The 72,089-nt window shown below is 41.3% G+C and overlaps 1 pseudogene; it reads right to left on the bottom strand.

Annotated features, from left to right (window-relative positions):
* Nucleotides 1-11,817: 11,817 nt before the first annotated feature.
* On the bottom strand, nt 11,818-61,916 carry LOC134364534 (zinc finger protein with KRAB and SCAN domains 5-like; annotated as a pseudogene).
* Between the last annotated feature and the right edge of the window lie 10,173 nt (nt 61,917-72,089).

The raw sequence follows: 72,089 nt of genomic DNA, 5'->3' as shown, positions 1-72,089 counted from the left end.
GGTAACAATGGGAGAAGTGTTGACTTTGAGACCATTAACTAAACTTGAAATTGTAAATTGAAACCTTAGTGTCATAGTAATGATAGTATAGAAAGCTATTGTTCAGTACTTACTGTGTACCTGATGCCATACTAAGTGTTTTACATAATCACCTTATTTAATCCTCACACCACCCCTATGTGGTATTGCTATGTTATATTAATTATTATCTCATTTTTACAGTTGAGGAAACTGAGGCTTAGAGAGGTAAAGTAACTTGCCCAAAGTCATGAAGCAAAGAAGCAGTGAAGCCAGCATCTTAATCTTTGTGGGACCCTTTCGTGTCTAACAGCTTTTTACCCTAAATATTAACAATAACTCTTTGCCATTAAAAAATAGCCTTATGCCCTTTTACTGGAATTATTCTGTAGGTGAGGGAGCAACACTCTAGTTGATGGTTGATTCTTCTCACTTATTGATGTAGGATTACAGTTCAGGCCAATGCCTTCATTTAGAGACCTTGGGTAATACTGTGTGTGTTTTATTTTTATTGACTGCTCTTTAGTTAAAACTTAGGAGTCGGTGTAAATTTCATCATAAATGCCATTGAGACTTGTTTTGAGATTTGTTTTGTTTTGTTTTTTCAAGCACACAACCGCTTTCCCTGCCAAATCTCGAGCTTTTAACTAAAAGTGCAGTGCCCTGGAGAGGATGAATGTGCTCCTTGGCCCTGCTCAGACTGCCCTTCGCCCTCTGGCTGGAGGAACAGGAGGCTGTGCAGCTGCAGGAAGAGAGAAATGGTGGTCAGAGTAAGACGGTTCTTGTTTTCTCTTCTCCTCTTCCCATCCTCAGCGCCCACACGTGTGCTGTCATGGCAACAGAGCTATTAGGTGTTGAAGTTTACTCAGATCATGAAAGGCTGACGGAAAGGGGCTGCTCCAATAACTGGTAATGGGAGAGTGTTTGTGACTTCCAGCAGTCCTGCTTCTTGAAAAAAAGAGGGAGTGATTAATAATAACTGTTATCCTCTGTGCTGGGAAGATAATTATTTCCTTGGGTTAAACTATCTGAAACCATTTACTGCATCCAATCCTTTTTCCCTTATCCCTTTCCAAATCAGATGGAAGAAAGGTACACCTGAGCTGTACTCTGGGATTGATCAGAGTGGCACCGATACTTCTGGTTCCTTGTTTCTATCTTTTATCTCTTTTTCTCTTCTGCTCTTACTGGCAGTCCCTTTCCACCAATAAGTTAGATCAATACCTTTGTCTGGTGCTAGAGTGTCTGGTCTGTATAAGGAAGTGTTAAATAAATATTGGCTATTATTATTTCAAGACACATTAGCTGCTTTCCCAGCATAGCAGCTGGTATTTTTATGATTAGGACATGAAGTTTGTGCAGCTGTTGTGAGGATGAAATGAAGTAAAATAAATAATAAGTGAAGAGCTCTGAAAGTGTCAGTTGTGGCACTGACAACTTCACAACCTGTGCAGTCCCATGGGGACCCATGCTCAGAAGAGATCCACACTTGTTTTAATGCTCTGCTGTCACTGTCTTTAAATTATTAATAACTTTTGAACAAGGGAAGCCACATTTTCATGTGGCACCGAATCCCACAAACCTGTAAAGGATTTGTGCTGACCTCTAATGTAGTAGTGCTGACCTCTAATGCAATTATCCTTGCCAGCAATAACATGACAGTCAATATCCTAAAGACTTACTTTTATGGATTTATGTTTGAACACCAAATTTCCTTTCCCTCCATTGCCACTATAAGAGAGCTAAAAAGTAGTTGGTGTGTGGTATATGTAAGACTTAGCTGTCTTTCACATACCACAGAGAAATTTGAGTCCTTTAAAATCAAAGGATGAGTGTTGTTAGAGGATTTACAGCATGTTCAAAAGCATGGCCAGCTGCACCTGCCTCTCTGATTCCCAATACAAAGCAGTGAGATACTTTGTCCTCATATTATAAAAAGAGCTGCTGCGTTAGTCAAGGCTTTCCAGAGAAACAGAACCAATAGAATATGTATAGACATATAGGAAGACATTTATTGCAATGGATTGGTTCACGTGATTATGGCAGATGAGAAGTCCCATGGTCTGTGGTCTGCAGGCTGGAGGCCCAGAAAAGCCAGAGTGTAGTTCCAGTTCAAGTCTGAAGGCCTGAGAACTGGCAGCCAATGGTGTGAGTCTAGGTCTGAGTCCAAAGTCCCAGAGAAGCAGGAGCACTGATGTCCAAGGTCAGAAAAGACGGATGTCACAGCTCAAGCCAAAAGCAAATGTGCCCTTCTTTTACCTTTTTGTTCTATGCAGACCCTCAGTGAATTGAATGATGCCCTCCCATATTGGTGAGGGTGGGCCTTCTTTACTTGGTCTGTAAATTCAAATCCCAATCTTTTCTGGAAACGCCCTTACAGGAACACCCAGAAATAATAAGTTTCCAGCTGTCTGGGCTTTTCTTAGCCCAGTCAAGTTGACACATAAATTTAATTATCCTAACCATGGTAGAGTGTCATCTTTATTCATGGATCAATATGTCCCACAAATATCTCTCAAGTGCCTCTGAGGTGGAAGTCACACTCTTACCCACTGGGGTTCTAACTGTGAACAAGACAGACCTGACCCCTGCCCTCCCCGAGCTCACAGTCTAGTGGGAGAGAACAGATGTTACAAGTAGTGCTGGGATGAAGAGGTACGGAGTGCTATAAATACACACGAGGGAGCCTGAAGCAAGTGGAGAATCGAGGGGATTCTGCAGAAGAGGACATCCCAGTTGATACCTGAAGGATGAAAGGGCAGGAGGAATATTACCCCTTTAGAGTTGGCTTTAGTGATAGTTGGCCTAGAGGAATAGAATAACCTCGTATAGTGGTACTAAGGATGGCTTTGAGGTCAGGCTGACCTGAGTTTGAGTTAACTAGCTGTGTGACCTCAGAAGACTTACTTGACTTCTCTGAGTCTCTATTTTGTCATCTGTGAAATGGGGAGAAATATAGTACTTACTTCGCTTGGCTGTGATAATGATTTAAGGAGTTAATTCCTTGAAATCTTATATAGTGCTTGGCTAAAGGTAAGTGTTAAATAAATATTGGCTATTATTATGTCAAGACATATTAGCTGTTTTCCCCACATAGCAGATGGTATTTTTATGATTAGGACATGAAGTTCTGAAGCAATTCTGCGGAGATTGTTTTAAAGTCATAATAAGCCTGGTTTCTCATGACTTACAGTTTGGCTGCAAGTTCCCTGCCTTTCAGTGCCTCCACCATATCTGAGCAGCCCTTCTACTGGGAGGAAGTTTTCATGGTTAGTGTGAAACACAATGGCCAGGGACCCCAATGGGAGGGTCAGCTGAGCCATGAGACCTGCTGTTGTGGGGAAGTCAGAGTCCTCAATCCCATCCATTGTGTTCAGCTGAGTTGCAAACAGGAAATATTGTGGTCAGTCTCATATGATTAAAACCAGAGATCTTTATTAAAATGGATATTCAAGATGCTGAAGTCATAGCCCTAGGGAATGAACTGGGAACACTCGTAACCCCTTTGAAAACATTTGTTATATGCAACTTATTTGTGGTTACAGCAGATAGCATCTAGAGGATGCTATAATCAGGAACCTCAGGATTCATCCCTGCACCTGGCCTTCTAATGATGGCCATCTGTCCTCCCCACTTCAGAGTTCCCTGTGACAAGGTCATACCTGTTCCACAATGGCCTGACCAGGTCAGCCTGAATGACAACAGAAACAATGACTGTTGTCTGTGGCATTCTGCCGAATAGTCTACTCATCAGAGAGCTGATTCCCTTCCAGATACAGGACAGAGAACTGTTTGGTTTTTCTGGCCCAAGGCTTAAAAAAGTTCTGAGCATGGGGGCAGGACCTTTAGCTCTGATTTGGATAATCTTCCTTACAGAATTCTTTTAAAAATAGGATTGGTGTCTTGAAGCCCTTTGGACTTCCTGTCCATACCCTTTTGTATTTTGGGGTTTTTTTTGGGCGGGGGGCTGATTACTTATCCATTGAAAAGTAACCAAAACCCATGTCCCAAGTACCCTAGAAATAGGAAGCTTTAGTTCCTGCAATCAAGGAATGACAGTCTAACTGCAGAGATGGAACAAGTTGACATGAAAGCTATATTTGTGTATCTGTGCCTGTTAATGTGGGGATTAACCTCTCAGTTAATAAAATGGATGGTGGAATTTCTGTTGCAGCTTTGATTAACATGTAATTCTAAGATTCAATGGGCTAGAATCCAAGGATCTTATGGAGAAGCCTGATTGCGATCTTGCTGAGTAGAACAGTGATTCAGCAATGATGATGATGATAACATCTGGGTTGTCTGCTGTTTATGCAGTGCAAATCTCAGATATTATACATATAATCTTTAATCTTCCCAACAACACGAATATTATTATCTCTTTTTCATAGATGAGGATACCATCTCAGTGAGATTGAGTAATTCACCCAAGGCCACCAGCAAGAACGTGGCAAAGCCAGGGCTGGAGCTCATCATGTCTACCAGTCAGTGATTCATGAAATGTGCTGCTTCTGGAGACTCCATTTCCTTTTCTGTAAGATAGAATCAAAAGAAAATTGGGTTGTTGTGACAGTATTTTACAATTTTACATATTGTAAAGTATCCTTTAAATATGTGACAATATTATAAAGGATATTTACAGATAATCTTTTGAACTCATTTTGGGCTGTTTTATGCCAAAGCAGGCCTGGGCTCCCTACGTTAGATATGTTGCCGACGCAGCCCTACATATCTTCAGCAGCTTCTGGTACACTGGCCGCCAGAATGAGTGGGTCATTCATTTGAGGAATGTTTATTGAGCCTATTTATGTGTCAAGCAAAATGTCAAGCTGGGAGCTGGCTGTAAGACAGGGCATGTTTAATAACAGCTCCTGCCTTTGTGGAACTTTTAGCCTCGTGGGGGAGATTTGCATTAGATGTATAAACACACAAACGTATATATCTGCAAATTTTGGTGAATGTCTAGAAGGGAAAAATGCCATTATGAGAGAGAACCAAGGGGATGGCATAATTAAAACAGACCAGGAAGTAATTGTTGAGTAAGTGATATGTACACTGAAACTTGAAGGATGAGTGGGAGTTAATTGGGGGCAGAACGGGCAGAAAAACACTCCAGGCACAAGAAAGAGCAAATTGTAAAGCTCAGAGTCAGGAAATAATAATACTTAATTACCATGACTATAAAAGTTAACATTTAGTGAATTCTTACTATGTGCCAGTTACTATATCAAGCGCTTTACCAGTATTATCTTATTTAATCCTCAAATGGCCTCTGCGGTAGATGCTATTTTTATTCCTATTCTACAAGTGAGTAAAACTGAAGCTAGAGAGATGAAGTAAGGTATCCACGGTCAAATAGTATATAAGTCCTGGAACAAAGGTTCAAATTCAGGCAGGATGATTAAAAAACTTGCATTTTAAACCATGATCTTGGTTCAGTTAAATAACTAAAAGTCAGTTAGTCCATCTGTTAGAGTTCAATTGCAGATAGCAGAAACCGCCTTAGTTAGTTCAAGGAAGAAGAGATTTATCAGGCACTCAGTGGTTTACTATATCACTGAAAGAGCTGGAAGGGAGGCTCTAAAGTTAAGAGTCTAGGTACAGCTTCCAGAGAACCTGCTCCTGGAAACTCCTGCTCCAAGAACCATACTGTTTCTTCTGTGATTGGGAAAGTTGCTGATGCTGGAGGAAACTACCAAATCTGAAAGCCAGTAAGTGCAGAGACTTGCTGATTCTGGCTCAGTCTGCACCAGCAAAATGCATGCTTCATCCTTTGTCCCTCCCCTACTTAACTGAGGCCCAAAGTTTTCTCACACAAGTGCTTACGATTGGCAGCATTAAATCACAGGCGGCGCCTCCCTGCAAGGGGAATGGGGAAATGTGGTTCTTAGCTTTCCCACCATGCTGTGCAGGGAGGCATACTAGATAGACCTGGGCAGTCAGTCCAGAGGATGTCACTCATTCAGTGGGGCTTGGGTATAAGGAGTAACAGGGGGTTAGAAAGGTAGATAGGACCACACCACAAAAGCCTTTAGACAATGTGTATTATTCTGTTTTCTGTTGCTTGTAACAGAATACCTGAAACTGAGTAATTTTTAAGAAAACAAAATTTATTTCTTATAGTTTTAGAGATTGTGAGGTCCAAGGTCCAGGGAACATATCTGGTGAGGGCCTCCCTCTTGGGCCCCTTGGACGACAGAGTCCGAAGGAGACTCAAGCAATCACTTGGTACGAATGGCAAGAGCACTTATTAATATGCTCACTTGCTTTCTTCATAAATCCACTAGTCCACACCCATGATAACCCATTAAACCACTAGCCCATTACTCCATAAATGGATTAATCCATTCATGAGAGCATAGTCCTCATGATCGAATCATTTCTTAAAGGCCCCACCTTTCAACACTGCCACATTGAGAATCAAGCTCCCACGTGAGATTTAGAGGGGACAAAAACAGTCCATAGCACCATGGTAAAGAATTTACATGCTATACAGAATACAATGGGAAGCAGTTTTTAAAAAAAGGTTAGCCTAGCTGATGTGTGGATAAAGGATCAGAGAGGACAGAAATGGATGCAAGAAGACCATTTACAGGCTGTAAGATGGAAAGCAGTTGACAGATTTTAAATATGTCTTGGGTGTTAAATCAACAAGATAAGATGTTGAGTTATATACGTGGCAAGCTGGAAAAGGAACATGTCAAGGATGACTTGGGCTTCAGGCTTAAGAAACGGGAGGCGGGGGCATTTACTAAGGAAATGCTGGGAGTGACATGGTTGAGTGAGCATCGAGGGAGGAATTAGAGAATCAAGACCTCTGTTCTGAACATCTTCACTTTGAGATATCTCTCAGACATACTAGTGGAAACGTTAAATGGGCAGTTGTGGATGATTCTGGAGCCCAGAGGAGCAGAACTGGAGATAGAATTTTGGCATCATCAGCATATTGAGACTGGATGGAGTCCCGTATGCACAGGGTATAGTGTAAGAGAAGGGGACATAGGACTGAGCCCTGAGCCACTCCAAAAGTCAGAGTTTGAACAGAGGAGGTGAGGCTAGCAAAGGAGAGCGAGAGAGCCCGAGAGGCAGGAGGAAACACAGAAGAGAGGGCAGGGAAGTGACGAAAGGAGAGAGTGTTTTTTTACGAAAATAAGTGCTTGTTGGGTTTGACAAAATGAAGGTGTCTGGTGACTTTTGGTCATTTGGGGAGGTCTGGAGAGTGAAGTGGAGGTGAGAAAGTGCAGAAAAGGTTTGCAGGTAATGTTTTTGAGAGTCTCAACTGAGAAGGACAACAGAGGATGGGGCTGTGGCCTTAGAGGACTGTGAGGTCAAGGTGGGGATGTTTTGTGGGTTTCTGAACGGGGTGGTACTAGGGCGCAGTGAACACAGACGGGAGTGATCCCTTAGAAAGGAAAGAGGAGGATTCCGCTGGATGAAAGCAACCGACCAAAGGAATGAGGTCTCTGAGAGGGACAGAAGGGATGGGATCTTGGCCCACAGAACAAAGTGGCTTTTGATTCTCTTAACAGGAAGCAAGTAAACAAGGGTAGCCACAGACACGGACAGCTGGGATTGGGTGGTGGAAGGATGCTGGAAGGCTTGGCTGTTGGTTCTGTTTTCCCACTGAAGTGCAAGACAAGGCTGGGTGGCTGCAAGTTTGAGGAGAGCATCCTGGTCCATCTGTCAGAAGAGATAGAGCTCGGGGTCTGGCACAGTCCAAATGGCTGCTTTATCTCCGCAGCCAGAATAGCGCATGACTCTTTGTTTAATGTTTGTATAACTCATGGGTCCTTCTGGTGCTTGGCCTGGATAAAAGGATTTCTATTCCGACGTGAGTTATCCTTCCTGTGTCTAGAAACCAAAATCACCCGGCAAACTCCAAACAGTCACTTCCTTGCCATAATAAGGAAATTTAAGTTTCTTTTCACTGTGCACATCATTCAAAAAGTTCATAAAAAGATTCATATTATATTTTGATTTTATTTTTCCATGAACTTTTTGAAGTATCCTTGTATTGTGTCTACTATAGACACTGCATGCTCCCATTTTAACAGGAGAGATAGGTATAGAAACAGAAAAATGCAGTGCAGGGTGAGAAGGTGAGAGGTCCTGGGGTGTTGGGGGGCAGGGGGTGGTGTCAGTGTCAGGTGTCTAGAAAATAAGGAAGAAGCCTAACCCATTTATTTTCCAAGCATATTTTGGCCCCTGGTTTCTATGTTCTTTCCAAAATATCCAGCCACTTTATCCACAGCTTCCTTCTTCTTTCCTGGTGGGGAAACTCCTCCTCTGAGAGTGTGCAGATACTCATTAATGAGATATTAGAACAGTAGCAGCAGAAGGCAAGAACTGCAGAGGATCTCCTGGCAGTGAGTCCTGATGTTTCCAATTGAATGTTTCCAATTTACTACATATGATTCAGTTAAAAGGTCCGTGTGAGTTTGGACCGGATATGATAAGGGACACATGGTTTGCTTTATGATCCATCTGAAGCCCATATAAGGGCCAAACGTTCATAGGCCTTTTTCCTTCTTTTTTTTTGGTAGCTGGCTGGTGTGGGGATCTGAACCCTTGACCTCGGTGTTATCAACATCACACTCTAACCAGCTGAGCTAACTGGCCAGACCCCAGAGGGTGTTTTAATTTCTAGCAAAAGTCACAAGGCTTTAATAGTTAATAGTTGCAGCTCAGGAAAATTTTATTAAAATATTAGTTCTTATTTTCTTCTCTGGACTAGAAGAAACCATAGGACAAAGAATTGGAAAACCCCTTACCAGCCAGCTACCGAGGGAAAAAACAAACAAACAAACAAAAAAAACGAACTGGAGGAGCCCAAGTAATTATAGTTGATTTATTTTTTCCATTTTCTTTCTTTGATCTATTAGTCAGTCTTTCTTAGGAAGTCCTCTGCTCCTATAGAAGCAGTTGGCTTGTTAACGTAGCAATTGATGGCAGAGGGACATCTCATCTTAACTTAGCTCTCTCACTCTGAACAGTTTGATGTTTTCACTTCGTCCTCTCTCTCACATTTGGCAATATCTTCTCTGTCCCTTTTCAGAAGATTTTTCATTGTTTTCTACGAGGATTTTTTTTTTATTTTTTATTTTTTTTTTTTAAGTTGTATTTTGATGATATACATTGTGGCTGATTATTGCTCCCCATCACCAAAACCTCCCTCCCCCCCGCAACAATGTCCTTTCTGTTTCCTTGTCGTATCAACTTCAAGTAGTTGTGGTTGTTATATCTTCTTTCCCCCCCCCCGGTTTGTGTGTGTGTGTGTGTGTGTGTGTGTGTGTGTGTGTGTGTGTGTGAATTTATATATTAATTTTTAGCTCCCACCAATAAGTGAGAACATGTGGTATTTCTCTTTCTGTGCCTGACTTGTTTCACTTAATATAATTCTCTCGAGGTCCATCCATGTTGTTGCAAGTGGCAGTATTTCATTCGTTTTTATAGCTGAGTAGTATTCCATTGTGTAGATGTACCACATTTTCCATATCCACTCATCTGATGATGGACATTTGGGCTGGTTCCAACTCTTGGCTATTGTAAAGAGTGCTGCGATGAACATTGGGGAATAGATATACCTTCGACTTGATGATTTCCATTCCTCTGGGTATATTCCCAACAGTGGGATAGCTGGGTCGTATGGTAGATCTATCTGCAATTGTTTGAGGAACCTCCATACCATTTCCCATAGAGGCTGCACCATTTTGCAGTCCCACCAACAATGTCTGAGAGTTCCTTTTTCTCTGCAACCTCGCCAGCATTTATCATTCAGAGTCTTTTGGATTTTAGCCATCCTAACTGAAAAGGAGAGACTAAGATTAAACCTGTTAGAGCCTGCAGTTGATGGCAGAACAGAACCTTACCTTTTGAAGCTCCTGCTTATTCTTCCTGCCTCTGCATTGATGCTAAAAGACCCAGAGAGAGAGAGAGAGAGAGAGAGAGAGAGAGAGAGAGAGAGAGAGAGAGGTTAAGACCTGTTTCTCACTCACTCTCCTCTTTCCAGGCAATGGAAGACATTCATTATTGAATAGATTGTATGACATTCACTAATGAATTATATGACTTTCTGTGTTGATTTAATTGTGATCTGTATTCTTTCCATGTTATTCATTGTTAAAAGTGGATAAAAATATTTTCTATTGATCCTTCCTGGAAAGCGCAAATAAAGAAAAGTTCTCTGCATGTGATCCGTCCTCTACTGATATTTCAGACACTTGTCCTCTGCTGAAGGAGGGCACAGAACCTCAGATCTTGAACATCTATGCTCCATTCTATAGGATTCTGCTCCCTGAGCACAGATGGAGTTGTACCTGACCGAGAGTCTATCGCTGGCTTCTCGCTCTGCAGGAGAGGTGGGAAGACTGCTGATGAACAGTGAGGACCTGATCTCTCCACATGTTCTGTGGCCCCTGAATCATGGTAATTGGGGTTTTACCCTGGAGTACTCTAACGCACTCAGGAAGATGGTCTGCGTGTTTTGTACAGAAGTCCTGGTCCCCACTCTCCCGCTAGCCCTGCCCAAGCTTTTCTTCTAGACTAAATATTCTAATCTTTCCTGGAAGTCTCCATCATTCCTGATGTCTCCCTATTTTAATAATTGATTCAGAAAAATGAGAAAGAAGAGAAAAAGTAAAAACAAGAGTCTATCTCTTGTAGGCTAGACCTGAGGTTTCTTTATCTGATTGATATCTTAGTCTTTTTTAAGTATTGGATTCCACTGAATGCAGTATCAGGATGGAAAGAAGACCCCAACACCACACAAAAAATAAAAGATGGAACGAAAGCCCCGGGGCTCTTAAAATGCAGAGGAAACCAGCCAACATTCCCGTACGCAGCTATCTTGGGCAGTGGGGCACAGAGGATGCATGCTCCAGTCTAAGGTTCTGTGCCCGTCAGAGAATGAGGGAATAGTCACAAGGGCTCTTGAGTGTGGATGAGGGGATGAAAAGAGGAAGGTGAACCCACCGGCAATCCACGTATCACCTGTTTCCCCTTTTCTCCTTAAAAATACAAACTTGGACCTCACTGCTTCCACAGCCTTGGAGATGTGAAGATCTCCCAGGAATTTTTACTTATTCCCAGAGACTATTTTTTTAAACCCTTTTTTGGAAGCACAGTATACAGCTATGATCTAATCATGTATAGAATCTGCAGTACGAGTATTTGGAAATAAATCCCACACATTAAGTTTGTAAAACTCTTGTATCCATCAGGTAACGGCTCTTTTTTTTTTTCTTTTCAAAGGGCTTAATACTCAAGATGGGAACAATGACTGGAGTATTCTAGTGGTTGACATAATCACTTCTAGAAATGGTTCATTGCTGAGGTACAAAAACAGATATCATGCTGAAGAGTTCTTTCTTTCACCGCACTCTTCCTTGAATGGATATGCTGTCAAACAAGGCAGAAATTACAAATAAAGCTGATTTCTCCTGCATTCATGAGGCTTTCCCCAGTGTCAGTTGTCTGAATTTCAAATGAAGAGTGTCATCTGAAGGCTTTCCTTCATCCGCCATATCCACAGGTTCTCTTTTCATCCAGATTCCCAAGCATGAAGATGCTAACCAAAGAATTTCTCAAAGAGGAAAGTGAACAGCTTTCTATTTATCATGGATTCTGCAGTGTTCTGAAAGGCTGAGTTCTAACTGAAGGTTTTCAGCATATCTGTAGGTTTGATGGTTAAGCTGGAAGAATTCTTGAAGCTGTTATTGCATCCATTATAGGAGTTTCTCTTCAGGAAGGCTTCTCTAAAATCGAGTAAGAGTTGTTCTGCAATAGAAATACCTACGGATTTCAGGTATTTATGGGGTCTGTCCTCTCATGGCTTCTCAGGTGTTTAAAGAGACTACAACTCCAGCTGAAACTCCTTCCACATTCTTTACATTGAAAGAGCTTCTCACTGGTATGAATTCTCTGATGTTGGTTAAGAAAAGGAGGAATTGGTAAAGGGACAGGAAAATCAACTATATTGTATATCGATAAATTTTTTTAAAAAGTGACTTCAGCCTCTTCCACATTTATTACATTGACAGGATTTCGTGCTGGAATAGATTTTTTGATGTTGTTTCACGTGGGATCACTGGCCAGCATTTTCTCTGCATGCATCACATAGGTTTTCCTGCGGCGTGAGTTCCGTAGTGCTGAATAAGCTCTGGACTGTTACTAAAAGCTTTTCTGCTTATATCACACTTATAAGGCTGCTCTTGCAGCTCAATCGTCTTATCTTCAATCACTGTCAAGTTCCAATTATATGCGTCCTCACAAATGCCATTTTCTTTTTCATTTTTCTGACCCACGTGGAGCACCTGATGTCCAATTAGGCCAACATATTGAAAAAAATGTTTCTCCACGTTCATGACACTGATGGGATTTCTCTCTCGAGAGGAGTCGCAGGTGTCCAGCAAGGTGTGAGCGTCCCCCAAAGCCTTTCCCACATGCATGACACTTGAAGGGTATCTCCCCACTGTGCACGCGCTGATGCTGAACAACATGGGACCTCTCTGTCACCGCTCTCCCACATAGGTGAAGGTATAGGGCCCCGCACCCGTGAGGACTCGCCGATGGGGAGAGAGGTGCACACGCTGGTGGTAGCTCTTCCCACGTTCATCACACCTACGTGGTTTCTCCCCAGTGCGGATTCGTGGATGTTGAGTCCGAGGTGCGCTCTGAACGAAGCTTTCCCACACTCGTGACTGCTATGTGGTCTCTCTCCTGTGGAGGATTTTTTGTGGACACGTGGTTTCACTGCAATTCATTCTCTCTGGAGAGGGTTGTCCTAGCATCTCTTTCATGGGAATCCCCTGCTTTCTATCCACCTTGCCTTGGTGTTTACAGTCTTCTTCAAAATCCCGAACTTGAGAAAGAATTCTTTGGATTTTTCCGGATAGCTTCATATCTGCTTCTAGAAATTCTGAAATTTTCTTCTTAATATTCAATTTTGTATTCTTCTTTTGTCACTGCGTCTTTGGAATTTCTCTCTGAAGTGGCATTTCAGGTGTTTGATCAGATGGGAATGCCAGACAAAGTTCTTCCTACGCCCGCTGCACCGCGGGTCGCTCTGCGCTATGGATGCTGTGGGGCTGCAGGAGGCGGGCGGGCAGGAGGCGGGCGGTGCAGAAGGCTCGGCATGAGGCGGACGCTGCACGAGGCAGGTGCTGCACGAGGTGGGTGCTCACCCAGCAGGCACGAGAGGGCTCGGCATGAGGCGGGTGCTGCACGAGGCGGGCACTCACCCAGCAGGCACGAGAGGGCTCGGCATGAGGCGGGTGCTGCACGAGGCGGGCACTCACCCAGCAGGCACGAGAGGGCTCGGCATGAGGCGGGTGCTGCACGAGGCGGGCGCTCACCCAGCAGGCACGAGAGGGCTCGGCATGAGGCGGGTGCTGCACGAGGCGGGCACTCACCCAGCAGGCACGAGAGGGCTCGGCATGAGGTGGGTGCTGCACGAGGCAGGTGCTGCACGAGGCGGGCGCTCACCCAGCAGGCACGAGAAGGCTCGGCATGAGGCGGGTGCTGCACGAGGCGGGCACTCACCCAGCAGGCACGAGAGGGCTCGGCATGAGGCGGGTGCTGCACGAGGCAGGTGCTGCACGAGGCGGGCGCTCACCCAGCAGGCACGAGAAGGCTCGGCATGAGGCGGGTGCTGCACGAGGCGGGTGCTGCACGAGGCGGGCAATCACCCAGCAGGCACGAGAAGGCTCGGCATGAGGCGGGTGCTGCACGAGGCAGGTGCTGCACGAGGTGGGCAATCACCCAGCAGGCACGAGAAGGCTCGGCATGAAGCGGGCGCTGCACGAGGCGGGCACTCACCCAGCAGGCACGAGAAGGCTCGGCATGAGGCGGGCGCTGCACGAGGCGGGCACTCACCCAGCAGGCACGAGAAGGCTCGGCATGAGGCGGGCGCTGCATGAGGCAGGTGCTGCACGAGGCGGGCGCTCACCCAGCAGGCACGAGAGGGCTCGGCATGAGGCGGGTGCTGCACGAGGCGGGCACTCACCCAGCAGGCACGAGAAGGCTCGGCATGAGGCGGGCACTGCATGAGGCAGGTGCTGCACGAGGCGGGCACTCACCCAGCAGGCACTTAAGGGCTTCTCACCGGAGTGCTTGCTCTGATGCTGAGTGACGTGCACATGCTGAGGACAGCTTTTCCCACATTTGCCATCTAAAATGGTTTTTTGCCAGCATGGATTCACCAATATTGAATAAAGTTTGAAGCATGAAGAAAAAATGACACACAGTCGTTACACCTGCCATTTTTAAAAATTAATTAATTAATTAATTAATTAATTTTTACCATTTGTGTTCTGCTTGTGGTTAATGTCTGAGAGCACCAAGATCTCTTTTCTGGGAAGGATTCTGACTCGACTGTCACACAGTGGGTGTGAGGAAAATGGAGTCAGTTTAGTCAGGCCCCCTGGCCTCATGTCCAGCTGGGTATGATTCAGCACGTCTGCTGTAAACAAGTTACATAGAGTGGTGCGACTGCACCTGCACGCCCACACACTCCTTGGCTCGTTGCCACTGTTGTGTACTTTTCTGTACAGAAGACAGTGGCTCTGAACCGTGCTGGCCGGCAGAGCTCTTATTGGAATAAAGCATGCCACCAGAATCTTTTTTCAGCTACCTGACTCACGACCTGCACAGGACGGGACAAAGGGGTTTGTGATCCAGTCTGACAGTAGGGTTGACCTGCCACCTTTGTACCATGCCCTTAAGGTCACTAACTTCTGCAAACTCTTGACTCTGGGAAACCTTCCTTTAAGTGCCTCTGGGTGCTATCCAATGTGATTTGGCTTCATCAGAAGTCTGCTTTACTATGAGCTCCATATCGTTGTCCTTGGACTCACAATCTGGGACCCAGCTGAGAGAAGGGAAGCTGTCAGCTCCCGGCTGTCCTTCAGGGGAAGGAAGGAACTCGGAGAACAGGAAGGGCATTTTTTCTCCAGAAGATGACACTTCTGTGGCTAAGTGTATAAACTTCCCGGCATTCTGTCATTATCATTCCAACTCAGAGGGACCTCTCTCAAGGTGGGCTGCATTACATTGACCCAGTTTGTTTTCTTCTCTTTAAGATCTTCTGAAGGACATTTTCAGTAGTGTACAACCTATAACTAGCCCAGATGCACCTGCTCCTTCTCTCTACCATAAGTCAGAAGAGGGATGAAAAACATTACAATGGTCAAAACTGGTCTTCTTTTTCAAGCCACAGGACATTGGCAGACTGATGGGAGACTTCATTGGTCCCGAAGACAAGCAGTCAGTCCTATAGGTACAGATTTGGACCAGGATTCCTCAGAATCTTCCTTGACCTCAAGACACAGAGACCAGCCTGGTCAAGGTTAGGGAAAGGACCCCCATATGGACATAAAACCCAACCCCCTCCCCTCAAGACCCCAGTCCTGGGGAGCTTTCCTGGAAGATCAAGCTCCCCACAGCAAAGGCTGGGAAGATAGGATTCCTCTTATGAACAGAGAGAAGACCGAAGCCTACACTTCCCAACACTTCCTAACACTTCCTCACTGGAAGTCTGGTAATGGCTTATTAATTTCCCATTCTCTTCAAAGTTTTCTTCTCACTATAACAGTCAACATCATCAACACCCCCACGTCTCCAACCTTCACCATTTTCTAAATTTCTTTATTTAGGAAGACAAAATATTTTCTTCCAAGATAGTAAACTTCTAGATTTATATGTTATTGTTACAGCACCCTGGGTTGGGGATGGAAGTAAATATTTGCAGTTTGTGGAAAGAACTAAAAAAGAATTGCTTGTGCAGATGGAGAAATGTCACAAATGCCTTAAATTCTATCTGAAAGAAGGTGGACATACATATGTGCATACATATTGAGTGAAAAAGTAGGGATTTCTGGCAAATCCGTATTTTGTTTTGCATATATATTTTAACTCAGACAGTTCACGGACTGTTTTGTAATGAAAAGTATCCACCCAGATTCCATAAAATACTAGCAGTCACGAGTGCCCCCAAACTCCAATTATTGCATGAAATTGTATGGGATGGAAACGACTCTGGATACCTCTCATTAAAGTGTTTGGTTGGTATACTTTGGGTAATTTTTTAAAGATGGTACCCTCATTGAATGATAAAATAATTAGAAGAGAATGAGGCTCTAGAAACAATGGAACCTGCATATCATGAAGAGAGTGTGAGCCGAGATCGAATCCATCATCACGGGTAGAAAGTCTTTGATACGGTATGTGTAATTCTCTTCTGTGTAATCACACACATTGCTCAAGCTTATGACATGGAGATTAAATTACAATCCCTGGCCAGATGCTTAATGGAGTTTTTGTTGTCATCTCCATGAGAGAAAAATTTTAAAATTTGTGACTTGAGGACTATGTATTTCATAACTTGCTCTGGTGATTCTTCTAACTTGTTTGTGACAGGACTGGCCTGAACTGATTGAGCAGGACATTTCTGGTCCTTTTTCTTTGTGTTTGTTGAAAGAGATGATTGTTTGTTACTTAACTAAGAGAGAAATAATTTTATTTGTATTGCAGGAAAAATATTTACTGGCTTATAATTCTATTACAGTGTATTTTGCAATATAAAATTATTAAAACATGTAGGTAATGTTTGCCAGCACTCACTCAATAAGTAGAAAATAAGTGTTATGACTGTCATTGAACTAGGGCTCTCTTAGTTTTTTCAGCAAATTTGGAGACTGTACAACTAGACACCCTCTATTACACTGGGAGAGAGCTAGCAAATCACAGCTGTTGAAATGGGCTTGTGATATTGAAATATACAAAATTGCATGAGAGAATAACATAAAAGGCAGATAATTGCTTAGAAAGTCAGTAGGGCTCTGCTGAACCCACACAAATTGTATTAGCTTTTTCAGGGATTCTTCCAGTAATGGTATTTTTTAAAAATAAAGAAATATGCAAACAAAAGAAAGAAACAAAACCCCCAAAGGGGGGGGGAAATAAATGAAACAAACAAAAATCATTCCACACATCCCCAACTCCAAGGAGGATGAAACAACATTGAAACCCACTGTTGCTTTACATAAAGGTCGATCACAATTATAAAGAGCAGAGCAAATGGCACCACCATTCAATAAAAAGTACCTGCTACAATTTAAAGTACTTCCTGGTTACAAACCACCTTGTAGCTAATATTGCCCAGGAATGATACATATGATCTTAATTGTAGGTCTTTGTAACATGTTGCTGCTCAGCAGGCTTTAATATTACTTGGTTTTATGTTACATTGATCAAATATGATTAATTGAATCTCTCTCTCCTTCTAATTGATCTATTAAAATAACATAGGATGCAAATGACTTCTACCACTTAGAGACTATGATTCAAATAGTTATAACCTTTCCTTAATAGTCTATAATAGTAATAGAGGGCAAAGAGAGTCCAAAGTCAAGTGTCTTCAAGATCTTGGAAATAAGGGATAGAAGATGCTCTCTCTGAATGTTAGACCATGAAGTCGTCAATAGATGATAAAAGCAGAGACAATCAAAGTCAAACTTTAAAAAGAGTTTCTTGTGAAATCAGCAAAATGGCAGAGTAAGGATGTCTGAGATTTCTCTCTCCGTAAAAGTAGTAAGAACACTAGCAAAAATACACTTGTGACTGTATTTAGGATCCACCTGAATAATGCAGGATGACTTCCCTATCTCAACATCCTTAATTGGGTCATACCCACAGAGTCCCTGTTACCATAGAAGGTAACATTCACAAGTTCTAGAAATTAGGACCTGGATGACTTTGTGGGCTGTTACTCACCCTGCCTCACCACTCTATCTTTGTTTGTTCTCACACGTTAGCCAGTTGGATTCTACTTTTATCTTCTCTCTCTTATTTTCTTCATCTGTCTTTGTGTTCTTCTATCTATATTTCTTTTTCTTAACTATATTTTCTAAACCTTCTTTTGAAAATTTAATTTCTCCCCTCCCACATTTAATTTCTAAACATTCCTTCTTGCTTTCTTAATATTTGTTAAAACATAGTCATTTGATTTCTGTTTCACAGGTGTAATATTTCCTTAAATGTCTTTTGATTCTTGGCTATCAATTTCATTCATGGATGAAAGAATAATTCTGGATGGTATAATAGGATGAGTGCTAGATGAAAACTGCTAGGGGCCGAGCCCGTGGCGCACTAGGTAGAGTGCTGCGCTGGCAGCGCGGCGACGCTCCCGCCGTGGGTTCGGATCCTTTATAGGAATGACCGGTGCACTCACTGGCTGAGTGCCGGTCACGAAAAAATGACAAAAAAAGAAAACTGCTAGATTCATTTCTTTGGATACATGACGTAATAATTTTAAAGATTTCAAATTTACCAAGTCCTTTATAGTTCATTGTCAAGAGTGAGGAATATCAATAAAAGTCATTGCTGAGGCCCAAGCCCGTGGCGCACTCGGGAGAGTGCGGCGCTGGGAGCGTCAGCCCGCCGCGGGTTCGGATCCTATATAAGGATGGCCGGTGTGGTCACTGGCTGAGTGCCGGTCACGAAAAAGACAAAAAAAAAAAAAACGTCATTACTGATATTTATTGATATTCATTTTTAGAGTGAGGCATCTAAAGGTCATTTCTGGGTAGGGTTTGTTGACAGGCAGGAATCTGGTATAACTTTATGGGTAGCTGTTTTTTGCTTGGCTGCTAATTTTCCCTGTTGAAGAAAGTGCCAATAGCCCACAAGTAAGTTTTCACTTACCCTGCTTTGATAAACCAATTGCCATTTGTCATTAGTTTTCCATTTTCTAAATTTTGTATTTATCTCTCATATGCTATTGTCATTTTTTAAAAAATTGAGATAAAATTCACATGATGTCAAATCACCCATTTTAAAGTACAGTTCAGTGGCATTAAGTACATTTACAATGTTGTAAAACCATCACCTCTATCTAGTTCCAAAACATTTTCATCCTTCCAAATAGAAACCTCGTACCCTTTGAGCAGTCATTCCCTGTTCTCTCCACGACTGTTCAGCCCCTGCAACTGCTAATCTGATTTCTGTCCCTATGGATTTACCTATTCTGGACATTTCATATAAGTGGAATCATAAAATATATAGCTTTTGTGTCTGGCTTCTTTCACTTAGCATAATGTTTTCAAGATTCACCCATGTTGTGGCATATATCAGTGTTTCATTTGTTTTTATGGCTGAATAATATTCTACTGTACAGATATACCACATTTGGTTTATGTATTCATCAGTGGATAGAGTCATCTGCTGTTGTTTTCCTATTCTGTTTGTCTGAATGGACGTGTACTATTTTATTCCTTTAATGACATTTTTGTAGGATTTGAGAAAGAAGCGGAGAAAATATATGTGTTTAGCCTGTCATATTTAACCCACAGTGTATGTCATAGTTTTAGAATTAACAATACAGACATATTGTGCTTTTCCTGCTTTACAAACACTCAAACAAAAAATTGAGCTTACGTAACACAAATTAGAATTAACTTTGCCCTCTAATGGCCCACAATCAAAAGTGATAAATAATGACTTTTATTGATATTCCTTTCTAATATTGTATGTATTCATATAGTCTTTGATATACTGGAGTTGGTTTTATAAATGACACATTTCAAATATTTGATTTTTATTTCTCTGTTTTTACTTTTGATTTAGTGTAATTATATATATTCTATCATCATTAACACAAATTAGGGAGAATTGGCTCTAACATTTATCCTGTCCAAGAAGCTTCAGTTACAGGAAGTTTTAGAGTCTGATTTAACAGCCACACTCACCCTCCAGCATAATTCTGGATGATGCAATATGGTGAGTGCTAGAGAAAAACTGCTAGGTTCATTTCTTTGGATATATGACATAATTATTTTATTTTATCCCTTAATTATTTTTAAAATAATTTATTTTATTTATTTAATCAAAATCGATTATACGTATTTTTGGGGTTGAACATTGAGATATGTAGATTAAATCAGTATTACTAGCATATATATTGTTACAAATCGTAATTATTCTTTATGCCCCATGTCCAACCTCTCCCCTTCCTCCATTCCCTCCCCCTCCCGCCTCTAATTGCCTAGATTTCTTCTCTCCTTCTGAAAGAATAATGGTTACTCTGTTAACTTGTTGCCTAGATGATCTGTCCAATGCTGAGAGATGTGATCAGATCCCCCAATATTATCATAGAGCAGATGCTTCTTCTGTCACTCTGAAATGGGTTTTGTGGAAAGAGACATCCTCTTCGTTGTCTCTGCTGGTGACTCTTCTTGTGTGAATGCACTCCAATGGTTGGTGGACCATCTGCGTGGTGGCTGTGGTGTCTAGCTGCTTTTGCAGCAGCCATGGTTATTGTGGTGGTTGTGGTGGGCCACCCACGTGGGGATGCTGTTTTTGGCATGCTCCTTGGCACTGGCGGTAGGCCTGGTTGTGGGGTGTGTTTGGTCCCCTTCTCCATGCCTCTGGTCCATGGGCAGGGCCCAAGGCACTGGCACTATGTGCCTGGTTGTGGGAGAGGGGTCCAGTCCCCGTCTCCATGTCCCGGGTCCCTGGGTGGGCCACAAGGTATAGACGCAGTGTGCCTGGTTGTGGGAGAGAGGTCCAGTCCCCTTCTCCTTGCCTCGGGTTCCTGGGCAGGCCCCAACACACTGGCGTGGTGTGCCTGGTTGTGGGAGGGTTTTCCAGTCCCTTCTCCATGCCCCAGGACCATGGGTGGGCTTCAAAGTGCTGGCTCAGTGTGCCTGGTTGTGGGAGAGAGGTCCAGTCCCCTTCTCCATACCCCGGGTCCCCAGGTGGGCTTCAAGGTGCTGGTGTGTTGTGCCTGGTTGTGGAAGGGAGGTCCGGTCCCCTTCTCCTTGCCTCGGGTCCCCAGGCAGGCCCCAAGTTGCTGGCATGGTGTGCCTGGTTGTGGGAGAGAGGTCTGTTCCCCTTTGCCATGCCCTGGGTCCCCAGGTGGGCCCTGAGGTTCTGGCTTGGTGTGCCTGGCTGTGGGAGAGAGGTCCAGTCCCCTTCTCCATGCCTCAGGTCCCTGGGCAGGCCCTGAGGCACTGGCATGGTGTGCCTGGTTGTGGGAGAGAGGACCATTCCCCTTCTCCTTCCCCCGGTTCCCTGGGTGGGCTCTGAGTTACTGGCATGTTGTGCCTGGTTCTGGGAGAGAGGTCCAGTCCCCAGCTCCATACCCTGGGTGCCTGGGTGGGCCCCAAGGCGCTTGCTCAGTGTGCCTGGTTGTGGGAGAGAGGTCCAGTCCCCTTCTCCATGCCTCAGTTCCCCTGGCAGGCCCTGAAGTGCTGGCTCAGTGTGCCTGGTTGTGGGAGAGAGGTCTGTTCCCCTTCGCCATGCCCTGGGCCCCCAGGTGGGCTCTGAGGTGCTGGCATGTTGTGCCTGGTTGTGGGAGGGAGGTCCGGTCCCCGACTCCATACCCCAGGTCCCTGGGTGGGCCCCGAGGTGCTGGCTCAGTGTACCTGGTTGTGGGAGAGAGGTCCAGTCGCCTTCTCCTTGCCTCGGGTCCCCGGGCAGGCCCCAAGGTGCTGGCGTGGTATGCCTGGTTGAGGGAGGGTGATCTGGTCCCTTTCTCCATGCCCCAGAACCGTAGGTGGGCCCCAAGGTGCTGGCTTGCTGTGCCTGGTTGTGGGAGAGAGGTCCAGTCCCCTTCTCCTTGCCTCAGGTCCCCAGGCAGGCCCTGAGGCACTGGTGCAGTGTGCCTGGTTGTGGGAGAGAGGTCCAGTCCCCTTCTCCATACCTCGGGTCCCTGGGTGGACCCCAAGGTGCTGGTTCAGTGTGCCTGGTTGTGGGAGGGTGGTCCTGTCCCCTTCTCCATGCCCTGGGTCCCTGGGCGGGGCTCAAAGTGCTGGCGTGGTGTGCCTGGTTGTGGGAGGGTGGTCTAGTCCCCTTCTCTGTGCCTCAGGTCCCCAGGCAGGCCCTGAGGCACTGGTGCAGTGTCTGGTTGTGGGATAGAGGTCTGGTCCCCTTCTCCTTGCCTCGGGTCCCTGGGCAGGCCCCAAGGTGCTGGCGTGGTGTGTCTGGTTGTGGGAGGGGGGTCCAGTCCTATTCTCCATGCTTCAGGTCCCCAAGCTGGACTCGAGGCACTGGTGCAGTTTGCCTGGAAGTGGGAGTCGGGACCGATCCCCAGATCCAAGCCTCCAGTTCCCAGGCAGGTCCCAAGGTGCTGGTGGTGTGCCTGGGCCAGAATTAATTTTTTGTCCTTTGCTTCTAACATGTGGGAACTTCCTGTGGGAACCAGGACTTGAGCTGTGTAGTTGTTTAAATTGCTACTTTGCTGCTGTTTCCCTAGGGAAGGCTTTTTGTGCAGCTCAGGGTTTAATGGATGATCTTATAGGTACTTCCGGCTCTCCAGAGACCCAGTGGATCTGTATTCTATAGAATCTCTGATCTGGGCCTGAGTTTTTTCATCAAACTGCACCCCATGCAATTCTGCATTACTGACCAGTCTCCTCTGAGTGGTCCTGTGCTAATTGGGGGGCAGATCGGCTGCACTGGCTGTGCCCCAGTGTTCCCCTGGTGGGCCTGTCTCCCCCACCACTCGTGCTCCAAACACTTCCCATGGGACGGGCCCTGCGCTGGTCCCTTGCAATGACTCACCGGCCTCTGAGTGGCTCCCTTTTTTCAGCTGTTCTGGCTCCTCGCTCCTGCATGGGTCCATGGGAATCCTATTAGTGCTCTTGCTGTCCTGGGGGCCGCCAAGGTCCTCCTCTCTCCTGCTGCCTCCAAGTAACTCCATCTGAAGGGCACAGCAGTGGTTTCTGCAGGCTCCTGCTCCATGAGCTCAGCAGCTCCAGCCTTAAAGCAGCTGCAGCCCGAAACGCTCAGAGCAGCTTTTTTTTATCTTTCTTCATAGTTTCTCCTGCCTTTGTGAACTCTGTAGGTCTCTCCTCCTCTTCCCCTGAGCTCCAGTGGCCCCAGCTTGGCTGATGTTACATTTTTATAGTTGTAAATTGGAGAGAGTGATGCTGCAGACTGTCTATTCCACCATCTTGATTGGATCTCCCCAATAATTTTAAAGCTTTAATATTTATCGAGTCCTTTATAATTCATTGTCAAGATGATATTGTAACAATAATAATGGAAATCAAATGGAAAAAGTCACCCTAATTATAACAAATTAGGAGTTTTTAATGTTTCCATCTAGATCTTATGTATTGGCATCCCTAATGTTTACATAGTTATAATCATTTAAACAGGTACTAATATGCTGCTTTATTTCACATATATTGTATCATAAGCATTTAGTTTTACTGCTTTAAAACCTTCATAATCATCACTTAGTGGCAAAATTATACTTCATTATGTGAACATAACCATCATTTACTTAATCATTCTCCTAAGTAAGGTTAGGCATTTGGGCTTTTTTCAGTTCTGTTCAGCAACTGTGATATTTGAATGGGGGCAATTAATACCTATTTGGGGAGAAATGGCCCTATTTACAGACGATAGGTTTGTCTCAGATAATCCTGGGTTCTGTTCTTGGCTCAACCATTAGCTTTGTGGCCATACGTAAGCTACTTTTCATTTATTTTTTTAATTACAGTACTTGATTGAGGTCTCATTTACATATAGTAAAGTGTGCAGATCTCAAGTGTATAACTCAATAAATTTTTACATACCTATTTACCTGTGTGACCATATATACATGCTCTTCCCCACAAATATAACCATTATTCTGATTTCTAGCACTATAAATGAATTTTGTATTTCAAAATTCACATAAACGGAATCATACAGTATATACTCTTCTGTGTTTATTCTTTTGTTCAATGAAATGTTTTTGAAATTCACCCATGGTGTTGTGTATATCAGTTTGGAATTTTGTTCTTTTTAAATCACTGAGTAGTATTGCATTGTATATACCACAATTTGTTTACCCTTTTTCCTGCTAATGGACATCTGTGTTGTTTCTACTTTGGGCTGTTATGAATAGAGTTGCTATGACTATATTTGTACAAGCCTTTTCTGTAGATGCATGCACTCAGTTCTCTTGGGTGTACATCTAGGAGTGGAATTGCTATATTGCAGAGTAAGTGTAGTTGGTGAGGTTGATAGACATAAGCAATGTGCTGCAATCACAATACTGAATGGGATGGAAAATATGCCAAGTACCGACTTGTGTACATCTTTTAATTTCTCTGAGCTTTAATCAACTCCAAGATAAAGAAAATAATACCTACACTGAAGAGTTGCTGTGAAGATTAAAATATACAAAGAGTGTAAAGCACCTAGCATAGGATCTGGTATTTACTAAATGGGAGCTATTATGATGGTGGTGATAGCAATGGTACAGATGATGGTGGTATAATCTCTTTATATGCACAGATGGGTAGGTTTGTCAAGTTAAAATATATAGCTCACCTTTTTCTCTCATCTTTGAAACAAAGTCTGAAAACTTCCATGAAGGTTCTCCCTGTACATTGGCTAGACCTGTGATTCTCACCAGGATTTTAGCATCCTATTCTTGAGATTCTGATTTAATTTTCTAAGGATGGGGGCCAGGCATCCATCTGCTTTAAACATTCCTCTGGTGGTGTTAATTGCTGTCAGGCCTGAGAACCACCACCTTGCAGAAGAATTGATTTATTATAAGTCTCCTCTCCCCAGACTTTGCCATTTTTCAATACTCTGACATAGCAGATTTGTTGCATTACTCCTACACTTTCCTCTGCACTAGAAACCTCACCCCAGTTGTTCCTGAAACCCCCAGACAGCCTCTAAGATTTATGTCTTATTGGTGAGTTTCCTCCCTTCTTTCCCTCTTGTTTCTCTTATGAATCTCTGGTCATTTATTTTCGGGGGTGTGTCTTTGTTCCCAAGTTGCTCCTTGATTTCAAAATGCAGTATCAGTCTTCTCAAATGTCACCTTATCAATATTTTCTCATTTCTCCCTCTGTTTTTACTCTTTCATTTAAAATAAACACAAATAAGGTGAACTCTTACAGCCTCTGGCAGCTGGCAGCCTGCATGCTTGGCTGATCCCACCGTGGAGGTGCAGATTATACTGGCAGACTGTTGAAAGTTGTTGTGACTTAAGGAGCAGCTGAGTTTTCTTCTCTTTCTTTCTTTTTCTTTTTTTAAAAATAAACTTTACTTCATTTTCCCTCTTAATTATCAAAGTAATAGATGTATACTGTGACAGGAAATTTGGAGCTTCAAGTACAGAAGTCCAAAAACAACAACAAAAAATTTGGTGCAATTTTCTTTGTATATAGTCAACACCAAATTTCAGCTCCAGCAATTCATACATGAATGACCCTGAATGACTCCTCTTCTCTGAGGCCATTTCCTCATGTTAAAAAGTGATGATAAAAACCTGGCAGAAAAATGGGCAAAAGACATGAGGGATAACTCATTAAAAAAAAAAAAATGGCCATTACATATAAAAAATGTTCAAGTTTACTCATAAGAAACATGCAAATTAGTGGCAAAAAATTGAAAAGTTTGGCAACATACTTTCCCAGTGAAGCAGGGGGAAACAGTCATGCTCATACATTAATAGTGACAGCACAAAGTGGCACAGCCTTATGGAGAGGAATTAGGCAATGCCTAACCAGACTTCACATGTGCTTATATTTTGATACAAAATCCTACCTCAAGGAACTTACTCTGAAGAAATATCTCAACAATATGGAAAAATATATACACAAGGTTGTTGATTGCAGCATTATTCATAATCGTAAAATATTGAAAATAACCTAAATCCCCAAATATAGGAATTTTTTACTGAATAAACTATGAAACATTTATACAATGAAGAACTATGCAACTGTAAGAAAGAAGGAAAAATAGATCCATAAATGGAAATGAAGTAATTTCCTGTGAAAAAGCAAAGGCAAAGGAGTATATATAGTATGCCACCTTCTATGTAAGAAACAAAAGTAATAGGAAATTACACATTGCAAGAAGGATAAATAAGAAACTAATGAGATTAGTTACCTACAGAGGGTGGCTAGGAACAAAGTAGAAAGTACAGGAAAGTGAATGACACTTCTTTGAATACATTCTTTTGTGTGAATTTTAAAAATAAATTTATTTTTTAATTGATGTGTATTAATTATGTGTATTTATGAGGTACAGAGTTATATTTCAATACGTGTTTACAATGCATCATGATCAGATCAGGATAATTAGCATATCCATTCATGCTCATGTTTTTCATTCTCAAAAACCTTCAAATAGACGATATAACCACACTGAACAGTGAGAAAGAGCTGACTCAAGTAACTTTGAATATAGTGCTTTGGCTATTTTCAGTCAAAAGACAATCTTCAAGTTTTCACAATGTATGGGTTAGCAATGCTGAAATTACTTTATGTGTATGGTAAGACTGAGCAAGTGAGTAAATATATTGATTATGCTGGCAACCAGATTTTCACAGTTGGAGAAGAGGGATGCAAATAAAGAACAAGGGAAGGCTGAGAACAATACTGTGGGGCTTGGTGTTGGATTGCAATCAGAGGTATCTGTATGAATATCTGCTTATCCGTATGCACACATATGCTATATACATATATACTTAAGTGTATGTATGTACTTACATATGTGTGCATATATACTCATTTATACTATCATATGTATATGAATACATCTCTACTCATAGGTATGTATATACACACCCATATATAAATGTATACACACACGCATTTCCTAACTGCCCACTGAAAAGACTTAAAAGCAAACAACAACAACAACAGATTTTTGTTTTCAAATATTGTGCCCAATTAAAAATAGTGAGTGATGCTTGAATTCATGACTGATTCCAGGGTTGGGGAAGAGAGAAACCAAGATGAGCCTGGAACATCTTCTTGGCTAAAAAGTAAGAATGCACTTCAAAAAATAATGGGAACCTGTATTAGTTTGGGTTCTCCAGAGAAAAAGAACCAATAGGGTAAAGGGATATATATAAAGAGATATATTATAAGGAACTGGTTCACATGATAATGGAGGTTGGCAAGTCCCAAGATCTGCAGGATGAGTTGGCAAGTTGGAGACATGCAAGAGCTGGCAGTGTAGTTCCAGGCTGAGTCTGAATACCTGAGAACCAGGAGAATAAATGGTGTAATTCCAGTCCAAAGGCTAGCAGGCTTGAGACCCAGGAAGAGCCAATGCTTCAGTTACAGTCCAAAGGCAGGAAAGACAGTTTGAACACCATGAGGCAGGAAGAATTCTTTCTCACTCAGGGGAGGGTCACCTTTTCTCTATACAAGCCTGTAACTGATTGGATGAGGCTATCCGCCTTATGGACAGTGATCTGCTTTACTCAGTCTACTGATTTAAATATTAATCTCACGCAAAAATAACCTCACAAAAACATTCAGAATAATGTTTGTCCAAATATCTGGGTATCCATGGTCCAGTCAAGTTGACACATAAAATTAACTATCAGAGGACCCATGAAGAAAGAAAATAAATAATGATAACAATAGATGTGTTTTAGTCCGTTTGTGTTGCTATAACAGAAATACCTGAGACTGGGTAATTTATAAAGAAGAGAGTTTATTTGGCTTATGATTCTGGGACAAGTGCATCTGGCACGGGCGTCAGGCTGCTTCTACTCATGGTGGAAAAGCAGCAGGCAGCCGGCGCATACAAGCAGGTCACACAGCGAGAGGAAGCAAGAGAGAGAGCAAGAGAAAGAGAGAAGGTGCCAGGGTCTTTTGAAGCAACGAGCTCTCATGGGAACTAATGTAGCAAGAACTCACTTATTAACCCCACCCCCCAGGGAGAGTATTAATCCATTCATGAGGGATCTGCCCTATGACTCAATCAGTTTCCAACACTGCCACATTGGAGATCAAATTTCCACATGAGTTTTGGTGGGCACAATACATCCAAACTCCATCAAGATGATAAGTCATTGAATAAAGTAAGAATCATGAGTGCATAGTGATGATAAACACATTAATAAATAAGTAAAAGAAAAAAAGAAATCTCTTCCTTACAGGAAAAAGCCAGGAACAATAGAATTAGAAGATCACCAATTTGCAAACATCATAGCAATACCTGATTCAGACAAATATCTATAATTATTACATTACTAGGTGGAAATCTGATGAGGCAATAAACATATACATACTCTTGAAGAATAAAAAAACAGTAACTTTACAGTGAAGAAGCTGGCTGACACTACCTGATGGCTTGAGTCACGTTTAACACCACCAAGACAAACGGACATCATGTATCTCCTGATATAATGTTCTGAGAAGGACACAGTATCACGGATGTAGTGTTCATGCCAAAAATGAAGACAAACACAAATTGGGGGAAACTTACAAAATGCATGACCCACACACTTTAAAAATGTTAATGTCACTAAAAACAAAAGCCGAGAAACTGTTTCAGGTTAAAAGAGACTGAAGAGATATAACGTCTAAATGTAACGAGTAATTCTGAATTGGTTCCTGGATCTGAAAAAAATTTGCTATACAGGACATTAATGGGACAATATGGTATAAAAATATTATCATATGAGGGTACTTCAAAAGGTTTGTGGAAAAATAGAATTAAAAGATACTATTAATTTTTCCATGAACTTTTTGAAGTACTCTTTTATAAGAGTGAAATTTCCTGATTTTGATCATTATACTATGGTTATGTAATAGAATGCCCTTGTTTTAAGGAAACACACAGTGAAGCATTTGGAGGTAAAGGGGCGTGATGTATGTGATGCACTTTTCTAATTTTAGGTATTTATGCTTCTCTCTCTCTCTCACCCTTTGTTCCTCCTACAGCTGGTATTCCCAGGCCACCTCAGGCCTGACCCTACTTACCTTCTGACATCAGATGAGATTGGGCTCATTCTGGGCGGTATGGCCATAGACTATGTTTCTTCTATTTTTCTTTTTGTAATAAATAAATTAATACCTTGATGATCACAGTATTATATGTAAAGTGTATATAAATGTATAAAATATACTCATATATACATTATATATTGATTGTTTATAAATGCATAATTTATAAGAATAATGAATTTCTGTACCCTTTCATGATGGTGTAGGACAGGGTCCTCAAAGTGATATTGTTAAGTCAAAGGGATGTTTTAAAAACTCTTTAGTTCACTGCCAAGCCAAATGGCTTTCCAGAAAGATTTTCCCTCATATTCTCTTGCCCTAGCAGGATAAGAATGTGTCTATCTTGTCTCTCCCTCACCAACATTGCCTGTTATCAGTTATTTTACTCTTTTAGAAGGAGTTAATTTTCAGAAATTAAACTGTTTCTGAGTTGTAGAATTTTGTTAGATTTTATTTTATTTATTTGTTTGTTTTTTAGTTTTTAGAACTTTCTACTTAGTACTTTTCTCTATAACTTCGTGTTTTCCTAAGAGGAATTACAAAAAAAGAAAGCCACCCCCCCAAACAAACAAACAAAAACAAAAACAGCCCACAATGAAGTATTCTTAAATAAAAAGAGGAGTTTAGTGGTCATCAGAATAATAAGGGAAACAATGTGGTTGTATAGTTTTTATTACTCACATGGAAAAGCATGTTGGCCTCTGGAAAATTAAAGTCTCCTCAGGTAACTAGACTTGAGATAGATTTTCTAGTAGGGTTTCATATGCTGGGTAACTGGTTTTGGCACCCCGGATTCAAGTCCTGGCTCTTTCAGTCACTGGCTTCTGATCTTTCTAAGCCTTTGTTTTCTGTGAGTAAAATGGTTGTTGGGAAGTTTAAGTGAGGTCAAGCGAGTGTTAAAGTAAATGCACATGGAGACCAGGCCTGAAGAATCCCTGAGCAGACAAAGCCAGTTAGGCCCCATAAGTGACACTAACCTTGTTTGATTTGCAACCATAAGTGAAACTTAACTTGAGCTGTTTCTTGTAAATGCCTACATTAAAGAAAAACTGAACTTAAGCTTAACCAACCAGAAGCAGCTAACAAATTTTTATAACTAGAGGCTTTCCAATGGGATAGACCAGATAAGGCAACTGTAGAATTGCAACTAATAAAATATTTTTTTTGCTTGACTTCTGTGTTCTTCGTATAAAAGCCTCTGCCTTGTGTTCCCTCAGCAGAAACTCTGAACCACTTTTGGTTTGGAGCTGCCTGATGTATGAATTGCTGTTTGCTCAAATAAACTTTTAAAAATTTTATTGTGCCTCAGTTTACTTTTTAACATGGAAAAAATGGTGACATACTAAATGTTTTATAAATATTTATTTAGTAAAATTCATCATGCAATGAACAATGTTTTCAAAAGCCACAATCTTACAATAAATAAAGGAGTGGGTGTTTGCTTATACATAGTGTCTCTTAATGTAAGACAGAAGGAGACTGTTGCCAACATGCAACCCACAGAAAGTAGTTAGTTTCCTAGGATTAGAATCCACAACTTCAGTGACTGTAGCTTAGTAATGAACTGAGCCAGAGGTCTGTTTGCCAGATGGCCACGTCCTACATGCTTGATTACATTCCGACACTTGCCCAGGAGACCACCAAAGCACAGTCACCTGCTAATTAACTTCTGACCTAAGGCTTTTTTAGATAGGAGAGCCTTTATTTGGTTTGATTCTCAGAGTAACAAAACCAACAGTTTTGTTTGCACAAAAATTCTGTAAAACAGTATTTAGATTACCTAGGAATCAAACATGTTTGAAAATATGTGACCATCTCAAGTTTCTTTAAATCAATTTGCCTGATTGAAAAGATATTTAACATATCCCACCACCAAAAGATCTCTTAAAGAGCAATCGTCTACTTTTAAGTGGCTATAAAGGAAATACATTTCCCCCAGCTCTAGGTTCTGATTGTAAAACAAAATCATTAGTTGTGAAAGTGCTCCTAATTTAAGGTTTAAAGGAATGGATGTTGAAAAATTAAGTCTTTAAAATCTATTTTTCTCTCCAGGAAACAGTCATCATAAAATGCATTCCCTTGTCTCTTGATAGTAAGCAGATGCCACACTCCCACAAAACAGAGCTCAAGAAAACTTAGCCTGTGGGGCAGAATCTGCCATAAATGTCAGAAGATATTTACTTGGCCAAGATTTATGTTACAGTGAAATTAAGTCTAATCTTAAAAGAAATCGCTTAATTAATATTTATGCATACTAGTAAATAACTTGAAAACACATGCCACAAGTTTCTAATAAGAAGTGGTAAGACAATGTACCATGGCTTTTATGTATAGAGATAGAAATAGAGCTTGGTTTAAAGAAAAAGAAAATCCAGCTCTCTCTGGATGGTCCCTCTTTTCCAATTTCCAAGTTTCAGTTTGTGGAATAGGGGGCCATTAATTTACATTGATGATAACTTCTTTTTAATGTTGAGATAAACTCAGTGATGCCTGAAAATACCCAGGTAAAAGGTCTTTCTTTGCAGAAATTTGTGGAAAGAAATGGGGAATTTCATTGCCTGTTCTGGTGAAACTGCCTCTCTAACTGTCTGGGTGTGCTTTAATTGCGGCAGTCGTTTGGGGAGTGTGCAAAAGCACAGTAGGTCACATTTTCAAAGCTTGCTTCATCTTCAAATTCTCTGATGACCATATGGCCCAACCTGTGACTCTGGTGATTGGCCTTTTTGGAAAGGAAATCTATTATAGGTTTTGCTAAGGCTAAATTGCAGCTGAAATGTTATGACTTTCTTAGAAGATTTACAACTTGGCATGGATTTGCCATTCCCTGGTACTCTAAAGGCACCTCAGAGATAGGAGGATTTCTCCTTCCTTATTCTCATTTTGTTCTTGGCAAGTTTAGTGCTCCATCATTCTGTTATAGAAACAGTTCCAAATCTCCAAAATTTGGCAAATTTGAGATCTTTCGTTTTAATCATGGTGGAGATGGTTTCAAATTCTTTAATCAAATTTAAGAATGTAGTTTCAGAGGTAAAATTCTTACCTCATTCTCCATTTCAGCCTGCAAATCCTGTTCCTTCTCCCTAATTCTAGTTTTAACTAAAATGATGAAATGACTAATGCCATCTGAAGTTTTTCAAATATAAAAGTGGGAAATTCACACTTCAAATATTTAACATTTATTTGGAGAAGTCAAAAAAGCTCCATTAGTCCAAGTCATTGACATATTTAAAAAGTGATTGATTATTAATGTGTGAAGATGTTTTCATATTTAGGAATTTTTGAAGCCTTCCTAACAACCATGCTGTTAACTTATGTTGGTGGTGCCCCTGGCTCTAATTACCTGGCTCAGTCACTTCAAGTTGCTGCTGTTCCTGTGAATATAACAAATAAGAGGATGTGTCTTCATGATTTGAATCTCTTATTAAATTATCCCCAAACCGAAACTAAGATCTTTGTCTACTTAAAAACAGACTATCTTATCCAATAAACAATTAATATTTTGTGTTTTATATACCACTTTTTAGTTGATTTCTTAAATTAGATGTTAGCATGCCACTAATCTCAAGCAGAAATGGAAGTGTCAGGCATTATTTAATCATTGCTTTAAGAAATAAATTAAATTGGGGAAAACCCATCAAATTGTGCAGAACTCTAGAGAAAAAGAATTATCAATAAATTACAAAACTACCATTCAACATCTGGTCTTAGGAAAGGATTGTAAAATCTGTCTTTCTTTTTTTAATTTAAAAACTCACTCGATTCTCTTAAGGTATTTAACTGCTCTCAGTCTGTGTGTTAAAGACAGCTTGCAGTCTTTTTATGGACTATATAATGTTAACTCTTAGTTCTTTCTCAGAAATTACATTTACTTCTAGCCTAGACTGCTTTTAGTGAATATAAAGACAAGATAGATATTTGACTCATTTACCCTTAGAGTATAAAGATACTTCCAGAAAATTAGCTTCTTTTAAGATACGTACAGGTTGGTGGAAGTAGGTTTTAGAGAAAAGATGATGTTGAATTTTTTGAAGGAAAAATATATCAGGAGGATTACATTGATTAAGAATTATGGAGTTATGAAAATATTCAGATTCAAAGTTTACTTAGAGGATATCTAGATAAAATTCCTATATTCTGCTACATGGAAAGAACACTAGACAGGGAGTCACATGATTCAAATCCAGGTAGTTAGCTTTGTGCCATGCATCAATCATTAACTTATCTAGGTCAATTTCCTCATTTGTAAAATCAGAAAAATAATGCTTTTTCTATCTGCTTCAGAGTTTTGAGAATTAAATAAAATCATAAATGTAAGCATGAAATCATAAGACATGACACAATTTGTGGAGACAGATTAAATATATGCCCAATATTCTTTGATAGAAAGCATAAGCCCTACATTGTTTCTCGGTTTCCATAAGCCGTAGTTTCTTTGATTCAGTCTTGGCTAATATAATCACGGCTACAGCCAGATCGTTGATGCAGGAGCTTGTTACATATGGAGACTGAGAATGTCTGCAAGATACTTACACCTTTTGGTCTCAGTGTTTCTTTTCATTCTAAAACATTATTGAAGACCCCAAAGAGCTTTTGTTTATTTGAGCTATTTCTATCAATGGTTACTGTATTAGAAATTAAAACTGAGTTTAAGGTATATATTAATTAATTTATTTAAAAAGAACAACACATTTATTACATGTAAATGTAAATAAATATCTTGGTGAAAAATAAGTGTATTTTTGAAAACAAAAAAATTAATTTAAAAAGTGGTGCTGTTTTACATTTTGGCAAATATTTTTACGGTCTGACAATAGAAAACAGCTGGACCTTCACATGTGCTTCTGCATTTCATCTCATGATACCACATATCGTGTGGCCTCTGGAAAGTTACATTCTATAGTCACGAGACAATGTGAGTCTTAGTATTATTATAAAAACAATTTTGACCTCATGGATCCCCTGAAATGGTCTCAGGGACCCCGAGGTGTCCCCAACTACTTTGAGGACTGCTGGCTTAGAATACACTAAAAGCATACATTGTATCCTGTATTGTAATGAGGGCACCTCCTATCAGAATGACACCTGAATCTGAATTAGTAATCATACAAATCTTACTAGGCTGTTATTTAAATATCCGATCAGTTAATAATAATCTCCCATGAATTTAGCAATTGTTATTATAGCTAAAGATACAAATTTGTTTTCAGGGGAGCTGAGTTTTCTGTCATTTCACTTGTGCATAAAGGGATTAAATATCTTCCTGCAGTCAGAAAAGCATCAGGATTCCTTGTCTGACTTATTTCTCTATTGGTTTTTTTGTATAATCAGTGGCTAAATAACAAACTCGTTTCTTCAAAAACTTAAGAGGAAAAACTCACTTTGATACAAATGTAAGACAGTATTCTTATTGTGGATGAGACCCAGGAAGGTTAGGGATTTGCCTAAAATCTACAGCAGCCTGATGGGAAAGCTGCAAATGAAACCCAAAGTGCTTTTATCACGATCCACGCTTGTGCATTTGGTTAGGAAAGTTAACTTTTAGTAGAAATAGGAAAGTGCCCTCAACCTCAGACCAGGCCAGAACCCTTGTCATGTGCTCCCACAGTGACTTTCACTTTCCCTTCACAATGCTCATGTTCTGATTTCTAGTTCGATGTTTACCACCCATCAGAACGTAAGTCTCACGAAGACAGACTCACATCTACCTTGTTCTTCACTGTATTAGTCCTGTATTTAGGTTCTTGAGAGAAACAGAATCCACAGATGTAGAAACTGTATCTATAAAAGGATATATATAGATATGGTCACATGCAGCATAATGATGTTTCAGTCAATAATGGATTTGCATATATGATGGTGCTTAAGATTATAATAACTATACCATATAACCTAGGTGTATAGTAGGCTATGCCATCTAGGTTTGTGTAAGCACACCCTAGGATGTTCACGCAATGACAAAATCGCCTAAGGATGAATTTCTCAGAACGTATCCCCATCATGAAACAACAGATGACTTTATGTAAAGATTATGAGGGACTGCCTCATGCAATTATGGAGGCTGAAAAGTCTCATGATCTTTTTCTGTCTGCAAGCTGGAGACCCAGGAAAACCAGTGGCGTAGGTCCAGTCTAAAACAGAAGTCCTGAGAACCAGAGCAGCTGATGGTGTGAGGGCCAGTCTCAGCCCAAAGCCTAAGAATAAGGAATGCTGATGTTGGAAGGCAGGAGAAGATGGATGTCCCATCTCAAGCAGAGAACAAACTTACCCTTCCTGTGCCTTTCAGTTCTATTCAGGTCATCAAAGGATTGGATGGTGGCCATCCTCATTTGTGAGGGTGATCTTCTTTACTAAGTCTACCAATTCAAATGCTAATCTCTCCTAGAAACTCCCTCACAAACACACCTAAAAATAATGTTTAACCAGCTAACTGGGCATTCCTTAGCCCAGTCAAGTCAACACATAAAATTAACCATCACAATTCTTGACACATAGCTGATGTTACATAAATATTTGTTGAATTAAAGAAAATTAATTTACTGTAATAAATCCAAAGAATTAGAGTCAGGCTAAGTTTGACTGGGCTTGGAAATTAATGTTATTATTTAAAATCCCGCTTCCAAATGCTGTGGCTAAAACATACAACCAGTTTGTGACATAGCAATTTCAGATCTGAAAATATGCGAGAGAAATTAGTACATAGGTTCAGCTAAACACATGCACAAGAATGTTCATGGCAGGGCTGGCTGGTTAGCTCAGTTTATTAGAGCATGGTGCCAATAACATCAAAGTACAGGGTTCCATCCCTGTACTGGCTAGCTACCAAAGAAAAAAAAAAAGAATGTTCATGTCAACTTTCTTCATAATGGCCTCAAACTTAAACAGCCCAAACGTCCATCAACAGAGCATGGATAAATAAATTGTTGAATATTTATACAATAATGCTATGCACAGTAATAAAAGAAATTTTTGTATGTTACAAACATGGATGAATGTCACAGATCTCATGTTGAGTAAAAGAAGCCAGACACGGGGCAGTACATACTGTGTAATTCTATGTATATGAAGTCCAAGAATAGGCAAAACTAATTCTACAGTGACTGAGGCTGGAATAGTGGCCACCTCTGAGGGTATGTGTGGAGGTGCTGACTGGTCAGGGGAATGAGGGAACATTTCGGGGTAATGAAAATGTCCTATACAGTGATCTGGATGGTAGTTTCATGAGTGTAAATGAGTGTGTAAATTCATCGAGACCTACACTTAAAAATGAATGCACTTTGTGTGCTTTACTCTATACATATTATACCTCAAAATATATTTTTATTTAATCCTAAAACTAGTACTGTCTCTAGAGGACATTTTAAATCTTCAATCTTTCAAGGAAAATTTGCTACGCTGAAATTTTTAACAATGTTCTATTTTCTACATAAATGATATGATTAACTAACATTGATACTTAACATTTATGGCATGTTTATTATGCTGCATCCACCAGGATGCTTTACCTACATTAATTGATTTAATGACATCTGATCATTACTTCAGAGGTTACAGAGTACTTTTGAGCATATCGTTCCACTTAAAATTTACGTTAACTCCTGGAGAGGGCTAAAGGAATAACCCCATTTTATACATCAAGTAATTGAGGTTCTGAACGATGAGGATACTTCTCCAAGGTAACACAACTTGTAAATGCCAAAGCTTTCCCTCAATCTGAGACCCTCTGACGCTACACCACTCCTGCTACCACTGATAATCAGGCCTAGGTGAGGCACTCTCTTGTTCTTTTGTAGATCTGTTACTCGGCACTAGTCTGGTGAATTCAAAATATTAGCATTCTCACAGCTTCTTCAATTGTGAACAAATGACTTTTTTTGTTTGTTTGTTTTGTTTTGTTTTTACTGGTTACGAATATTCATGGGGTACAAAGCAAATTGTCACCACTCGTGCCTAAGATGTGATGGCCAGATCCATACTGGCAGCATGTCCATTACCACAAATTGTGATTATACCCCCTGTCCCCCACCCAATTATTCCCTCAATTATCCCCGATCTCCCTCCCCATCCCCCACTGCACTTTGTATCCCTAGGTATGTTCTCTCCCTCTGCAAGTCCAACGCACCACTGTGGTCTTTTCTTCCTTCCTTCTTTCTCTCTTAGCTCCCACTTGTGAGAGAGTACACATGCCCAGTTAGACTGGCTAGAATCAAGTGACATTTTATGCTGAAGATAGCCTTGCACCTGAGAGTCACAGCCAGAACCCTGTTAGATCTGGGGGGTGCAATGCACAGCATGATGCAGCAGAGTAGAGCATCAGGGAGCCCCTGACACACGGAAGACTCCTTGAAATCACTCCAAATGGAAATGCTAAGGTTGGCAGGCTCTTCTCATTTGTCCTACCACAGAGGAATTAGAAGTCATGGAATATATTGCAAAGGCACAAACCACACAGTATGGACTGGCTTGGAATCAAAGGGCCTGAGTTGGTGTTTCAATTCCAGTATTGGTTCTGGGAACTTGGGCACATTTCTGGGTTTTCGATTTCTCTTCTATAAAATGATCAATTCACCCATGGCCAGTTCATCACTAATATCCCTTGAAACTCTGTGAATACATTCTGTAATACAAGCCTCAGAAGCAGCCTCTTGCTGCAGAAATACAGCTACAAGTCAGCTATCTGTGAGATGGACAAAGTAATGCCAAGATCATAGTGTTTTATAATGATCAAACAAGTTAATGTCCGTGAAACAGCTTTGGGAATGGAAAAAGGCTCTCAAATGTTGTATCATGTATAGTATTTGCAATAATCAATTACAGTAATTAATTCTCATCTGAGATCAGCCATGTAGTAGAAGGTTAGACCATTCATATCCTTCTCTTCACGTACTGAGTTAACAGTACTGCCTGTCGGATGCTGCAGTTTACGCATTTTGAGAGAGACCCGCATTAACTACCACATCATAATTTGTATATATTGCCTGGTATTATTCTGCATGGTGTGTGGCAGGTGTTAGTGTATAAATCCTATCTACCCAACAACAGGTAGGTTCTTGGGAAGGAGGGTCATATAATGTGTATCCCTTTCCTAATCCTAGTCAGTATATAACATATGGCCAGAAATGTAATGAATATTAGTATTTAACTCATTCATTCACAAATATTTACAGAGCACCTTGTAATGGTTATTATACATTAGACACATGACATTCACAAGTCTCTAAATATACCATGTAATTTCTTCACCTTTAAAATGGGAGGAGTACTTTCTTCAAAAGTTTGTTTTGAAGATGAGTGGAGATCATGTATTAAATGAGAATAACACAGCCATGATGAGATGCAGATCCCAGGCAGTGGGCTACAATCACTCACTGGCCAGATGATTAGGGCCACGTCCCTCCCCTACTTAAAACAACCCTTCAGTGGCTCCCTATTGCCTCAAAGATTGAACTAGATCTCTCACGGTGCCTTATTGGCCTGCCCAGCTGCTTTTCCATCCCACCTCCCCTGCTCCTTTTGGGAAATCTTTCCCCACTCCACGTGGTCCTGATGTGTCAACATCCAAAACCCCCACTCCTCCCCCAGTTACCCTAGAGTTTTTCTGCTAAAACCAATATGGATGATGACTCTCTTCCTTTTGGATTGCAAGCCATAGACATGTAGGCTTGGGCTGCTGGAACACTTCTTTCCCATGAAAAAGCCTATGTGTAACAGGAGAAAATAAGGTTAAATATGCAAAGTAAAGCAGAGACAGAGCTTGGAGACAGAGGGAGGGAGAAATGATGCTCTGGTTTGAGCCCCTAGATCCATTCAAGGTATTAGGCTTGTCGGGATGACATGAGTTAATAAGGCATGTGAGTAAAAATGTACGTAAGAATATACATGTTCAATCATTGTTAGCTATCCTTATTCATATCTTCACATATAATATTTCTTTGTGTTCTTGTCTTACTTCTCCAGCTAGGCTGTGAAGTTTTTGAGAACAGGCACTTGGTCTTACTCATGTCTGTTCCTCCCAGCTATTAGCATAGCGCCTGGCTTACACGAAGTCTCAATAACCCTCATTGAAGGTATCAGCAGATTCTGGTCCCTGTGAGACATAACCACTGTGTAACTTCAGCCTCATCTTTCTAAACAAGTCTGTGATTTTGTTAGTAGATTTGGGCCATTTAGTCCTAAGATGCGAAAAACATCTTTTGCCTGTGGTTTTGCTTCATTAATTTCATAGTGTTCCCACTTGGGCTAAACTACCATGATGTTGTTTTTGTGCAACAACTGTTTTTTATTTTTATTCTTCATCATGCAAAATAGATTGTCTTTGGAGAGAGCTGAAGTTAGGAAATTTTTCTAGAGTCCTAATTAAAAAAAAAAAGTCAGTAAGCGAAGACTCCCAGCTCCTTGAGTTATGCTTGGAAAGAGAAAATTAGTTCTGGTGTTAAGCTTTGAAAAGACCAAATCGCTCCCATGCTCCACAAAGATGGTTAGAATGAAAAGCATCTTAAAATTAAATTCTTTATGTTTCCTTTGGTGCGTTTTCCCCTTTCCTGTAGAAGATGGAGATAAAAAGGATTCCTAATGATTTTTTCATGTTTTTAATGTGTGCAAAATCTTAATGTCTGTTTAACACTAGCATTTGAAGCTGTGTTCAAGTTCATTTATTAATGAGAAAAATACATTGCCTATTTGAATTTCAGTTGTGAGGCCCGAGTAGAATGGAATGAGTCAGTTTATTTCAATTTCCTGCCTGAATTTAGTGGACAAATGTGGAAATGATATTATGATGAGTAGAATTTTTAGCCTGAAGTTTCCATGTCCACAAGTGATAGCCTTGAATATAGAGAATGGGAAACGTACACTCAAATAGATTCACTGAAGCACATGACTTGAGAATCAGCTCTCATAAAGGAGAGGACCATATCCTTCATCCTTTCAGATCTCCAGCTGGATGGACCATTAGCTCCAGACATAAAACAAAGTGCTGGGAGAAGGATTCCTTTGTTGCTGACAGCTTTGTGCTTGCATGGTGTGTGCATGTGTGAGTTTGCACAAGTCTGTCCGTTCCGTGTCTCTACAGTGTGGAGCATCCTCTCCCCAAACCCTCATTTAGACCATTTCTTTAAAGCCTCTTGTCTGAAAATTAAGCAGTAACCTCCTGCCTGAGGGCCCTTGCCTGGTGTCTTCCCTTCCCTATTTGTATTTCGTCTTTCTGCAAGTATATCTTGATAAATAAAACCCATGCCTGATTATATCACTTTGGGGAAACTCCAATGGCTTCTCATTGCCTCCTTAATTTAAATAAGTGATTTTTGTGTACATTAACATATGGGAGCCATTCAACAACCCAGGAAGGACAATATGATTACTATTTTTCCTGTTTTTCAGATTACTGAGGCTCAGGGAGATTAAATGACTAAGCTAATATAACATAGTGAGTAACGGCTGGGACTTAATCCCAGATTCTTCGAGTCAAGAATCCCACAGTATATTAATCCCACACTATATTAATGTTTTACAGAACATTGATCATTTTTCATATAAAAGAAGGTTTTTAAGCTATGGAAAGTTTCCAACACATAAATAACTCCATGAAACATCACCTCTAGATAAACATAATTTGGCATGTGCTATGTTCAAACGTTTGTAAAAGTAAAAGATGATAGGTACAGTTAAAGGTTCTTGCTTTCCCACGACACTTTCTTTTTTCTTCCGAGGTAATTGGCATATTGAAATTGGTACGTATATTTTTCATCTATGTTTTTACCATAGATGTACCAATAAACAATGCATTGTATTGATTTTTTGTTTTAAAAATTACATGATATTATTCTGTCCATTTATTTTTTAAACAGCTTTATTTTATACCAGGTATAATTTATATACCAAAAATGCACATATTTAATCTACACAATTTGATGAATTTGGACATATGCATACACTACAATCAAGGTAGTGTATTTTTGCCTCCCAAAATTTCCTTGTGCCTCCTTTTTTTTTTTTTCTAGTAAGAACTGTTAACATGAGATCTATCTTAAATTTTTTTTAAATGCACAAACAGTATTGTAACTACAGGTACATGTTGTACAGCAGATCTCTATGCAAGAACTTACTTATCTTGCATAATGGAAACTTTATACCCATTGAACAGCAACTCCCCATCTCCCTCTCCCCCCAGCCCCTGGCAACCACCATTCTACTTTCTGTTTCTATGAGTCTGTGTGACTGGAATCATGGGGTACTTATCCTTCTGTGACTGGCTTGTTTCACTTAGCGTGATGTCCTCCAGGGTCACCCATGTTGTTGCCTATGGCGAGATTGTCTACTTTTTAAAGACTGAATAATATCCCATTGTATGTCTATACCATGTCTTGTTTATTCATTCATCTGTTGATGAACTTTTAGGTTGTTTCCATATCTTGGCTATTGTGAATAATGCTGCAGTGAACATGGAAGAGCATATATATCTTCAAGATCCAGATTTCAATCCTTTTGGATATATACCCCAAAGTGGGATTGCTGGGTCATATGGTAATTCTATTTTTAATGTTTTGAGGAACCACCACACCGTTTTCCATAGTGGCATGTTACATTCCCACCACCAGCATACAAGTGTTCCAATTTCTCCACATCCTTGTCAGTGCTTACTATCTTTTAAAAAATAATCCACCCTAACAGGTGTGAGGTGATATCTCATTATGGTTTTACTTTGCATTTCCCTAATGATTAGTGACATTGAATATTTTGTCTTATACTTGTTGGCCATTTATTTGTATGTCTTCTTTGGAGAAATGTCTGTTCAGGTCTTTTGCCCATTTAAAAATTGGGCTATTTATTTTTTTGCTGTTGAGTTCTAGGAGTCCCTTGTATATTTTGGGTATTAATTCCTTATCAGATAAATGGTTTGCAAATATTTTTTCCCATTCTGTAGGTTGCCTTTTCACTCTGTTGATTGTTTCTTTTGCTGTGGAGAAGCTTTTCAGTTTGATGTAATCCCAGTTGTCTAATTGCTTTTATTGCATATGCTTTGGGGTAATATCCAAGAAATCATGGACAAACCTAGTGTTATGAAGTTTTCCTCTATGTTTTTTCCTAAAAGTTTTACAGTTTCAGGTCTACTGTTTAAATCTTTGGTCCATTTTGAGTTGATATTTGTGTATAGTGTAAGATAAGGGTCCATATTTGTTCCTTTGCATGTGGATTTCCAGTTTTTCCAACATCATCTGTTAAAGAGACAGTTTTTTCCCTGTTGTGTATTCTTGGCACCCTTGTCAAAGATCAGTTGACTGTATATGTATGGATTTATTTCTGGGTTCTCTTTTTGTTCCACTAGTTCATATATCTGTATTTATGCCAGTACCATACTGTTTTGATTACTATAGCTTTGTAGTATATTTTGAAATCAGAAAGTGTGGTGCCTCCAGCTTTGTTCTTCTTTCTCAAGATTGTCTTGGCTATTTGAGGTGTTTTGTGGTTCCATATGAATTTTAGGATTTTTTTTTCTAGGTATAGAAGGAATTTGCCTCAACTTTAAAGGCCATATATGAAAAGCCCACAGTTAAGATTTTACTTAACATTAAAACTTAATGGTGAAAAACTGAAAGCATTTTCTCTAAGATTAGTAACAAGGCAAGGATGCTTGGTTTCTAGAAGTTATTTAAATTCTAAATATAAAGCTTTTGTAACTTCTTTTCATTGTGAGTACCTTCTCCTAATTTGTGGTTTTTCTAAATTTATAGTCTTTTGGTTCATGGAAATTTTAAATTATGATATAAAATATAACACATTTTTCTTATGCGGCTTTTATTATTGCATCTTAAGTCCTTCCCTAGCTTGATATCAAGAAGATATCCACCCATTTTTTTGTTCCAATAGTTAAAAGTTTTGTTTTTAAATTAAGTTATTTAATCCAACTGCAGTTTATTTTGATATATAGTGTGAAGCAAAGACCTAATGTTATTTTTTCCATATGGATAACCAATTGTCCTGGCATTATTTATTAAATAGTCTATCATTTCCTCACTGACTCCTTTTCTGAGCTTGGTCACATGCCAGTTGCCATAGGTGAGTGAGCTGCTTCTGGGCTTTTCTAGTGTCTTTCTTTGCCCCCCCCTTTTGGTCACTGTGTCAATTCCACACTTTCTTAGTTGTTAAAACTTTATAATATAAAATATTAATACCTAGTAGAAAAAATTTATCCTCAAATTGATATTCTCCCATTTTTTTTAGCCCTTCTTGGCCCTTTACACTTTCAGATAAATTTTAGGATCAGCTTGTCTCTCTCTCTCTCTCTCTCTATATATATATATGTATATATATATATATATAAAATGTCTTGGTATTTTAATTGGATTGCATTGGAATTTTAATTTGTAGAGAATTGACATTTTTACAGTATTGAGTCTTCTCAGCAAGTTAGACATACTTTCCATTTATTTACATCTTTTATGCCTTTTAATTTTTTATTTTTTCATAAAAGTTTTACCTAAGATTTAATTAATTTGGATTAATTCTCAGGCTCATTAAAATTTTATTGCTATTATGAAAGCTACCTTTTAAAAAACATATTTAGTAATTAGGTGTTACTAATTACTAGTAATTAGGTGGTATATATGGATGCCACTGATTTTTGTATGTTGATATGGTTCATGTCCCATAAATTTGCTGAACCCTTTTTAATGGTTCAAACAGTGAATTGTTTTGGATATTTGATATGGAGACGTATCTTCTGCAAATAATAAAAGGTTTATTTTCTTCCTTTCTAATCCTCTTGCCTCAATTTTTTCTTAACTTATTGTGTTGAGTAGGCTCTCCTACCCAATGTTGAATTGTGGGGATTGTAGCAAGGTGTCTTCTATTCCTAGTCGGCTAAGTTTTTTGTTATTTGTTTTTTAATGAGTAAGTGTTGAATTTTACTGAATGTTGTTTTTCTGCATTTATTAGGATGATCACGTGTCTTTCTTTTTTCTCCTTTAATATAGTAAACTGCTAGATGTTCTAATTTTGAACCATCCTTGCAATCCTGAAAAAAATCCTATTGGTCATAATGTCTTTAAAATGCATAGCTGGGTTTGATTTGCAAATATGTTACTTGGGTTTTGCACTTGCGTTTAAAAGTGAAGTTGTTCTATGGGGATGTTTTTTCCCCTGATATCCCCAAGCCACCCTGTCAGCTGCAAACTCTGAGATCATCAAGCCTCCCACTCTAAACTCTCTCACTGGGTTGTGTTTCTGTTCTTTTCTGGTACACAGAGGCTTTATTTTATCTACTTGTCTTTATGTTTATCTATTTAGAGCATGGTATGCATGACTTTTCCACCCCTGGCCTGCTACCCTTCTCTTGTCACAGTGTTGCTTCCCACAGCCATCCAGTTTTATAGGCTCGGTGGAAAACCACCCTCACAGTGCAGTGGATAACACCTCTGTGCTCACTGCCGTCAGCAAAGTTTAATAGGCACACTCCTAATTCTTTAGTGTGAGTTGTGGGTGAAGGTATTGGCTGTGCTTCTCAGAGAATGCTACATTCTACAGGAATTCTGCAAAAATTATTTATGTTTACAATCCAGAAGTTACGCCAATCTTCAACACACGACATTTTATATTTTTCATATCACTCCAACCAAGGTTAAAAATAAAATGATTTCTTTAAAATGCATTTTGTTCTAGGATTAAGTTCAGCAGCAAATGCTTTTAGGGGAAGAATTCTTTAATGTTTCTTTGGCTAGTTCTTTTAAAATTACCCTGGCTTTTCATTTCAACTTGCTCAAAGGGTATATTGATTAAAGTTGATAATTGTATTATTTCAAGAGGCCCCTGCACATTTGTGGAAGATGTAAGATAAAGAGTAATTTATTTGTATAAATAGGTACTTAAATTTCAGGGCATTTTAGCTAATCTAACTCTAACTGCTTATTCTAGAATATGTTCAGCACAGTCAGAACAAGTAACATGTATATAATTAACTTTAACTGTCATTATTGAAGTTTTATTGCTTTCCTTTTCAAGAATAATACATGAGTCATACATTGTTAATATATTTGTCTAATAGTAACCGTGTTTAGTAAATTGCATTTGTTTACTTATAACGAGCTTAGTGATTCTTCAACATGTTTGACCTATTTATTCTCAGAGCAAATGGAATGAATCAAGAGATTCTTGAAGATTCTTAATCTCTGGTGTCTTTCAGTCAGTGCATATTCACCATTCGTTGCCAAAATATTTATAAACCATGTTTTTAAAATAGAATAATTTTTTCTCTCTTCTTTGGAATCCTTTTTCATTTTTTTCCTTCTTTACTTCCCCCTTCTTCCTTCCTTCTGCACATAATTTTCTTCCTCTTCTTTTTTCATTTCCCTCTCTCTTTTCTTCATTGCTTCCAAGGAAAGGGGTAGGATGTGGTGAACTTGTTAGGAAGAAACAACAGTTTAAGTTGAATTAGATTTATAGTGCCTTGTGTTTTTGACTAAGGTTTAGAATAGCCAGACATATCTCAATCAAAACAGTTTCCCAAAGTGAGATATACTCCAACTTCTCTATTTATGGTTAATTTAAAAGTTAGGCCAGATGGTATGCCATTATTATTATTTTTCTGGTGAGATGAAACACAGGGAAGAATTTCATTAAAGAGTTGTTAAAGAGCAAGACTTTCCCCCGCCCCTGAATCCTGACAAGTCTGAATGCATCTCTGTTGAGAGGACAGTCCTTGGCATGTGACACATCTGAATTGGTGGAATCATGAACTATATGCACATGGGATCAGATTAATGGGATTTTTATGAATTTTCTAAAAGAACCAGACACAAGAAAAGCCTTATAAACTAAAGAAGTAAGGTGGTACTTAAAAATGGCACCCCAGAATCTAGTTCCATCCTATCTTTTCCTTTAAATGCCACAATAAAAGTTAAAAGGGGCCACTCCCGACTCCCCCTCCCTTCTGAATGCATCTTGTCTGAATTTGAATAAAGACCTTTCAGGATGGGAATTTGTTCAAAGAAAAGAAGTGCAGGAAAAAAGCGTGTTTGAAGAGTCTGTGTGAGTCTGTGTGTGTGTGTGTGTGTGTGTGTAGCATGTGCGTGCATGCCTGTGAATGCGTTTGCCTGTGTATGTGTCTGTGTGTGTGTGTGACTGTGTATACAGTGTGTGTGTGACTGTATACCGTGTGTGTGTGACTGTGTATAGTGTGTGTGACTGTATACAGTGTGTGTGACTGTGCATAGTGTGTGTGACTGTATACAGTGTGTGTGACTGTGTATAGTGTGTGTGACTGTATAGTGTGTGTGACTGTATACAGTGTGTGTGACTGTGCATAGTGTGTGTGACTGTGCATAGTGTGTGTGACTGTGTATAGTGTGTGTGACTGTATAGTGTGTGTGACTGTATACAGTGTGTGTGACTGTGCATAGTGTGTGTGACTGTATACAGTGTGTGTGACTGTGCATAGTGTGTGTGACTGTATACAATGTGTGTGTATGTGACTGTGTATAGTGTGTGCGCGCGCGCGCGCGTGTGCCTGTGTGCTGCGGGCGGCAGACGCTGCGTCGGCTCAGCCAGTGGCAGAGCAGTGACAACTTAACTAATAGTGAGAGAGGAAGCTGGGAAGAGACTAGGAAGAGAAGCGACCGACCTTATTAAGAGAAGCTCAGCTTCGTCCCCGCGGAGCCAGCCAGCGGCAGGGCCAGGGCGAGCTGTGCTGTCCGCGGGCGGCCGGGCTACCTGCAGCAGGGGAAGGCGTCTTTATCATGCCCTTGGCAGGGCAAGTCCCGAGGCTTGGCGCTCGGGACGTCTTCAGAGCTACAGCAGAAGCCTTGGAGACCAGCGGAGACAGCGCACTGTGTATGTGAACTTCAATTCGGAATTTTTTGTTGGGTGGGTTAATAGATTTTTAGTACAAAGAAAACTCAAACTCAGCTGACCTGCAGGACTGGAATTTCAGCTCTCTTCCTCCCCTGGGTTTTTTCCCTCCCCCCTCCTCTCAAAGCCCTTTAAACCAGATTACCGGGTCAGTGACTCTCACCCTGCCCACCAGTTCCAAGGGTTCCTAGCTCTTTGGCTTGCAGAGGAAAACCACTACCTGTAAGTATCTGCTTAATGTGCGTCCTCTCATCTCGACTGTGAATGTTCTGGTAGCAGATGCCCAGAGGTTGTTCGTGTGGTATCATTAATGCCAAGTAACAATTTGAGAAGTCTGCAGGGTGGCTTGCGAAAGTTTAATTCTCATGCTAACTCAGAAGGTGGCAACTTGCAGTGTGAACAAACCAAACGCCAAAAATGGGATTCTCTTTATTTCTCGACACAAATTTCTAATTCTTTTCTGAATTCATCCCCAAGGGCACTTGCCAGTGAAATAACCATTTAAAAATTTTTTAAATTTCCCTCCTGAAATTAGAATGTTTCTTCTCAGCTAAATGAAATGGCAGAGGGAAGAGATGCAAAAATTAACAAAACAGATAATATCCTCATGGTATAAAAATATAGAAATTTAGATGAGATGATTTCTCGATACTTTTGCTTCTGTTATATTTGAATATAGTTGTATATTTTTAAGGAATGATTTCTATTTTATGGGGATGAGAGAGAATGTTGGGGAGGCAGAGAAATCACATTGAAGTTTTTGACTAATTTTTAGGCTTTCTCTGCTTAAGTGAGATTTGGTTCAGAAACTTGGGTGCTAAAGTAATTTTTCATTTCATCTGGATCACAGAAATTGTTTCAAGGCATTTAATTTTAGTTTCTGTTGTTTTACAATTGTGCTCATCTTGCTGTGTTTTGTGAATTACAAAGCTGAAAAAGAGCATTTCCGGGCGCTGGTTGGTGTTTATAGCCCGAGAGTCTTGCTGGAAGATTAACCTCTAGGGCTGCTTCATAGACCAGACCTGAGATCCAAATGCTCTTCAGGTTTCTGTTCTGGAAAATTGATACCACAGCTCGGGGCTCCCAGTAAAGGTTGAAGAGTTGCTGCACTTGGATAAAAGTGCCTTCAGTGTAACTCTAGGGAAGTGCTAATGCATGTGCGCTTTCTCTCTGTCAGGGATGATTCTCTTAATGTGTGTAAGAACCACCTGGGTTCTCGGTGAAAAGGCAGGTTTCCAGTCCCCACCTCCAAAGGGTTTTAGACCTGGGGTAGGGCCAGGAATCTGCCCAGGTGATTCTGATGCAGGTGAGACCACACTTGGATAAATATTTCTCTACATTGTCCTTGGCAATTAAACTCTTGTCATGTACTGAGTTAATGTTAAACTTCACATCTAAATAATAAACATGAATTTGAGCTGATATTGAACATAATTTATGTGCAACAAGGTTTTGCATGCTTCCTTGACAAAACAGGGCTTTTAAGCCAGCTTTCCCACCAACCTCATCATTCTTTTTTTTCTTGCTCCCTTTTCCATCTCTGCCTTCCATGCCCATGAGTGAGAAGAGGAGTTGTGCACAGGTACCTGGAAACCATGTTTCTTGCTTTCATGTGTTGGGCTCTATGGCCTGATCTGCCCCTGCATGGCTAAGCAATGTTTTCCTTGGAAACTTTAAACCCAGGGCTGTTCCTAATTCTTTATCAGCCTCCTGGGAATGCTCTGCTCCCAGGGCTGGGCTAGGCTGAATTGGGCTGAACTGAGCTGGATTTCTTGGAACTTTTCAGAAGGAGTCTCATTCCTAGAAATGGAGTTTGGACTCAACCAACCCATGGGATTGGGAGAAACAGGAGGTAATTCCTTTATCATATTAAGGTCCTCATTTGACAATATATGAACTCAGCCTCTATGCCCCCATCCCTACATTTTATGGCATTTAATATTTATTGTAAAAAGAAAACAGGATGTGGTCATTAGAGCCGCTTCCTTTCTCTCCTCTTTTCATTCTAAGTATTTGAATGGATATACTTGCTTGCTACATGCCAGGCTCAGTGCTACTTTCTAAGGATCCCATAATGACCAATGTGAATAGTGTAGACAGGGTTCTTGTCCTCATGGCATTTTGCATCTTAGCTGTTGCTAACCAATCTTGGATGAGCCACCTAATCCTTCTAAGCTTCACTTCCTCTATCAGTAAAAAGAGTTGAATTACATGAGTTTTGGTATCTTTCTAGCTCTGATACTCTGACCTTGATAGATATGGCTCTTACAAATGCAGATATGGGGTATGGGAGCTTTTTAGCATTTGCTTTGAGAACACGCTGAAAGATTTGACTTACTGCTTTTCTTCAAAATTTTTCAAATATATCCTTTAAATTTTCTTCCTCTCACAAAGAACCAAGACAACCAGTATATTGAGTTAGACAAATACCACCTTTGCAGAGCACACAGCCATTCCTCACAATGAGATCCTGTACTTCTCTAGAAAGACTGTTTCCCTGGGGGAGGTTACACGGGGGCGGGCAACCTCTTATCCTGTCTGAATCTGACATTGCCACCCCTTTGGAGAGCTGGGTGGTCTGAACAGGGCTTGGCAGCTTTCATACATGCACAGCTTGCAACCTGACCCTTTCTTTCAAGTGATTCAGCAGCTTTGTGCTACCAGGTTAAGGGCTTAAACAGAGACCTTTGAGGGACTGGGAAGAACAAAAAACAAAGCACTCCTTAATGAAAGCTTGTCTGTACTGTGTTTTATCTGTAATGTCACTTCTCTTACTATAGTGACTGGGGCACCATTTCAAGGGCTCTAAAACTTGGCCATCAAGATAAGAAATGAAAGCTATGATCTACGCTTTTCTGATGAATGTAGCCTCTAGCTGTCTGAAGATACCATGTTTGGGTGGGAAACTATTGACTAAGGGACAGAAGTACAGGGATCTTGAAAAGTTAGGATATTTTTAACTAAACGTTCTTTGCCACTCATTGGTAAAATTTTTACAGAAGGCAAAAATAGTTTTTGGTTTCACTCTTATCCCTTTTTATTTATGAGGTTGATGATATTTAGGGGAAATGCGTATTAAAAGATGTTGCCCCAAATACTCCTTCTGTTCATTATCCAAAGGCTATTAAAATTACATGTCACCATTCACTCCCAACTTCATCCTTGAAAGTTTCCTGTCTGGCTTCCTAGAGACAGAGGGTGCAGATAAACACTCCAGGACCTTCCATTAGTTGTTCTATCTCCCTGGAGCCCATCTCTGCATTCTACCAAGTGTTATCAGCGGCTCAGTACTTACAAATGCTCCCTGCACTCTTCTCTTAAAATAAATAAGCCACAACTTTGTCTCATGAGGTCACACTCAGTGCCATGGTAACTTCATTCCAAGGCTACATTTCTTGTTAGCACAAAAATTCTTCATTCTGTAAATTATAAACCAAAACCATTGTAAAGTTAGGAAACTTTCACAAAGGATAGAAATCCCCAGATGAAGACTCATCCAAATGTTTAAAAGTGGTTGAGTGTTTCCTATCAAATCCCTTTCATAACCCAGATTTGTTTTTTCTGTAAAAGTGATCCTACTCCTTAGAAAGACAACTCAGCAACCACACAACAGCAATACTTTAATTCTGTTTTATGGAAAATTTCCCCTTTATTATAACATGGTGGGATGTTTCTCTCTCATCCAATAAGCTTTAGTGATTGTTCTGAAACCAAGAAGGTAGTACTGACACACGAGTCCAAATGTTAAATCAGAGAGGTGTAGTAGAAAAACAGAATGGCTTTGAATAAATTTCCACGGGGTCCTAATCCTGGGCTGCAGTGTTCTTTGGTTCTGTAATGTTGGCCAAGTTCTCAGCCAGTTTGCTTGGGAGAAAAATGAGGGTACTCAATATTTGTGCGTGGTGCATGACATACATTTCATTTTTGGGAGAGAGCTAATACAGGTGTGAAGGCTGGAAAGAAGCAAACGTGTGGCAAGTTTAATTTATAGGTGAAAAGAAAAGAGAAATAGGAAACAAAGTTTTCTTCCAGATCCCATGGATTGGGCGGAAAAGATCTCAACCCATCACTCTCCCGGCCTTTAATGCTCATCAGTAGACTAGTTCTCACTCGACTCTTTCTCACAGACTGAAATGAAGACTGAAACAGACTATCAAAGTGATTAGTATGGAGCATTCAAGGGCAACGAGAAAATCATTCTATCTTCATTTCTTCCTGACCTTTCAGAATCAGAGAATTTTAAAGTTGTTTTGAATAAATATGTAAGGAGATGAATCATTTTGTTTTTCTCAGGATTTTACTCCTGAGCAAGGGGCCCAACTTCAGGGAGAAATATTTGAGAATTTGAAACTGGAGTTGCACCATGGTAAGCCTCTGAACTGTCACCAGATGGAAGGACATAGCCATTCAAATGTGCATGCAGAGTGTGTGCCCTCTCTCTCTCCCACCATTTTTTCTTATAGGTCTGATGTTTGCACTGGGGTCAATCTTTCAACAGGTATTTACTGAGCTTCTCTGTGCAAGATCCAACAACCAGTCATGGTTTTTATCTTCAAGGAGCTTACAGACCAGAAGAAAAAGCAGACTTTTAAAAAATAGCTGCAAATAAATTACGAAATGCCCATAGGTGTGCAATGCATGGCAAGGTGTAGTGCAGGAGTTCACGTGAGCAGATACAGCTGGTCTGGGAGGTGGAGACCTGAAGGATGGGTAGAGTTTAGCATGCAAATAGGGTGGTTGGTGGGATTCATGGCAAATGGAACAGCATGAACAAAACATGCAAAGGCTCGGAAGCTGGGGTGGGCAGTCTGGTGAGTTCAAGGAAGGGAAGAAGTCCACTAGCATGTCAATGATAATGAGGAGAGTCACGCAGAAGTTGGAGAGGAGGGCAGACTCCATCAGGCAGGGATGTAAGCCTCTTCTCTGAAGGAACCTCAGAAAGTACCTAATCCACACTCCCTCCCTGAAACAAAGAACCCAGTCCAGTGTCTGTATCTCAGCCCTTGCCATTATTGGACAACACTGAGGGAAATTCTTGCTGAAAGTAAGTTGAAACTTCCACCCATTCTCCCTGGTTCTGCACCCTGGAACTACAGAGTAAAGTCACTCCTCCTTCAAATATTTGAGGACAGTCTTTTTTCATAATTGCTGCCAAAGCAGGTCTGCTCTTTCTCGTACATAAGCAATTGATTTTTGGAAATGTAGAGTTTCACATTTTTGTTTATTGAAAGCTGACTTACTGGCTTCAGTCCATTATTCTAGTCTCCGAAATCAATCTGATCTTGGTTGTGTCCTCAGTGATAACGGTTAACTCTTGGATTTGTGCTGTCTGTGATTGGATAAGCTTGTCTTTTATATCTTTGTTTAGGGATTTAGAAAAATGTTTAACCGGACAGAGCCCAAAACAGGGCAATGGGGCACAATTCTAGATGTTCCTCCTAAAAGAAAAGATGTTTCTAACCTCTTGTTTTTCTTTTTAAAGAGGAAACTAGTCACAATGCCTCTATAACCCAGAATCATAGATAAGTCTGAGTTTTAATGGGAAGGTCTCAGAGATCCCAATGTGTGTTGGCATTCTTGTTTGGAAAAGAATGCTAAAGGCACAGTAATTGCTGATTTCACTTATTGATACATATGTTGAATATGTACAATATGCAACAGGCAGTTTTTTCCTGACTTCAAACACATAGATACATAGGTACATTACCAGATAGAATGCGATAATGCCCTGTGGAAGGTTTAAATAAAATATGATGCTTCACAATGGCAGGAAGGGAATCTTTCCAAACGGAGTGATCAGGTCTTAGGGAGTCTTGGAGAAGACATTTTATGAGGTGTTAATAAGTGGGAAGGATTCAATACAGATGAAAGCAAAGACATTCCAGGTGATATGAAATAGCACCTTTTAACATGAATTCGTTGTCCTCTAGCTTACATGATGTAATGACCCATTTGTTACCCAGCAGTCAAGGCATCAACAGTCCATTCAAATTACGGACCAAACTGCCTTTTCTCCCTTGTCATTCTTACTTTCTTTTTCTTTTAATACTTGCTTTGTCTTAAGCAAACCGGACTCCTGCTAACCACATGCCGTGGCTCAGTACTTTGAACTCTTGACTGACTATGGTTTCTGCTAAGATCTATCTACTGTCACGCAATAGATCTGGATGAAACCACACCACTTTTTATAAAAATGATTTCACTTAACTACTGGAAAATAGTCGATATCTCAAGCCCTTAGAAATTTTGGAACAACTAAAAAAAGCTGCTGCTGGAGGTACTGATTGGTGATTAAAATGTCACTTGAGAGTGATTTATTAGTAGCAGAAGAATAGGAGTTAAATGGCCATTTGACTATGTTAAATAGTGCCCAAAGAGTTTAACACTGCATTTTATATCCTACTCATATCCTGTTTGCCATGCAACCATGTCAAGACCTCCTGGTGTTAGTTAGCTGATCTCCCAAATTCTTAAGACATTACTACAGCAAAAAGAAGTAGAATAAAACCTGTAGCCACATAAACTCACATTTAAATCAGTTTGTAATACACTGTGTATTTGTGAGTTTGGCTGAAGGATGGAGTGACAGGAAACTTCCTCAGGCAGGACTAATGAGTAGCTTTGCACTTTCATAGATAGGATCTTTCAGAAAGCCCAGATGGAGCCCATTTTACCTTTCTCATTTGGCCACAAAGCCCTGTGGTGCTGATGTGACTGCTGGAGCTAGGAGGCTCAGTGCGCTGTGGGTACCATTTTGCTTGCAGATGCACTGTGGTCTCACTCACTGATTGTTGCTGAATTGCTTTACTGGGAGTTATTGATCTTTATTTACCCCCAATAAAAGGACATTTACTGATCTGGGGCTTTGTAAGGTGCTTCGGTGTCAGGCCCCTCATAGTACAGGAAATCACAGGCCATGTGTTCATTGGTAGGACAACTTTGGGGTTCTTGCAGATTCCTTCCCCCATGGTAGTGTCACCCATGTGAAGAGTTGCAAACGATGACATTCATGGGAGCTCATGGAGATGTGGTCTGAGCTCACGTGGTGGTTCACAGCAGGCTTGCCGTCACGGGTTGCCCAGTACTCAGAGGCATGTCTGATGGTTAGCTCTGTGGCCAGAGAGATCTAAAATGAAGACTATAAGGCCTAGGATTAAGACCTAAGAATTTAAGACAATGTCGTGGTAAGAAGCACATGTGCCTGGAATGAGTTGAATTTCTCTATTAATTAAAAACAGCAAAAACTATCTTTGCAACACCATCAAGTTAATCTTACAAATCCCCACTGTACAGATTATGAAATCAGGATGCAAAAAGCTTAAAAAACATATTTATTTATATTGTAGATTGAGATACTTTCCACAGACACTAAAGTATTAAAAAAGTAAGAAATTTAGTCAAATTGCTTATCCTTAGTTCATATGCTTAAATGAGGTCCTGCAAGAGATGTGAGCTAAAGATTATGACATAAATATTAAGCATTACGTTTTCTGTTTATTTAAAAAATCTATTTTCTTTTTTAAAAAAGGAATGTGATCCTTTTTTTCTTCAAAAGATTGATCTTTCTTCTTTGTTATTGAATAGAAAGGGCCAGGTTATTTATCCCAAGCAGAGGTTGGAGATAGTGGGATGTGCTCAGATGGACGAGACTGAGGCCAATGAATATGATACGGGATCATCGTTTCACTGAAGAATCAATAAGAAGTAATTGGTACATTAAAGGGAACACAGAGAGGAATTACACTTTGGAGTGATGTGAGACCACATCATTAATTTATAGACCAGGAGGTTTGAATTTTTCTGCTTTGCAGCAGATGACTAAGCATCTAGCCGCAAATCTCCTTCTAATCTGGTCAATAATGATTTTGCAAGCAATGATTTTAGGTGAATCTATTACTTCCTGCCTAAACCTAAATGTTCATTTCTATGTCATCTTGAAGTAGCATACTATGGGAAAAAAGCATGTAAAATCATTAGCCTTGTGAGTAGAAAAATTTATTGCTATAGCATATATTTACCTTTGTCTAAAGATTCACAGCAAGGGAAAAAGTCAAAATGCAACAGAAACTAGCGGTAACATACAATTTTGCTAGTTAAACTTTATGTTAATTTCTTTCATTTTAGCTTTTGATTCCTTTCTGACAATTTTGCTAATTCAGGAAGCCACTGACTTATGCATGTATACCTCACGCATGTGACTGGATCCCAGCCAGGCTGTCCTATCTCCCCCTCCCCCAATCACCTCCAGACTGGGTAATGCTTTCAGTCTCTTCCTGGTGCTGACCTTGAAGGTAGTGTTCCTGGCACTAGTGCCACTATCTCACTCCACTCTGACCGAGAGACCTACCAAGACTGATGGTTTTTTAGATATGCCACAGAACCTAACTTCAATCTTTGGGTGCTAGAGCTCCTTTTACCTCTTCTTATACTTAGAGGAAAAGAAAAGAAGTGCAGTTATTTATAGCAGTGGTTCTCAATCCTGGTTGTTCATTAGAATCACCTGGAGTAGTTTTAAATTCAGATGCCCATAGCAAAAGAAATGATCAACAGAGTGAAGAGGCAACCAGCAGAACGGGAGAAAATATTTGCAGACTATTCATCTGACAAGGGATTAATATCCAGAATACACAAGGGACATAAAAAACTCAACAGCAAACAAACAAACAATCTGATTAAAAATGGGCAAATGACCTGAATAGACATTTCTCAAAAGAAGACATATGAATGGCCAAGAGGTGTATGAAAAAATATTCAGCATCACTAATCATCAGAGAAATGCAAATCAAAACCACAATGAGATATTATCTCATCCTGGTTAGAATGGCTATCATCAAAAAGACAAAAAATAACTAAAGCTGGAGAGGATATCTGGAAAGGGGAACCATTATATATTGTTGGTGAGAATGTAAATTAGTACATCCATTACAGAAAACTGTATGGAGGTTCCTAAAAAAATTAAAAATAGAACTACCATATGATCCAGCAACCCCTCTGATGGGTATTTATCCAAAGGATAGGAAATTAGCATACTGAAGAGATATCTGCACCCCCATGTTTATTGCAACACTATTCATAATAGCCAAGATATGGACAACCTCGATGTTCGTAGATAGATGAATGGATAAAAAAATGTGGTATATATTTTATATACCTCTCAACCATGAAAAAGAATGAAATCCCGTTATTTATGGCAACATGGATGAGCCTGGAAGGTGTTATATGTGAAATAAGTCAGGCACAGAAAGACAAATACTGCATGGTCTCACTCATATGTGGGAGCTAAAAAAAGTAGTGATAAGTTGAACGTGTAGAAGTAGGGAGTAGAAGTGTTGTTACTAGCAGCTGGAAAGAGAAAGAGGAAGGGGGATAGTGAGAGGCTGATTAATGAACACAAAATTACAGATAGATAAGAAAAATAAGTTCTAGTGGTGTACGGTAGTACTAGGCATTGATAATTAACAATTTTCTGTATGTTGTTAAGCGGCTAGAAGAGAGGAGCTTAAATGTTCTCATCACAAAGAAACAATACATTTTTGTGAAGATGAATTTGATAATGTTGCTTATTACTGGAAACTGGGTAATTTATGAAGAAATAATACTTATTGCTTACAGTTTCAGAGGCTGGGAAGTTCCAAGTCCAGGGAACATATCTGGCAAGGGCCTTTTCCTGGTGGTGACCTCACAGTGACACAGGGTATCACAGGGTGAGAATTGCAGGAGCAGAGAGAATAACTGCTCATGTGCTCTCCTTATAAAGCTGTAATAACCATGCCTGTGACCATTATTAAACCATCAATGGATTAATCCACTCACTAGGGCATGGTCTTCACAATCTAATCACCTTTTAAAGGTCCATCTTTCAATTACCATAGTAGGATTTCCCACCCTCAACAGTTACAGGGTGGATTAAGTTTCAGTGAGCTTTGGGGAGACATTCAATCCACAGCAGCTAACTAACCTGATTTTATCACTACACACTGTATATTGTATTGAAATATAACTCTGTACTCCATAAATATTTATAATCAATATGTTTCAATTAAAAAGAATTCAGATGTCTGGGCTCCACTCAAACAAATTAAATAAGAAACTCTGGGAGTGGTGCTTGGGTGATTGTAATATGAAGCTAGAGATGAAACCCACTAGTTTAGGGGTGGCATTAGAGGTGACTCTTTCATCTTGATGTGTTTCCCATTGTCATTAATTGCACAGACCCTCATGAACCCTCCCAAGGACTGTCTGCTTTCTTCTGGGGCAGTGGAGCAGGACCAGTCATGAGAGTGAAGTTTGTTTTGCAGCCAGTACTTTTCCCAGGCCATAGGAGTTGTCTGCCACACTGCACAGCTCTAAGGGGTCCCACATACATCGTGGTCTGTATAAACAGCACCTCTGGTACCACTGGAGCATGGTTACAACATGAATGGCGCCCTGGAATTGAGTACACTGGACTGAGCAAAACTGAGTAGAGGAATCTCAACAATTTTGGCCAACACTTTAAAGGACAGACATGTTAGCATGCTTTTCCCACAGAAATATCTTCCACCATGTGCAGTGCCCAGGGACAGCACAGTTTGAACTGCATTTGTCAGCTAGTCTGGATGTTGTGCCTAGTGTAAATATGTTCCCACTTCAAGACAAACTGTTCGCAAACCAACACTTTGAATATAGCCTATTTGTGTCTTGGAGACTCTAAGAAAGTGTTTTAGCCAAGAGTGCTTGTGTGCTCCATAGTTTTTCTATTTTAGAATGTTTCTCTGACTTATTGGTGCTTGCAATTCTTAGGTGATGTAACTCTTACACATTGCAGCACCCTCCTGCACATATATTCATTCAACAATAAGGCATCTAATCAGCTATTCAGGTACTTCATTCACAGCCTGTGATGTTTATGGAGATTTTATTTTTGAACTAGTACTCGAAGCATTTTGAATCCCACTGCTTGAGAACACCCTCCCACCCTCACTCTCTACAATCCACTCCCAATTCTGCCAAAGTCAGCAGATTTAGTTTAGCTTCTCTTAGTGACTTTAACCTCAGTGAGCCGTAACTGCATCACAGTCTCCGACATGCACAGAAGAACTAACACTGGCACAAGTGTACATTCACATGTGGTGGAGTCTCCTGTGGGCCAGCAGCACCTGATGGCAGTGGAGTGGCACTTGAGTAGCTGGGGATATGTAGATCTTCAGAAAGGAAAGAGCTGTACAGCCCAGCTAAAATCATACTCAGTCCACAAGGGCCAGCATGTGTGACAAACAAGAACTCACTGGGGTTTGCTTTGTTTCTTTTTTGTCACTGCTGGCCCTGCACTGCTTCTACAGAAAATTTTCTAGTTCTGCCTGGGTATCACAGGACAGTCAATCCAACCTAAATAATGAGGCAGGTTGGAGGATAGCTCAACTACTTTTTATAAATTAATAAACTTTATATTTTGAGAAGTTTTAGGTTTATAGAAAAATTGAGTGGGAAGTACAGAGAGCCCCCCTCTGCCCACTCCCCTATTATCAACCTCTTGCATCAGTGCGGTGCATTTGTTACAACAGATGAGACAACTGTTATTAACTGAAGCCCATAGTTTACATGAGGGCTCGTTCTTTGTATTGTACATTCTGTGGATTTTGACAAATGTTTAATGACGTGTGTCCATCATTACAGTGGTAACTTTAAAAATAAGTTTTAGCAAAAACTTTCTTCAATGGACCTAGAGTAGAAAGGGGAAGGAAGGTATATTAGTCTGTTATAAGTGACAGGCTTACAAAAGAGCACTTGAAACTGGGTAATTTATAAAGACATAAAATTTATTTCTTACAATTCTGGAAGCTGAGAAGTCCAAAGTCCAGGGAACACAACTGATGAGGGCCTTCATGGTGTTGGTGATTCACCAGAGTGACACAGGGCATCACATGGCAAAAATGGCTGAGCAAGAGAGAGCTCAGCTTCTCACTCGCTCTCCTTTTACAGCCATCACAACCATGCCCATTACTCCATGAGTGGATCAATCCATGAATGAGGGTACAGTCCTCACAATCTAATCACCTCTTCAAAGCCCCCACCTTTCAGTTACCATCATACGATTTCCCAACCTCTTAACCCTGTCACAGTGGGGATTGTTTTTAATACATGGAACTTTGGGGGACACATTGAACCCATATCAGAAGGGAACTAACTTTGGCTGAGCCTTGCTATATGTGTGTGCTGGGGACTTTGATTTACATTTACAGGTATTAGCACTTTTAACTATTTTAACAACTCTGAAGACATTAAAATTGTGGTAAGATCCTCAGCAGAGAGGAACACAAAGACCCTCATTAGATTTCTGTTCAGTTTATTTGTTGTTTTAAATACTGCAATTTTTAAAACTTTACTATATCTTAGTATATGATAGTGTGCTTTATTTTCCATACTGTGCTTACATTAATGGTTAAAGCAGGAGGTCCAACCAATTTTTTAACCTTTGGTAAATCACTTAGCCACTATGGGCCCCATTTCCTCATCTTGACCCCAGTGTGCTAGAGCATAGAGCAGGGGGGTGGTTCAGGTGCCTGGACTCTCCAGCCTGTCTGCTGGGGTTGGAATCCCAGCTACACTATTTATTAACATTTGCATGGGACAAACTATCTGTTTCCTTAGCTGCAAAATGGGAATAATAATAGAATTTATTTTATATGTGTTGTGAAGATTAAATGAGTTAAATAGTTCTAAGCATAAAGTAAGTGTGTTAATACATGCTTATTATTATTCTTACTATATGTAAGATTTGGAGAAGCTCTTTCTAACTCTAAAATTCTGTGATTTTTGATACACTGTGCTGTAGGCTTCAATAACATTGTAATTTTTGTCATTTATCACCAAGTTTCTTAAGGCATCAAAAGCATTTCCTTTACAGCAGATCTCTTCACAAAAATATTTGTGGTGGTTGTTCTCTTTTCTGCTACAGACATCTGTGGATTTGAGTTTTATCATTAGCTATGAGTTTCATCATTAGCTATGGCATGTGAGTAAGATGGTCAAGGTTCCATAGCACAGCTCAAGGAGCTAGGCTGGTGGTTTTCCGAATGTCTAAGCAATCCTTTCACAATGAAGTGTTTCTGCCTGAAGGGTGGAAGTTGCTTTAAGTGTATACTAGTGCGTTTAATGCATTGTTAGGGCACTTTGCTCATATGCTATCAAGGCAAATATCATTTGCTATTGTAAAGCACTCAGACTTCAGTCTCTCAAAGATAGGGGTTACCTCTTATTTAACTTTTATTTGCACCATGCCTCTCTACACTTTCACACAAAAATCTTGGTTTCTGACATAACATCTACCTGTGATGCTTTGACTGTGCCACATTCTTTCTCTCCATCTTCAACATGCCCTTTGTTCCCCTTGCCACCTTTCTAAATCCTGTGTATTCTTTCAATTTTAACTCTCTCCCCTTCTAGGAAGCAGCCTGTAGGCTCAGATTGAGTCAGATGATGCCCTCCTATTTATTCCTATAGCATACAATACATCCCACCATATAGCACTTACCACCCTTTTTTAATTATACTATAAACTCTCTTAAGAGCAAGAAGTTTTTGTCTTTTTTGTCTTAGTAATCGTAGCACTTAGTATAGCACTAATTACAAAGTGGGTACTCAATAATTGTATAATGAATAAACAAATGGATATATCATATCTAAGTAAAGAATCAGGATGTGTTCTGAAACTGGAATTTGTCTCAAACATGAATTCTTGAACATGATTTAATGAGAATTTAAACACATTTAAACAGAATCTCACTTTTGGACAATTTGGTGTTTCAATGTGAATTAAGAAATGCAGAATTCCCTCAAGAAGAGGAAAAGCAATTTCAGTCATGGTGACTCTAGTGGGGTAGGCCCCAGGTGTGAGTTTCGGTGTTTAGCCATGGCTAGTCCCAGACAAAGAATGGAGTATAGTCAACCATGCTGAAAGTGAGTGATAGTTTTTTATTCTGTTTAAGTTATTTAATTAGAGTGACCTGTTGTGGAAATTTGTATGATACAGTCCTCTGGCTGAAAGCATAATGAATTTAAATTATGGCTACTTTCTAATCTTCAAGGAAATGCTTTTGATGGTTTAAAAAACTTTAAAAGGGGCCGGCCCGTGGCTCACTCGGGAGAGTGTGGTGCTGAGAACACCAAGGCCCCAGGTTCGGATCCCATATACGGATGGCCGGTTCGCTCACTGGCTGAGCGTGGTGCTCACAACACCAAGTCAAGGGTTAAGATCCCCTTACCGGTCATCTTTTAAAAAAATAAAAATAAAAAAATAAAATAAAAAAAAAATAAAAAACTTTAAAAGTTATTAAAAACAGACTTAAGTCAAAGGCACAAAATCTTTTCCTTCTGCAGTCAGTTTTCTCTACCTTTGAAGGTACTTTTACTAGAAGGCCTCTATAGAGACAGGCCAGGTATCTGGTTTCCAAAGGGTGGCCTGGAATGTGGATTTCGGGTGTAGATTCATTAAGTATGGATTTATTGGGCATGACCAGAAATTTTGTGGATAACATCTGGTTGTGCACCTGAACCCCTTCCCGCACCCTTGAATATTAACTGACGAGCTTTTCTGCTTCTGTAATTAGCTTGCGCAAGGTTTTACAAGCCCCTGCACGTGGGACTTTCTGGTAAGGGCAGATAAAGGACTTCCCAAACCGCCCAAAGTTCACCCAGTTCCGGGAAGGGCCTAACCACACAAGGGGTGGGCTGTTGGGCAATTCCCCAGTTCCTCGTCTGTATACCACCCCACTGAAAGCCACCAATGAATTTAAAAGTCACCTCAGGTGACCAATAAGCTGTATACAACTCATCCTGTTGCCAAAGTCTGCCTACCAAACTGTATAAAAAGTGCTCGTGTTAAGAGCTCGGGACCGCTTCTGTGCTGAAGATGTAGTGACCCCTGCATGCTGGAATAAAAAAACCTCTTGCTTGATTGCAGCGATCTCTGTCTCTTGGTCTTTGCGAGATGAGCCTTTCCAACAAGTAAGATTTGCGCTTTTGGGCCAGTCTTACATTTTGGTGCATTGGCTGGGAAGCAGCTCTCTCTGGGACCAGAGACTAGAGAACGGAGTATCGCTCGAGCAGGTACCGTGGTTGTCTGTCTGTCTGCTGTGTCTGTCTTTGTGTCTTTGTTGTCTACTGTAATCTGGTTTTGGCTTTTCGGTGGCTCCGGGATGGAGTCATTGGTCTGGTTTTGGCTTTTCGGTGGCTCTGGGATGGAGTCATCAGTCTGGTTTCGGTTTTTCGGAGGCTCCGAGACAGAGTCATCAGTCTGTAGTGGTCATAGTGGTGGGTAGACATAGCGGCATGTCGCGGCCACAGGAATCCTGGAGGACGCTCTAGATTCCTCTTTTGGAGACGAACAGGTTCGGCTCCACGGGAGATCTCTAGGAAGGAGACCCCTCCCGAGTTCTCTGATAATCAGGTTGTGGCGCCCATGGCAGGGGCGCGTCAGTGTATTGGTTGTTGTTTGTCTGGTTGCGTGTGTGTTGGGACTGACAACTTTCTGGGGCGACATGGGGCAGACTGTCTCGACCCCTTTAAATCTAACTCTGAAATACTGGACTGACGTGAAGGCCAGGGCTCATAATCTGTACAGGTTAAAAAGGATAAGTGGGCAACGCTTTGTTCTTCAGAGTGGCCGACTTTCTAAGTCGGGTGGCCTGCCGAAGGCTCTTTCTCTCCACCGCTGATCACGGCAGTAAAGAGAAAAATTTTTGGTCTCAATTCTAAAAGTCACCCAGACCAGGTTCCTTATATCATTGTCTGAAAAGATCTGGTCACGGACCCTCCTACGTGGGTCCGTCCCTTTGTTCCCCTAACAGGTCCATCGGCCGTGTTTGCTCTTAAAGAGATGGGAAAGAAACCGGAGGTCCTACCTCCCACCGAATCGGACTTGCTTCTTCTAGACCCTCCCCCTCCCTATCCCCCTTCTCTCCGACCACAGGCAGTCCACCCGTCAGCTCTGCCAGAGGACCCACAAGGACCCGAGAGAGGGCCTGCTCAAGGGACACGCAGTAAACGAGTGGCCTCTTCAGAAGCAATTCCTATCTTCCCCCTGCGGGCTTATGGCCCTCCTGATGAAGAGGGCAACCAGCCCTTACAGTACTGGCCTTTCTCCTCTTCCGATCTTTACAATTGGAAATCTCAGAATCCTCCTTTCTCTGAAAACCCCCAGGGTCTCACTAACCTTGTAGAATCCCTCCTCTTTACTCATCAGCCCACCTGGGATGACTGCCAGCAGCTCCTCCAGGTCCTGTTCACCACTGAGGAGAAACAACGAATCCTCCTGGAGGCTTGAAAGAACATTCCAGGGGACGATGGATGACCTACTCTCCTCCCTGATGTCATAGATGCAGGATTCCCGTTGACCAGACCTAACTGGGATTTTAACTCGGCAGAAGGTAGGGAGCACCTGAAGGTCTATCGCCAGGCTCTAATGGCAGGTCTCTGAGGGGCAGCAAAACGCCCCACCAATTTGACTAAGGTAAGAGAGGTGATCCAGGGGCCCAATGAGTCTCCGTCAGCATTTCTGGAGAGACTCATGGAGGCATTCCGTCAGTTTACCCCGTATGATCCTAGTAGTGAGGAGCACAAGGCTACAGTGACAGTAGCTTTTATTGACCAGTCTAGCAGAGACATCAGGAAGAAACTGCAGAGGCTTGAAGGGTTACAAGATAAGTCATTGAGGGAATTAGTGTAGGTGGCTGAAAAGGTTTATCATAATAAAGAGTCAGAGGAGGAAAAAGAAGAGAGAAAGCAGAAAGAGCAGAAGGCTAAAGAAATAAAGAGAGAAAAGCACCAAGAAAGAAATCTTCACAAAATTCTGGCCACTGTAGTCAGGGAAACTAGGGAACCTAGTAAGACAGTACCGGGCAACAGGAAGGGACCCCTAGCAAAGGATCAGTGTGCGACTGCAAGGAGAAAGGACACTGGGCTCGAGAATGCGCCAAGAAAAAGAAAAAGCCTCAGGCCCCCAAGGTCTTGGCCCTGCAGGAAGACAGTGATTAGAGGGGATGGGGTTCGGACCCCCTCCCTGAACCCAGGGTAACCCTAACAGTGGAGGGGAAGACTACTCAGTTCATGGTAGATACTGGAGCCGAACATTCAGTGTTGCAACAGGCAGATGGACCCCTTCTCAAAAAGAAGTCGTGGGTACAAGGGGCTGCAGGGAACAGACAGTACCCATGGCCTACCCGAAGAACGGTGGGCCTAGGCGTGGGCCGGGTATCCCACTCATTCATTGTCATTCCTGAGTGCCCCTACCCACTACTGGGAAGAGATCTCCTCACCAAAATGGGTGCTCAAATTCATTTTGACACCGAGGGACCTCGGGTGTTAAATTGGCAAGGAAAGCCTCTCCAGGGATTAACTCTCAGGCTGGAAGATGAGTACCAATTGTTTGAAAAACAAGGGCGGGAGATCAGACAGATGGACTGGTGGTTAGAAAACTACCCCCAGGCGTGGGCAGAAACTGGAGGGATATGGAAGGCTAAGAACCAGACCCCGTCCATGTAGAGCTGAAAGCTCAGGCCAGTCCAATAGCTGTCCGACAATACCCAATGTCCTGAGAGGCACACGAAGGCATCCGACCCCACATTTCCCATTTGCTCCAGCTGGGGATCCTGTGGAAGTGCCAATCAGCCTGGAACACGCCCTTGCTACCGGTCCGAAAACCTGGGACTAAGGACTACCGACCGGTCCAAGACCTCCGAGAGGTAAACAAGCGGGTGGCCAACCTCCACTCCACAGCTCCTAACCCCTATAATCTTTTAAGCTCTTTACCCCCAGACAGGACCTGGTACTCGGTACTGGACCTCAAAGATGCCTTCTTCTGTTTACCGCTGGCTGTAAAAAGTCAAGATTATTTTGCCTTCAAATGGATAGATCCAGAGACTAGCCTAGCAGGGCAACTCACGTGGACCTGCTTGCCTCAAGGATTCAAAAACTCACCCACCATCTTTGATGAGGCCCTCCACCAAGACTTGACTATGTTCCGGGCCTCTAAGCCCCAGGTAACTCTGTTGCAGTATGTAGATGACCTCCTCTTGGCAGCAGCCGATGAGGAACTGTGTCTGGAAGGAACAAAGAGTCTCCTCACAGAGTTGGGAGAACTGGGCTATCGAGCCTCCGCCAAAAAGGCTCAGATCTGCAAGCAACCAGTCAGTTACCTAGGGTACCTTCCTAAAGATGGGAAAAGATGGTTATCTGAGGCCAGAAAAGAGACAGTGTTTCACATTCCGCCACCCGTTAACCCAAGACAAGTCAGGGAATTTTTAGGTACTGCCAGGTTCTGCCGCCTATGGATACCTGGTTTTACTGAGATGGCAGCCCCATTATATCCCCTCACTAAAAACAGTCAGCCCTTCAAGTGGGGAAAAGAGGAAAAACAGGCTTTTGACAACATCAAGATGGCCTTAATGTTCGCACCAGCTCTGGGGCTCCCCAATGTAACCAAGCCCTTCCACTTGTATGTGGCAGAAAATAAGGGGGTTGCAAAGGGGGTCCTAACTCAAAGACTGGGGCCCTGGAAAAGGCCTGTTGCATATCTGTCTAAAAAATTAGACCCAGTAGCCTCGGGGTGGCTAAGAATCATAGCAGCAGTCACAGTTCTGGTAAAAGATGCTGATAAGTTGACTATGGGACAGAGTTTGGTAATTTCGGCACCTCATGCCTTAGAGAGTATTGTCCACCAGCCCCACGACCGCTGGCTCACAAATGCTCGCATGACTCACTATCAGACTCTGTTACTGAACTCAGACCGGGTTACTTTCGTTCCCCCAGCGAGCTTAAATCCAGCCACGTTGCTCCCAGACCCTGACCTTGACCCTCCTATCCATGACTGCCAACAAGTGCTTGCTGAGGCACATGGATGGCGGAAAGACTTGTCAGATCAGCCTCTGACTGATGCCGAAGCCACCTAGTTCACTGGCGGCAGCAGTTTCCTGGAGGAAGGAGTACGAAAGGCAGGAGCCGCTATAGTAGATGGCCAGAACCCGATATGGGCACAGACCTTACCTGCAGGAATGTCCACCCAGAAGGCAGAACTCATCGCTCTCACAAAAGCCCTTGAACTAGGAGAGGGCAAAAGAATCAACATCTATATGGACAGCAGGTATGCCTTTGCCACTGCCCATGTGCATGGTGCTATCTATCAGCAACTGGGTCTGCTGACCTCTGGAGGAAAAGAAATCAAAAACAAGGCAGAGATCGTAGCCCTGCTAGAGGCCCTTCACCGACCACTAAAAGTGAGTATTATACACTGCCCGGGCCACCAGAAAGGGGATTCCCCCATCGCCAGGGGAAACAACTTGGCCGATTCTGAAGCGAGGGCGGCAGCCCACAGGTCCACGTCTATTCTGTTAGTTAACGTCCCTGAGCTAGAAAAGCCCAAGTTTAAATACTCTGCTGAGGACATAGCCATGATCTCAAGGGACTCTAATAAGCACTTTGATCAGGAAAAGGAACGTTGGCAGGCAGTGTCAGGCAAGCCCATCTTGCCACACGAACAGGCACGAGCCATGATTCAACAAATGCACCAATGGACTCATCTGGGAGTTAATAAATTAGTCCAGACTGCCCTAAAAACAAAATGTCACATCATAGGGCTAAAGCAACTGGCAGAACAAGTAGTTAAAGATTGTGTACCGTGTCAAAAAGTAAATGTCTGTAAAAACACCATAGGACTTGGCAAGAGACTCAGGGGTGACAGACCAGGAATATATTGGGAAGTAGACTTTACAGAGATCAAGCCAGATAAATATGGTTACAAGTATCTCCTAGTTTTTGTAGACGCCTTCTCTGGATGGGTAGAAGCATTTCCAACAAAGCAGGAAACTACCACTGTCGTGGTCAAGAAAATCCTGGAAGAAATCTTCCCTTGCTTCGGGGTACCCAAGGTAATCGGGTCCGACAATGGACCCACCTTCGTTGCCAAGGTAAGCCAGGGAGTGGCCAGACACCTAGGGGTCGATTGGAAATTACATTGTATCTACAGACCCCAGAGTTCAGGACAGGTAGAAAGGATGAACAGAACTCTAAAAGAGACCCTGACTAAATTAACCATGGAGACTGGCGTGGACTGGGTGGTGCTCCTTCCCTTGGCCTTGTTTAGAGCTAGGTTCAACCTGACCCCCTTTGAAATTCTCTGTGGTACCCCTGCCCCCTTGACTTTACTGGGGGATGCCTTTGAACCCACTTGCCACAGTAACAGTGACTTATACGCCAGGTTAAAAGGACTGCAAGCGGTGCAGAAGGAAGTCTGGATGCAGCTGGTGGCCGTCTATGAACCTGGGACCCCTGAAGTTTCTCACCAGTTCCAGGTCAGGGACACAGTCTACGTAAGACGACATTGCTCCCAGACTCTGGAACCCCGCTGGAAGGGAACTTACCTGGTTCTCCTGACAACACCAACGGCCGTAAAAGTAGACGGGATCACCGCCTGGATCCAAGCCTCGCACGTAAAGCCTGCACCACCAGAGGACCAAGGATCAAAAGATGCTGCCTGGAGAGCCCAAAGTTCCAAGGAACACCCCTTGAAGCTCAAAATCATTTGGACTGGGGGTTCAAACACCTTAAATATTGTAAGATGAAAATTTTATTTTTTCCCCTTCTGTACCTGACAGTTTTTCCCGGGAGCCTGAGCGCTTCCAGCCCATATATCCCCCAAAAGTTAACTTGGTATGTTCTAAGTGGGGCAGGAGATGAAATCTGGAACCTATCCAAGGTCACCACAGGAAAATGGTGGCCTGACCTGTTTCCCGATGTGTGCAAATTAGCCATGGGAGCCCCAGCCAACTGGGATTTAGAAGGATACTTTGATGCTCACAAACCTCCTTCTACCCCCTCCCCAACGGGGCGCTTTGGGCTCGAACCATGGGGGGGCTGCTCTACTAAAGATCGGAGAAGTATGCTGAGTGCCCTCACCTTCTATGTGTGCCCTGGGTTCCACCATGACAGAGCACTAAACTATCAGTGTGGAGGCAAAGCAGATTATTTCTGTAAAGGCTGGGGCTGTGAGACCACGGGAGATACATATTGTAATCCCTCGTCCTCCTGGGACTATATAAAGGTAACTGCTAATTATCCCCACGCCTCTCCCCCTGCTGCAGGGTGGGCAGGCCGATTGGGAAGCAGCCACTCTAAGTGGAAAGATAACCCTGCCTGTAATGGGTGGTGTCACCCCCTCCGAGTGTCCTTCACGGATTCAGTAAAAAAGGCCACTGGGTGGGAAAAAGGATTTATGTGGGGGTTAAGATTTTATAAAGAGAGGTATGATGATGGGCTGTTGTTCACCATCAAGCTCAAAGTAGAAACCAGTATACTGCCATAGGCCCAAATAAATACCTAGTTCCAGGGGTAAAACCAAAGACTACCCCAGCACCCCCGGGTACCCAACCAGAGTCCTCAGCCCCCACTACAAGGTCCAAGACTAAGGCACCAAAGGGAATAACTCAGCCCCCTGAACCTAGGCCACAAGAACAACCTGGGTTATTCCGCTTAATTTCTGAAGCCTTCAAGATCTTAAATAGTACCAACCCCAATGCTACCCGCTCCTGCTGGCTTTGTTACAATGTTGCTCCCCCATATTATGAAGGAATAGCCTTCAGAAATGAAATTAATACTACAACTGATGTCTCCAACTGTCATTGGCAGCAACGACAGGTCAAACTCACTCTGTCAGCTGTTGTGGGGCAAGGAACATGTGTGGGAAAGATCCCCTCCTCACACAGCCAGCTGTGCAACCAGACTCTTAACTTGACTGAGTGGTCTGGTGACACATATCTGTTGCCCCCTCCAGAAGGATGGTGAGCCTGTACTACTGGGGTCACACCCTGTGTTAGCTTACAGGCCCTAGATGAGACCCAGGATTTCTGTGTCTTGGTTCAGTTGTTGCCTCGGCTTGTTTACCATCCCTATGAAGAACTATTATCACACTGGGATGAAAATAACAGGAACTACCGAACCAGAAGGGAGCCCCTATGTATCACGCTCTCTGTCCTCTTGGGCTTAGGATTGGGAGCAGCTGGGGCAGCTACAGGAGCTTCAGCTCTGGCTATTCAACATCAGAATTACCAAAGTTTACAGGCAGCCATAGATGCTGATATTAAAGAAATAGAAAATTCAATTACTAAATTACAAGAGTCCCTCACCTCTCTTTCTGAGGTGGTCCTGCAAAATAGAAGGGGACTAGACCTCTTGTTCCTTCAGCAGGGGGGACTCTGCGCTGCACTAAAATAAGAATGTTGTTTTTACATTGATCACTCAGGGGTAATTAAAGACTCCATGGCCCAAATCAGGGAAGGCCTAGCCAAAAGAAAAAAAGAAAGAGAACAAAATCAGGGATGGTTTCAGTCATGGTTCAACTCCTCTCCATGGCTCACGACCCTCGTGTCTACCCTACTAGGACCGCTAGTCAATTTGGTGTTGCTTCTGACCTTCGGTCCCTGCATTTTAAATCGCTTGCTAGCTTTTGTTAGAGAATGTGTTAGTACTGTTCGAATTATGACATTAAGGCAACAATATCAGGAATTAAACCAACAGGAATCAGTATTTTATGATTGAAATACCCACAAGAAAAAGGGGGGAATGTGGACCTGAACCCCTTCCCCCACCCTTGAATATTAACTGACTAGCTTTTCTGCTTCTGTAATTAGCTTGCACAAGGTTTTACAAGCCCCTGCAGGTGGGACTTTCTGGTAAGGGCAGATAAAGGACTTCCCAAACCGCCCAAAGTTCACCCAGTTCCGGGAAGGGCCTAACCACACAAGGGGTGGGCTGTTGGGCAATTCCCCAGTTCCTCGTCTGTATACCACCCCACTGAAAGCCACCAATGAATTTAAAAGTCACCTCAGGTGACCAATAAGCTGTATACAACTCATCCTGTTGCCAAAGTCTGCCTACCAAACTGTATAAAAAATGCTCGTGTTAAAAGCTCGAGGCCATTTCTGTCCTGAAGACGGAGCGACCCCAGCATGCTGGAATAAAAAAACCTCTTGCTTGATTGCAGCGATCGCTGTCTCCTGGTCTTTGTGAGATGAGCCTTCCCAACAAGTAAGATTCGTGATTTGGGGCCAGTCTTACATGATCATCTTACATTTCAATCATTTTAATTCTCTAACATAGTGTCTCTTGAATGATATCTCAAAGAACCTGGGTTTCTTTGTGAAAAAGAACAAAAATGGTTTTCTATAAGTTTGCAGACTCTGATCTTAAAAAGTTTGCTTTCCATAGGACTGCTTAGAGCCTTTAATATACTTATATTAAATTGTGAGTCTTTAAAAGGAGATTTTAACATTCTGTGCTTCAAATACATTTGGATATAGAAGACTTTTTTTTTGTAGAAAACTTTTAACATTTCCAAAATGTGCATTTTCAGAAGCACAATTTGCAAAATGTGGCCTTTATCATCAGGATGGACATTGGACTGTTGAAAATCTAAGGAAGAAAATCTAATGAGTTTGTGTGGTAGTCAAAGGTCCATCTGTCTTTGCAATGTTGGTCATGATGAGGTTTAGAACATGCTACCCCAAAATATGGTGCCTTGGCATATTGAATATTTTAAGCTGAAGGTATTTGAGAAATGGCAGGTGTTGGAAAAGACTCTTTGACCTTCTCCCCTGAACAGCAGTTCATAAGACCTTCATGTGAAAAGTGCCCTTTCTATATACCCAGAGGAAAGGAGCATTGTTACCACCAAAGATGGGGGGACACTGAGAGGAATCTGAAAAAGCAGGCTTTGCTAAATTTTCCCCAGTATACTTCTCTTAGCTCATACCTCTTTGTCTTATCATATTTTCCCATAATTTTCCACTTGTCATTAAATTTAGTATAAAAATGCTCAGGCTTAATGTTTCTTTCTGTCTTCATTTCCTTATGAAGGCTCAGGTGTCATGTAACACTTATGTTAATGAATTGAAATACTTATGTTTTTCTCCTGTTAATTTGTCTCTTTTCAGTCTAATTTGCAGAGTCCCAGCCAGTGAACCTAACATGAAAGAAGGAATGAATTCTTTCCCTCCCCTTCAGTCATGATGGCATAGCCTTAGGGAGGGCTCCGTCTCCACAGTTCTGGGTCTCTCAGTGTTTCCTGAAGATCTGGGACTAAAAACTGAAAGGGATATTTCTTTTTTTTTTTTTTTTTAAGTTTTATTTTGTCGATATACATTGTGGCTGATTATTGCTCCCCATCACCAAAACCTCCCTCCCTTCTCCCTCCCCCCCTCCCCCCCAATAATGTCTTTTCTGTTTGCTTGTCATATCAACTTCAAGTAGTTGTGGTTGTTATATCTTCTCCCCCCCCCCGGTTTGTGTGTGTGTGTGTGTGTGTGTGTGTGTGTGTGTGTGTGTGTGTGTGTGAATTTATATATTAATTTTTAGCTCCCACCAATAAGTGAGAACATGTGGTATTTCTCTTTCTGTGCCTGACTTGTTTCACTTAATATAATTCTCTCAAGGTCCATCCATGTTGTTGCAAATGGCAGTATTTCATTCGTTTTTATAGCTGAGTAGTATTCCATTGTGTAGATGTACCACATTTTCCGTATCCACTCATCTGATGATGGACATTTGGGCTGGTTCCAACTCTTGGCTATTGTAAAGAGTGCTGCAATGAACATTGGGGAACAGGTATACCTTCAACTTGATGATTTCCATTCCTCTGGGTATATTCCCAACAGTGGGATAGCTGGGTCATATGGTAGATCTATCTGCAATTGTTTGAGGAACCTCCATACCATTTTCCATAGAGGCTGCACCATTTTGCAGTCCCACCAACAATGTATGAGAGTTCCTTTTTCTCCGCAACCTCGCCAGCATTTATCGTTCAGAGTCTTTTGGATTTTAGCCATCCTAACTGGGGTTAGATGGTATCTCAATGTGGTTTTGATTTGCATTTCCCGGATGCTGAGTGATGTTGAGCATTTTTTCATATGTCTGTTGGCCATTTGTATATCTTCCTTAAAGAAATGCCTGCTTAGCTCTTTTGCCCATTTTTAAATTGGGTTGCTTGTTTTCTTCTTGTACAGTTGTTTGAGTTCCTTATATATTCTGGATATTAATCCTTTGTCAGATGTATATTTTGCAAATATTTTCTCCCACTCTGTTGGTTGTCTTTTAACTCTGTTAATTGTTTCTTTTGCTTTTTAGTTTGATATAATCCCATTTGTTTATTTTTCCTTTGGTTGCCCGTGCTTTTGGGGTCGTATTCATGAAGTCTGTGCCCAATCCTATTTCCTGAAGTGTTTCTCCTATGTTTTCTTTAAGAAGTTTTATTGTCTCAGGGTGTATATTTAAATCCTTAATCCATTTTGAGTTGATTTTAGTATACGGTGAGAGGTATGGATCTAGTTTCATTCTCCTGCATATGGATATCCAGTTATCCCAGCACCATTTGCTGAAGAGGCAGTCCCTTCCCCAGTGAATAGGTTTGGTGCCTTTGTCAAATTGAAAGGGATATTTCTAGATTGAGCAACT

The sequence above is a fragment of the Cynocephalus volans genome, chromosome 16 (assembly GCF_027409185.1).
Source record: "Cynocephalus volans isolate mCynVol1 chromosome 16, mCynVol1.pri, whole genome shotgun sequence".
Lineage (NCBI taxonomy): Eukaryota > Metazoa > Chordata > Mammalia > Dermoptera > Cynocephalidae > Cynocephalus > Cynocephalus volans.
The sequence above is the reverse complement of the archived record's forward strand: the minus strand, read 5'-3'. Positions and strand labels throughout refer to the sequence as shown.